This window comes from Quercus lobata, chromosome 2, assembly GCF_001633185.2.
Source record: "Quercus lobata isolate SW786 chromosome 2, ValleyOak3.0 Primary Assembly, whole genome shotgun sequence".
Taxonomy (NCBI): Eukaryota; Viridiplantae; Streptophyta; class Magnoliopsida; order Fagales; family Fagaceae; genus Quercus; species Quercus lobata.
In genome coordinates, this window is record NC_044905.1 from 65,876,652 (window position 1) to 65,948,740 (window position 72,089).

The 72,089-nt window shown below is 33.6% G+C and overlaps 3 protein-coding genes across 3 annotated transcripts; 1 reads left to right on the forward strand and 2 right to left on the reverse strand.

Moving 5' to 3' along the window:
- Nucleotides 1-952: 952 nt before the first annotated feature.
- LOC115976250 (ultraviolet-B receptor UVR8) lies at nt 953-8,538 on the forward strand. The gene is made up of 9 exons (XM_031097423.1): nt 953-1,130; nt 1,408-1,705; nt 2,487-2,680; nt 2,799-2,846; nt 3,581-3,653; nt 3,889-4,060; nt 5,444-5,875; nt 5,957-6,148; nt 8,173-8,538. The coding sequence occupies exons 2-9, from the start codon at nt 1,447-1,449 to the stop codon at nt 8,237-8,239; spliced, it is 1,437 nt and encodes a 478-aa protein (XP_030953283.1). The 5' UTR covers nt 953-1,130; nt 1,408-1,446; the 3' UTR covers nt 8,240-8,538.
- A 1,723-nt stretch (nt 8,539-10,261) lies between these two features.
- LOC115976251 (agamous-like MADS-box protein FUL-L) lies at nt 10,262-30,155 on the reverse strand. Its single transcript, XM_031097424.1, has 8 exons — nt 29,615-30,155; nt 15,375-15,453; nt 12,522-12,586; nt 11,961-12,060; nt 11,778-11,819; nt 11,293-11,334; nt 11,045-11,166; nt 10,262-10,518 (listed from the first exon to the last, which is right to left on the reverse strand). The coding sequence occupies exons 1-8, from the start codon at nt 29,797-29,799 to the stop codon at nt 10,422-10,424; spliced, it is 732 nt and encodes a 243-aa protein (XP_030953284.1). The 5' UTR covers nt 29,800-30,155; the 3' UTR covers nt 10,262-10,421.
- Nucleotides 30,156-58,236: 28,081 nt separating this feature from the next.
- LOC115976252 (agamous-like MADS-box protein MADS2) lies at nt 58,237-70,116 on the reverse strand. The gene is made up of 8 exons (XM_031097425.1): nt 69,652-70,116; nt 63,930-64,008; nt 63,364-63,425; nt 62,668-62,767; nt 59,492-59,533; nt 59,371-59,412; nt 58,674-58,810; nt 58,237-58,580 (listed from the first exon to the last, which is right to left on the reverse strand). Exons 1-8 carry the CDS (start codon nt 69,834-69,836, stop codon nt 58,493-58,495), a joined length of 735 nt encoding a protein of 244 aa, XP_030953285.1. The 5' UTR covers nt 69,837-70,116; the 3' UTR covers nt 58,237-58,492.
- Between the last annotated feature and the right edge of the window lie 1,973 nt (nt 70,117-72,089).

Consider the following 72,089-nt stretch of genomic DNA (forward strand, 5'->3'; position numbering starts at 1 on the left):
AAAACGAAGAACACAGAATCAGAGGGGACCGGTGGTGACCGGCTAAAAATCCTCCGATGATGAAGTTAGTTACTCTTGAACTCTCTGTAAGGAATACGTATTCTCTCAAAATGAAATTGTCTGAATCCCCTTACCTTTCATCGAAGAAGCCTTATATAGTGTGTGTGTGGAACGGTTTTGTTTAGTAACCGTTCCCAATGTCGAGGAGTCCGGAGAATTGGGGGTAACTTCCATAACCGCTGTGGAAGTTACTTGGATTGGACGGGCCAGTGAACTCATCCATCCTTAGTAAAGATGGACGAGACATCCACGATGAACTCGTCCATCTTTAATGAAAGATGGACGAGACCACCTTGGAAGGCTTGCCTGCGTAAATGTACTTCATGAGGTATTCCTCATCCATATATGGACGAGGTTCGCCAGAACGCTTGGAACTTTCTCTGCGCCTACTGTAGCTCTGTAGCTTCTTTCATTGGACGAGACATATAGACGAGTTATGGACTTGGATGATTTGTGACACCATCACAAATAATTATTCAAAACTAAAAGATATCTTAATATCACAAATAATCAATCATAATATAAAAAAAAAAAAAAATCACAACAACTAATAAGTTTATATACCTAGGGTTTGAAAGGTATGTTGGTAAAATGTCATTCAATTAAACCGGTCAGATAGGTCAAACAAATTCTATGTGATAGACACTAATTTAATCCGTTTATTAAACATGTTAGTCGTGTCAATCCAAATATGACACGAATCCATTAGATTTCAACTCATAACCTACTAATAGCGTGTAAAATGATATTGAGTTTACGGGATCGTTTATAATTTTGCCAACCGTGCTTAAACGTGCAATTTGGATTTTAACCTCTATTTTATTTTTTGAAAAAATCTTACTATATTTATAAGAAAGTGAATTTCGTAAACGTGTCAGACCGGGTGTTTATTGTCTAGAAGATTCTTTAGGCCTTAATCCTAAAAAAAAAAAAAAGAAAAGAAAAAGAAAGAGACAGATTCTTTACGCCATATTGTGCATTGACCATCGAATCGTGCCTTCAATTCACACAAACTCAAGTTTTTAGTTTTCCAAATTCCGATTTCTAGGAATTCACATACCCAGATTCAGGTACGTGCTGTTTTCACAGATTCATTTTCACCATCCAATTTCTAATTCCCCGGAAATTTTTTTTTTTTTTTTTGCATTCTGTTATCACATGCAACACGTGGCAGCTAAACTCTGTTTGGTCGCCGGAATAGACTTTCCCGTTTCTTAATTCATTTCCTGCAAAATCACAACACCACACCACATTTCTAATTTCAGAAACAATTTATGTTTGCTTGTTTTTTTTCTTCTGTGCTTTTTCAAAAATCATTTGATGTGATTGATTTTTAAATATATTCAGGCTATCTCTAATTTTTGTGTATATAATTAAAAAAAAAAAATGGATGAAATATTTGGGACAAGAAGAGCAATAAGCGAAACAACAACAAAGAAGAGTGCAATATATGTGTGGGGTTACAATGAGTCCGGACAGACTGGTAGGAAAGGCAAGCAGTGGCAATTGAGGATCCCTAGACAGCTTCCTCCTCAGCTTTTCGGGTGTCCGGCCGCCACGGGACCCAATTCACGGTGGTTTGATATTGCTTGTGGTCGTGAGCATACCGCGGCTGTCGCCTCTGATGGGTCGCTTTTCACTTGGGGTATAATATATATTTCTTCATTGCATTGCATACCCTTTTATGTTTGTTCATTGCTTATCATGATGAGATGATTATAATGTTATGGCTCTTTTTATTGGGTACAATGTATTTAGCACATTGCCATTTGAAATAGATCCATTTCAAGCTGTATAGAATGCCCCATTATTTAAAAATTAAATGATGTGACGATTTATGCACTGTTAGTTTCCGTGAAGTGGGTGAAATGGAGAGGATCTTGTTCCAAGTGGTAGATTTTACAGCTAGTCGGAGTAGCTTAAGATGATAGGAAATGGTGAATTTAATCTCGTAGCCATTATTTTAATACATAGACTAGATAGGTAAAATTTCTCTTAAGTACAAATTTACGTATACATTCTATTGTTTGAACCCTTGCCACCTCTGTGGGGAGCTCGGGAGATGCCACTAGGCTAGGAGGCTATTGGTGGCATTCTGGCCTTTTGATATCTAGCGAATTTTGTGGAATAACGTTCTTAACAATTGTGTATTAGTAATAGTTTGGTTGAAGGCCATTTTGTTTGTGACAACATGTTCTTCTTGGTTATAGTTGGTTTTACTTGTGGTTGTTGCTAAATTTTTTTTATGGGGTAGTAATATATTTATTTTTATTTTTGCAGAAATGGGGTTTTTGTTTTATTTTTGGTTGTAATATTATTATCACTAAGATAGCATTGTGCCCTTTTACTGCATATATCATCATGTTGTTTACTGATTATAAAACATAAGTGACCAAGAATCTTTATAAATGTATTCCATTGTATAGGGGCCAACGACTTTGGTCAGTTGGGAGATGGAACTGAGGAGCGAAGCAAGCACCCTAGAAAAGTGAAACAATTGCAGACAGAGTTTGTGAAATCTGTGTCTTGTGGAGCACAATGTACTGCTTGTATTGCAGAACCTCGTGAAAATGATGGAACCATCTCAACAAGTAGGCTCTGGGTTTGGGGCCAAAATCAGGTAGTATCTGTAATTCTTTTGCATCCTCCACACCACCCCCTCCCCCCTTCCCCAACTAAATTTTCTTTGGCAGATAATATTTTATAGCATTATTTATTTTGTTCTACTTCTCATACAGGGATCAAATTTTCCTCGCTTATATTGGGGGGCCTTTTCTCCTAACACGGTATTTTATATATTTTTCTTGTTAAGTTTGATTTTATTATTTATGCAAGTTTTTGTTTTTGTTTTTTTTTTGGTAGGGGAGGTCCAAATTGTTGACTTTTGGTTGTGGATACTATAAAAAGATATCTACTTAAATTATTTCTCAGGAAAAAGAAAGGACCGTATATGTGAAGCAAATTATGGAGTTCATTAAAAGTAGCTTGAGATAGAACACAATCTGTCCTCAATTAAGTGCAATAATTTTTAGCTATTATGGTTGGATGTGTCCTCTTGATATTTATATGGATTAGTTTTGAGGCACCATTGCTTCTTGTCGGTTACAAGAAAAATAGGTATTAAGAAAATATAAAAAAGTTTCCTTCTAAACGTTTACTTTTTTATTTATTTGTTCTTTCCCAGAATCAAGGGAAGGGTTACAGTCATCTATTTCATAGAATGTATATGCTGGGGATACCTTTCACTTGAACATATATCTAAGAGTCATATTCATGACTTCACATGTTAGGTTTTCCCAATTTTGAAAAATTATATTCACAATTGGCATTACTGAAACTGTTTAGTTCATGAACAGAGGAAGTTTTTATCATGGGTTTTGTGCCATCAAATCTTTTAAATTTGCTGATCATCATTTTAATTGATAATTAAATTGTAATTTCTTGTCAAGTGTCAATCTCTGCTTACGTTTTTCTTGGTTAGTTGTCCCTTAGACCTGATTGTATAGTACATTTATTACAGATTATCTGTCAAGTGTCCTGTGGGGCAGTGCATGTGGTGGCTTTATCAGAGGATGGCCTGCTACAAGCGTGGGGTAAAGTGTCTTTTAAAATCATGAGTTACCATTGTTTTAATTAAAGTAATTGTAAAGTTTGTAATTATTTTAGCACTGGCAGTTCTATGCATAACTCTTTGTTCTTATGATGTTTATGCTTGTGCATTCTTTTAGTAATAGATGGGTCATACGATATAGGAAAGGAAACTTGTGTTTGTACTCTAGTTTCCTGATACATATTAATCAGAATTTTATCATTGTTCTGAAAAACCAGGCTACAATGAATATGGTCAGCTTGGCAGAGGTGTTACCTGTGAAGGACTACAGGGGGCTCGTGTAATAAATGCTTATGCGAAGTTCCTTGACGAAGCCCCTGAGCTTGTGAAGATTACCCAAGTGTCATGCGGGGAGTACCACACTGCAGCAATATCTGAAATAGGCGAGGTGTAAGTGATCTGTAGAACTTTTTAGGTGGAGATAAGTTCTACATATAAGCATGAAAATTGTGGTTATCCGCATGGCACATGTAAATCTGAAGGTTTGACAAAATCTTCTTATGGGAATCTCACGCCTAGTCAGGAGAACGGATGCCATGGAATTGGGATGCATTTTTGATATGCAAGTCTGCTGTCCTGCTAACTTGGTTATACCATTGAAAGCTTAATGTCATTACAGCTATATAGCTGTTTCTGCCACTAACTCATAATCATGCTAAAGTATTCTTATGCTTGAATTTTGTCCTGAGCTATAGGTGTGCTGCCAAAAATAGAAAGAAAAAAAAAAATTCTGTAGGGTCAGAGTGGTTTGTATTATAAGGCTAAATTACAAATTACTAATTTTGCCAAAATTCAATTCAGTTTTGTAACTTCTGATTTATTCATGTCAGTCGGTCCAATAATTTTTACTTTTATTCAATGTTGTCCTTCCGTCTAATTTCGTCATATTGTGTCAATAGGTGTCCTAAAATGATATCATTTTGGAAATTCATAAATAACAAAAACTACATTGTTTTGTGACACATTGAAAAATGAATGGAGTTTATAGGACTAAAATGAATAAATCAGAAGTTACAAGACTGAATTGAATTTTGGACAAAATTAGAGGTAACACACATGTTATTGCAGTTCTCCTCAATTGTTCTTCTTGATAACCCAAGTTGGCTAAAACTCTCAAGTTGAAAATCTCACCATCTTTTATGAATTGATTTGGTTATTATTACATCACAGAATGCTAGAAAGATAGTAAATATGTGATTTTGTGTGTGCGTGTGCGTGTTCGTATATGCGCATCCATTTGTGAGATGCACTAATATCCCTTCTTTGAAATGGGACCATCTTCATAAATATGTGATATAAAAATGAACTCTTAAGACAAACATTAAAAAATGGATAATAATTACCATAGAGAATAAGTGATTCTTTTTGGCTGGGATGCAGACACACGTGCGTGCCTGTGTGTGCACCCATGCTTGCGTGCCCTAATTTGTTTTTCAATGACCCCTACATTCATTATTGTGAATTTTTTTTTTTTTTTGATTGGTAAGTTACACACACATCCAATGGGTCTTGAATCCATGACCTCACCCTCCACTAAGCACTTTTAAGGGGAGGAGGTGCTAGTGAGCTAGGGCTCATTGGCTTATTATCATGAATTTTGCACTTACAAGGTTAAAATTATTGGATTTTTTATTAGATAATGACAAGTTTCTGTTAAATAAGATTAGATCTTCAAAGCTCTCTTGTTTTTTTCCTCTTACTTTTTTGGTACAACTGTTAGTGTTTGACTTACATAGAATTCTTGATCATGATAATTTCCTTTTCTCATCACAGCTATACTTGGGGGTTAGGAAATATGGGTCAACTTGGGCATTGTTCCCTCCAGTCTGGGGATAAGGAGTTATTGCCTAGGAGAGTGGTTGCCCTTGATGGAATATTCATAAAGGATGTTGCTTGTGGTGGTGTACATACATGTGCTGTGACTTTGAAGGGAGCTCTTTATGCTTGGGGTGGTGGTCAAGCAGGGCAGTTAGGCCTTGGTCCCCAAACTGGATTCTTTTCATGCACTCCTAATGATTCCAATACATTTTTCCGCAATTTCCCTGTTTTGGTTGTCCCAAATGGTGTGCAACTTGTTGCATGTGGACATTCCCACACTCTAATTTCCATGAGGGATGGAAGAATCCATGGATGGGGCTACAATAACTATGGTCAGGCAGCTAATGATAAATCTACATATGCTTGGTTTCCATCACCGATTGACTGGTATGGTATAGCTAATATCATGATCAGTAAGGTTTTCACAGTTATGTTGCCTCCTATGCTGATGAAAATTCTACATTGCAGGTGTGTTGGGGAAGTGCGAAAATTAGCAGCTGGTGGTGGCCATTCAGCCGTGTTGACTGATGCATGTTCCTTAAAGGAGTTGTGTGAGTTTAGCCTTGCAGATGGTGTGACTCTATCAAATGCTTCTGAGATTGAAGATGTTGCTTCCAGAACAGGATCAGATTCTTTGGCACGTCTTTGTGAAAGATTAAGGTAATCTCTTGTTTATGGCTGATGGATATCTGCATTGATGTCTACATTTGAGTATTTGGAAACTGAAAGGTGCTTAAGAATAGCCAAGGTTATTCTTCACATTATTAATATCTGCTCTCTTTAAACCAAGAGCTCATGCCATGAGTTCCTTTTTCTTGAAGGTCAACCTAGGGGGAATTAATTGTGCTCAAAATTTAGGGTTTCCAAAGGGTTGTTATAAAAAAGTTACTGGATTATACTTTTCCTTGTGCTTCTTAAAATTGTTATGACTTTTGTTTAAAGAATCTTACACACATGCACCCAGATATACTACTAATAAAGAAAAAGCTGCAAAAATATACAATAAAATTTCAGGTTAAAATACAATTTATTCCTCTTAACTTTTAGGTTGCTGTCATTTTGGTTTTTCAAGTATCAATGTTGAAAATTTGACACTTTTTAACTTCTGAATTGTTAATTTGGTCCTTCTGTCATGCTCTGTCAACTTCTCCGCTGTTAAGTTTGTGAAACAATGCATTTTTTCTAATTTTTACAATCTTTGATGCTTTTTTAAATATGTAAATCGCCCACCAAGATGGCCACATGCCCCACTAAAATGACTTTGTTTTAACGGGTGCCACTAGATGCCGCTTATGGAAAAAAGAACTGTCCCCATACCAATGGTTACATCCATATCCATACACCGTTGCCCTCCACAACTGTCACTGGCTCACTGCCTTCCTAAGACTATTCATGACCCAAATATCTGAAATCTAGTCACCCAAAACAAACACCACAGCAGCTCAATGGCCAAAAAATACCCAAATCTCATTACCTGAAATGCACAAAATCCAATCCTTTTGGCGCCACCCAAAGTTAGCCAATTTACACCCATGGCCATTGGCCATCCTGACAACTCAAGTGGCACCCAAGCAACATGACAACCATGAATTGAGACAAACAAAACCAAAACACCAAATATAATCTCTGTAAGGCTGATCAGCCTAATGCTCACATGAGCACAAGAAGAGTTTGAAAAGTCAAAGAAAAAAAAAGGGAAAAATTAATATCCACACATTTCAGAGGAGCCATCCCAAAATGAGCTCCTGTTGGGTCCAAGCCTAACCCAACTGCTGAAGCGTAGAATCTTGTTGAAGGTGTTGATGCTGTCATTCCTAGTTTTGAATAAATGCTCATTATTGCTGCTATTTTTAATGTACAAGAACAAAAACATGGTCTAGCCTTCCTCTTCTTCCATCTGATATGAAAGACCCTCTAATTGTTCCTCCTCTAAGCTTGGCCTAGGCCTCAATTATGATGGAAAATTCCACATCAGAATGTCTACGTCTTGAATTCTTCCACCATTATTATTATCTATTTTATTTTTTATAAATTTTCAAAAAATTCAAAAACTTGAAAAATGATGTGTTGAACACTTAACAGTCTGCAGTTAATTGATTTTGACGGAAGGGTTATATTGATATACTTTCAAAAGTAAAGGGTTCAAATTGTTAATTTTGAAACTTGAAGGACCAAATTGACTTCAAGCTCAAGGAAGGGAATGAAATGTATTTTAGCCAATTTTTATTTGCATTTGTTTCATCCTTTAGCATTATATATCAAAATCATATATTTAAATATAAAACACACATTTAAACTGCCCAGTAGAGTTCTGTTGGGTAGTTAACTTCAGTGACCTCTCTCTCTCTCTCTCACACACACACACACACACACACACACACACACACAAAATTACCCAAACCCAACCATTTTCCTCTCACATGCATTATTTACATGTGACATTTGCCTAGTTTGTGTGAGTGGATAATGTAGTTATTGCATAATCCATCGCTACCAGTTGTGTGGCCTCAGACTGGGATTATGTGGCAATTTCCTCATTCATTTGTGTTTGTTTTATTTTTCATGCTTGCCATGCTTAAGTATGATACAGATACCATTGCATGTGTTACAAATAATATATAGAAGAGAAGGGGGTGGGGGGAGGCGTGATGTAGATGCCATTGCTAACTTCTTTGTTTTCACAGGGAACATATGCTTGATGGCAGTGAAAGTGAACATGTAGCTGATGAGGTCAATGGTATGCAGAACTGAAGAAACAATTGAATTGGCTTAAGATGGCTGATCATTGTTAATTTGTTATAGTCATTATTTCCTTTTGGTCTCTTTTATTAGACCAATTTGGTTAGGACTGTAAAATCAAGTACTGCTTTATTCAAATGGGTTAGGGGAATCTCATCTTTAATGAAACATATAATTCACCCAGTTTGTAATTCTGATACTAATCTGATTAGGAAATTAAGTCAAGGACGATAATAAGATGGTGAAGTTTGTATTGTTGAAACTTTAAGGTTACTGGACCCGAGCAGTTTGTTAAAGAGTTTTTAACTTTAGCCACTTCTTATTCAGCAACCCAAAAAACAAAAAGCCACTTAGTTATCGGTAACTTTGTGCATTTTTTTGGGAACCGTAGTGTTGAGCTGCAGTGCAATGAGACATGGGTTTGAATTTCCTTGTTGAATCATGGCTTTTATTAGAGTGGATTCTATACAAGCAGAAAGTATCTCTTGTTAATGCAAGCTGCTCTCTACAGGTGGATGACTGAAGGTGGCTTTTCTATGTGGGCCTGTGTGAGAGCATTAGCATTGGAAAATTGCAATACTATTCTATTTTACAATTCTAAAAAGTCACTTTATCATTTATACCATACTATTTTACAATACCTCCATATCCCAAACTTCTATTTTACTCTTTTACTCATTAAAATAATATATCTACATAATAAAATAATATATCACAAAATTATAACTTTTCTCCATCTCTTTCGTCTCTCTCATTTTCAGCTCTCTTCCATCTCATTTTCAGCTCTCTTCTGCCAGAGCCTTCATTTTTGGTGAGGTGGTGAAATAGTCTAACAATAACCCATCAACTCAAACACCCAAAACTTCATAGATCAACCAAAAACGCATCAATCAACAAAACTCACAAACAAAAAATCCTAAATTTTACAACCCGGCTTCATTAAAACCCAAAACTTCATTCACTCCATGACGAGCTCGTACTTGCACTACTTCGGTTTTGGATCATGGGTTGTGGATTGCGAATTTGTGATATGGGTTTCACCGTGCTTGATGGTTATGATCTGGTGGGTTTCGTCGTGCTCGATGGTTGTGATCTGTGGATCGCGAATCCGTGATATGGCGTCGCCGAGTTGGATGGCGTGATATGGTGCTGGGTTGGCTATGCTTTGTGGTGTTGGGTTGCGGGTGGCTGTTTCGGTTTTTGGGTTGGCTTCATATGGTGCTGGGTGGCTGTTTCGCCATGGTGCAGGTGGCTGTTTCGGTTTTTTGGGTTGGAGTGATATGGTGCTGGGTGGCTGTTTTGCTGTGGTGTTGGTTTTTGGGTTCAGCAATGGAGAGACAGAAATGAGAGACAGAGACGAGAGGTGAGAGATAGAGGAGAGTCAGATAAAATATTATTATTTTTTTACAATACTTGCTACAATGCAATTCTAAACAGTGCAATTCTATGTTTAGAATTACACTGTAGCAGTATTGCAAAAAAATTTGCAATACTATTGTTTAGCATTCTCCAATGCAAATGGTTTTGGTGCTTAAAATTCCAAATTTCCCTTAGATTTGGCATTAACATTCTCCAATGCTAATGCTCTGACCATAACAACATCCTACCTATTGAGTTTAATGAGTCATAGCTATCCCAGTTTTGTGGAGGCAACAATGAGCGCTAAGCTGGTATTTCACCGGCGCTTCCCATTGTGAGAGTCAAAAACTAGGATCTAGTACCACCAAATCACGTGAGTAAGCCTGGTGACCTTGACCCACCATCCATAGCAGTGAACAGTGAGGTTGATGTACTTTTTGATTAGTGATCTGCTCAATATTACTTATAGCTTGTTCGTTTGGTAACATTTTTTTTTTTTGGGTTAAATTTGGGGTAACTTTCATATCTGCTCTATTGTTTGTTTGGGATAACTTTTTCATAAATGACCAGCTGTATAGGGCCCGGCCCTTCTAGGACTGTTGGACTCTTCGCTCAATCCATGTGGCTTCTTTAATGCGCTTGTGCACGCAAGCAAGCCACATTCACATGCAACGTGAAGTTTAGACCTTATAAAATTATTATTGACGCTAGAAGGTGCAGCGTTGAAATTGTTCAATTTTCAAAATACAGTCATGTGGTACAGCAATTTTGTGATCATGGAGAACTTTAATTTCATATCTTGCCAAAACCCGTTTGGGCGGCTAGGGAGATCTTTCTATCCATTCACATGGCGAAGCATCCAAGGTGGCATGAGTGTAGGCCGAGTCTGAACTACAGCATCTTCATCTGCTGCTCTTTCCTGGAAAGCCCCTCTGCATGATTTATTTTGAAGATTAAAAAAAAAAAAAAAACTATATTAGCTCAGGTGTTCTTGAACAATCAGAGAGAGCCACTAGGATGGGACTTCGATGTACTCTTTTTTCTTAGCAGTTTTCATGCATAATCAGTGATTAGACCCATTAAAACTGATGCTAGAGATCTGGCTATATTTGCTACTGCTAATATTCAACCCAAAACTATAAATCTAATGTCATTAAGATCACCACTAGTGTCATCAATACCTTGTCAATAGTGTAAGAGGTCGTTGGTTTATGTTAATCAGATGGTAGTATTTCCAGGCATATTTGCCTACACTGTTTCATGTCTAAAGGAGATTGTGAACACTGACCAAGAAACCATCGTCCTGGAGGTCAAGGCTGCTTTTCTCATTAATTGTATTTTCAATGCAGTCTATTAAAACTTGCATATGTCATTCAATTTAACACACATGTTCCTTCTTCCCAACCATGTGCCTTTAAGAGAGAGAGAGAGAGAGAGAGAGAGAGAGAGGGTGTATACCCGATAGTTAGAGAAGGAAGTGGTAGCGTTGATGGCATTGGCTGCTGCGGTAGGGATAGCAGGCCTAAGCTGGGTTGCTCTTGGTGTGCTTGCTCAGACATGTTCTTCTCATTTTCTTTGAGCTATTTGTCATAGAAATTATTTGTAAACATCGGATAATTTTTGTAATGGCCTAATGGAAAATGGAAGTGACTTACAAGTCCCTACTGTGGAATACCATTCTTTGGCCAATAAGGAGTAGAATTTACCTTTTTCGCTAGCAAATTGTTTTGCTCCTGCAAGGATTTTTCCTGTCACGAGCCACAATATTAGTTTACATCTTGAACCGTCACAAGTATATGGTTTTTCAGTATATAGTTTACATCTAGTACAGTCTGAAGCATATGGTTGCTCTTTATGTTAGAACTCATTGCCCAAATTTTATTTAGGATGTTAACTAAATATGCAATCCCTCTCATGGCAACATAGTCTCTAAACTGTTGGGTGCATCCTTGGGGGCTTAAGAGGGTGCAGTAAAGGTTACCATTTGATGATTAGACAGGCAAATTCTTGCCATATTTTACTATCTGGACTTTCAAAAGTGCCACTTTCTGGTTTTTCCCAGTATGGAGGTAAAATACTAGTCTTCTTTAATTATCATTTGCTGTCCATGTCTTTTAGAAGTTATTAAGCTGAATAACCTTGGATAAAATTTCACTCTAAAAACAGGTCAGATATGCATAACCATCTTTACCTTCTTTTGCAGCTCCATAACAGATTCATGCATGAGTTGGTTCTGCACACGTCAAAGTGATTCATACATTAATTTGGATTCATATGATAGTAGAAAGTGAAATTCAAATATGTTTGCTCATGTGCATGTGTGTCTTGAAAAAAATGGTATGAAAACTTAATTAGGAAGCACCAATTTAATTACCTTTCTTGTTCGTATGCGCTTCAGACCTGCATCAATCTGTTGTTCCAAATTTTGAAGCTCTCTGAAACTCAAGGGATCGAGATCTTCTCCCATGAAGTTCCTACATTAATCAGTGTAAAATATATCTGAGTCTTATCATCATCCTGCTGAAAGTTGGCCAATAATGCCTTCATCCAATCAAGAAGCATGTAGTTGCATTAATTTAGCAATGTTTTGTGCCAGGCACTTAATTGTATTTTCAGGATTCAAGCCCAATATCCAATATAAAGGGTATATGTAACCGCCCTCTCACGTAGGGGTGAGACTGAGTTCCATTCTTGTGTGAAAGAATGGTTGACAAATACCCGATACACAATATAATTTTTTTTCTTCAACTTTTGGTGAACCCTACTTAACAGATCAGCCGTGTGAAAGTCTTGAAAGCAGTTCTCCTTGAACAAAATCTATTGGACAAGATATCATCACTTTTCTGCCTTTTTTTTCCCTGTACATTCTAATTCTTTAAATTCCCATACAAAGGCATTACCGTTCAAAATGACATGAAAACTCAAGTCACATTACCTGATGTTCCTTTGTAAGACTTCCACTCTAGCGGTAAGCTTAGGGAATTCCATACACCAGCCTCCCTAGACAGCATTTATAAAAAGGTTAAGATTTAACAGTATTCTTTTACATCAAATGCTTTTAATAAGCATTATACGAATTGATCATTTTCATTTGGAGGATCACAGAGCCAGCCCACAGGATTCAAAGTGCTTGAATGCATTTCAGAACCAATACAGAGTGATCCTAGATTTAATTCAATACGCAGAAAATTACTCACTAACACAAAAAAAAAAAAAAAGAAAAAAAAAAAAAAAGAAGAAGAAGAAGAAGAAAAAGACCATGTGAAGCTAACACATAATATTTCCATGATTTCATCATGATGATGGATCAAGGAGTTAAGCATTTCTGATACATCAAAGAATAGAATTGAAACCTCATAAATAGGTATTGTTGTAAAGATTTTGGTGGCTTTGGCCTAAAGGGCTTCCACATGGGGAGAGGAGAAGACTCTTAGAAGATCATAAAGTAGGTCTCTTTAAGAGTAGTTTGAGTGTTTTTCTACTTTTTTGTGTGATAGTTATTGGTATTGGGGTTATAAAATTGTGAGTTTGTGTGTGTGAAGTTTGAGTTAATTTGTGTTAGAGATATTGTTTATGTTTGTGTGAGTATGTGAGTTTGGTTTGTAAGGTTTGGTTGAGAATGCTTGTACTACATATCATTAATAATGGATTTCGGTTGGTGTTGCCCGTGGATGTAAACTTAGAGTTGGCTGGACCACATTAACTATTGTTGTCTTATGTGGATGTTTTATTTTCTTATTAATGTGAATGTGCTCCTATTAGTCTCAAATTGCAACTAAGGAGAAAGAAGGAAGCAAAAACAATAAATCAATGTCCTGCTATAGGAAAATGAAATTAAGTTAGAAACGAATCTAACCTAAGATTATGCACCTTGTCTGTAGTGACTCCCATAGGATTCAAATTGGCTACAAGCACTGTGAGTATGATTGTTGTGTCTATCTTATAGCTCTTGCAGATGGTTCTCATATTTTTCTTTTCTTTATGTGGATGATATACTGATTGTTGTAAAGAGCATGTGTGAGGTTAACGAACTTAAATCTTTTGTTATGCAAGGATTTTGATAGGAAAGATTTGGATGCTACTAGGAAGATTATGGGTATGCAGATTCATAGGGATAAGGATGTCAAAAATTATGGGTGATAGGCTCTTTTGAATATACAGTACTATAAGTTTCTTTAAGATCTTCTCCTCTGTGTGTGTGTGTGTTAAAAATATTTAATATTCTCAAAAAAAAAAAAAATTTATGGGTGTCTAAAAAAAATCAATGTCAAGAAGGTGTTAGAAAAGTTTGGTATGGAGAATGCCAAACTGATAAGTATACCATTGGTGACGAATTTCAGGTTATTGGTTAGTCAATACCCAAAATTAGGAGAATAAATTGAAGATATGTAACAGGTTCCATATGCTAGTATAGTAGGATTTTGGTGCAGCAATGGTTTGTACCATGCTTGATTTGGCTCACATAGTCAGCATGGTTAGCAAGTACAAGACAAACCCAAGAAGAGGGAGCTGGAAAGTAGTCATGTGGATTTTCAGGTACTTAAGCGAACAACAAATTATGAAATTATGCTTGCAAGGTAACAAGATTGTGCATCAGTTGTGGGATTTGTAGATTCAGAATATGAAGGTGATTTGGATGATAGAAGGTCCATTACAGCGATGTTTTCTCATTAGCAAGTGCACCTATTTGTTGGATATCCATGTTACAACCCTTGATAGCAATGTTTACTACAAAATTTGAATACATTGTATTTGTATATGGTTGAAGATACTAAACAAGCAATGTGGTTGAAGAGGCTAAATCAGTTTAAAATAGAGCAAGGTAGAGTTTAGATGTATGGTGACAGTTAGAATGCGATTTAGTTGGCAAAGCACCATGCCAGAGTATAGCATATTGGTGTGAGGTTTCACAAGAAAAATCAATTGATTGTAATAGAGCTAGGTGAAGTGGCATGGTGCTTGGGAAAAAAATTCACGCTTTTGAGAAGGCAACTAATATGTTGTCAAAGTCTGTTCCCATAACCAAGTTCAAGCCTTTCTTGGACTTGGTTAGTGCTTCTTTATATCAAAAGTAGAAACTTCCCCACCTATTGGTTCAAAGGTGGAGACATAAGAATTTGATAGTTCCTAAATGACTGAATATTTGACTAAGGTGGAGAGAATTAGAGATGGTGACTTATATTCTAAATGAGAAAGTAATGTACTGATGTGTCAAGGGTCTTGTAATTGAATTGACACCTCCCTATGTACAAAGTGCTTGGAGATTTAAGGCAGAAAATAATTCGAACTGTGGAATTAGCAGCATGTTATAATTATTTCTCCAAAAAAAAAAGAAATAAAAAAAAAGTAACGTTGATCTTGTATACTATGCCTTTATGGGAGGAGTGTAAGCCAATGTAGCGGCGCAGAGCGAGCTCTTGAGGCCCACTACAACTTAATAAGTTTGTTATGCTTGGGACCAATAATAGGTTAAGGTTTGGGGAGCAAGGTCCTAGGCAATTCAATGAGGATATCTTGGAAATTTTAATAATTCAAATTAGAGTTTTAACTGGGGCAGTATATATACGTTATAAATCTTATTCTTTTTAAAATATTGAAACATTATCAACCCAAGTAAATTCTGTGTGTTGTTTCCTCTCCCTTTTACTTGCATATAGTAGCATTGCTCGATGGGTAGAGACGAAATGATTTAGGTAGTAGGGTGTATCTTTGTAAATATCCATAGAGAGGATGCATGGAACACAAGATAGGTCATGTTTAGGTGACATTTAGCATAATCAGTTGATACCTGCGTTTCAGAATCAGTGGCGACAAGCTGTCGTTCTGCAAATGAATATCTTTCATATCGTTCAAGAATAGTCTCCATGCTGTCACAAAAGGATATGTCTAAGTTTAAACATCATGAAGCCTTTAAGCATGTAGAGTCTGTTAAAATGAACAGAATGCATAAGACTAAATTTAAATAAAGACAAGTAAATTTAATAAAACTGCCACAAGTAGAAAGGTTGAGAAAAGTGTTCTCATAAAAGCATACTAACTCCCCACACCTCTACCTCCACAACAAAGGAAAAAAGGTCTTAAGAAAAATAATCCTTGGGAAAGATTGTAACATGAGAAGGAAGCTAAGTTGCATAGAGAAAGATATAACGTGGACTAACTGACATTTGCTTGTTGAAAGTAGGTATAAATGCTCGAAAGGAGTTGTGTTGAGCTAGGATCTGACTCATTTCAATAACAAGAAAGCAGGCATAGTTTGTTTCACCGAACTAGAAGTAGCCTTTATAGCTCAAATAGTATTGATATTGGTGGAGGCCTGAATAAAAGGACTATAAGACCATCAAATAGAAAGCTAGCCAGGTTAGAACAGCCAACCGAATTGAAAGATAATATTTATTGGTTGCTAGGATTTGCTATTCTATGAATTTGGTTTTGTTTTTGGTTTATTCGGGCAGGATTCATGTATATAATTAGTTGTGTTTCTTGTTGACAACTAAGACAAGGATTAAGATTTCTCTAAAAAAAAAAGACAAGGATCAAGATCAGAAAAATAAAAGCATGAGGCTAAGAAAATAACTTATTATCATTTAATAATAACTTAAGATGAAATATATAGAGTTGCTTCGTTATTATTATTATTATTATTATATTCTCTTCTTCTTGACCGCATGACTCGACAACTCGTAGATTAGTTGAGCCTTATTTCTTGTTTATCTTATTCTCTTCTAACACATCCTTCTTTTTGAGGCATGTTTTTATTAGTTTTTTGCTACTTTACTGAGATTGCATTTGGATGATTCCAAGATGGATGTTTTGAAGTTTAAGTAAATATATATGTATTAATTTAATTTTTGTCACGAACTTTATAATTCAATTGGTGCATTCTGATATTTCTAATTGAGGTATCCAAGGTTAAAATCTTCTCTCCCTTTTGTAACCATGGAATTATCAAAGAAAAAAAAAGGTTTTCATACCATGTAACATTAGGCATTAAAATTTGGTATATTGTTTTGAGTTTGAATTTTGAAGGTACGGTTGCCCTACACTTTCTTCCTGATTTCTTGTTTGTAACACAGTATTTGCTTATTTTGGAGCCTAAAGAGCAGGCTTTTTTCACCCCCTTCAACTTGACTAAGCCTAAGTGAAGACAAGAAGCCAGCTAGTGCAGGACTATAAGGAACACGTAGAACACAAGGAGAGCCAATATAACCAAGATGCAAGTATCAAAAGAAAAAAATGATGGAAAGTCCAAACGAGGGCAATTCAAGTAGTGAGGAGCGAAGAGAAAAAAAAAAAAAAAAAGAAAGAAGAACAAAGCGTGAATCACATGGAATTTGTGTACTAAAGTTCGAATCCAATAATGTTATTAGGGAACCTAAACATGGTTCAAATGCAATGTTCTTGAATAGATGAACATGTTCACTGGTTTTTTCAATTTCTTGATTGATTTGTAATTTTGTATGATGCATCAATGCATCATGCATGTCTATAGTTTATGCTAGTTAACAATTCACTGCCTACTTGTCTGTCTATCTTTTAAGGTTCCTCTTCTCCCATGGTACCTTGAAACAAAATCCTAAATTCCAAAAGCCCTAAGATCCTTAATATTTTTGTTACTCTAGATTAAGATGGACATCGTAATCTAATAAAAAATTGAACTTCTTGAGGATTGAGTAGGATTACCGATTACACACCTTGTTGATCCACAAGTCCTGATTGCTAAAACTCAAATGAAATCATTTATATGCTTGCTGAAAATAGAGCTTCACATCATGGTCTATTAATTACTTTTGCATATTTAAAGCCCTACTTACTGAATAGTAGTTTGTAGTCATTCAACTAGAATATGTTAGTCGATAATTTGTGCAATATATGGGAAAGTTTAACATTTTTATTTTTGAGAAAAGAAAGTTAAACATAATGGTTTAATTTTTCTCTCTTAATTTTATCTTTTATTTATATATGAATTTTGATAATTATAGTAGAGTTTTTAATAGGTTTTTATATTGATTATGATTTTATTTACCATCATATATTTTAGCATTAGATATTTATTATGATTGTGTTTATGTTTATATATGAAATAATATATTCTACTATCTAATGAATGGTTTAAATCTGGAATAAAGTTTAAAATTTATGATATATATATATATATATTATAGATTTGTAAAAAAAGAAAGAAAAAAGCTAAATGGATTACATACAAACTAAGATAAATGAAAAAAACACCTTTTAACCTGTAGCTAAGTAAAAAACCCTAACAGTAAGACAGGAGACAGAATTTACCAGATTACAGCACTAGTGAAAACATTAATTAGAAAGTGGGGGTGGGGGAGCGTTTGTAAAGATTTAATTCTAAAAAAAATCTAAAGCCTATGGAGCCATAGTTATTATTATTATTATTTTCCTGAGAATTTATTATATTTTATTCAGAATGGTGAGATATATACATTTAGATTTGTCAAAATAATCTTCAAAATAATATCCATATCTTTTCTTTTGTCCTTATAACAAGCGGGGAAGTAGAGACTTAAACTTAGGTTCTTTCAATGTGAGACTAGACAATTATATATATATATATATATCTCAAATAGATTTTTATTCTAGTATAATTTAAGTGTACATGTATGCAAAACTTTTTTCCTGAAAACTTGAACCCCGACTCTTATCTCGAACACTCTATAAGAATTTATACTTGTAGATTGACTACTAAGCCAAGAATATGCGGAGGTGAGACTAAACAATATTATTGAGCTATACATGCAACTCTTGGCAAAATCATATCCTAACTTTTGCCATAAACTGGCATATATTCATGTTAGAGTAAATGTAAAGTATCTTGATATGATGCTTAGACATAGTACTTATTATGTGAGAGAACCTAAGACCCTAATCTCAAGCATTTTAATTAGTTGAATAAAGAAAAGAATTAACAGACTCGTTCATTTTTATTCATTACATTCAATTAATAATTTTTGTAGTATTCAACAATGCCAATCAAATCGGTACTATAATGTTTTACCACATTCCTTTACTTTGGTGGTAAGGACCAAGAGCTAGCCAATCAAACTGTATTTTAACACACAAAAATTGCAACGTAGTTCTCTCCAAAAGTTTTTATTTCATTATTTAAATAGTTTCAGAGATATTTGTATCAATAAGGAGTAGTAGCAGAAGGATCAATCATATATTTCCTGACAAGCATAATGAGCTTTTTTGGTTGAAGGCTCATAACAAGCAATCATCACAAAGTAAAATTTGTGGTTGTACGGCCCATGACTATGTGGTGACTGTTGGGCCTAGACCTCCAAGTAATTTGTGTGATACTTTAGGTATAGCTTACAATGGAAGGTTCCAAGAAGAGTTGGGCTGATATTTGGTAATTGGAGGTGGTTGTAAGGTGGTTATATGTTGTAATCCTAGCTGTTCAAGGAGGTTTTTAGGTGGCCGAGGTGCCCTTAAAGTATCCTGAGCTAGACTATTTCTTCCCAAATATCACGTGGCTTTCTCTAGTTCACTCGTGTTTCTCTCTCTAGGAAAAAATGTTCCAACTCTTTCTCCTATGAGCTTTTCCCCTTATATACTCTTTTGTTAATGTATTGGTAGTGATGAGAATATTCCACCTATGTGCGGGCAAGAGTTGGGTTGATATTTGGTAATTGGAGGTGGTTGTAAGGTGGTTATATGTTGTAATCCTAGCTGTTCAAGGAGGTTTTTAGGTGGCCGAGGTGCCCTTAAAGTATCTTGAGTTGGACTATTTCTTCCCTAATATCACGTGGCTTTCTCTTGTTTACTCATGTTTCTCTCTCTAGGAAAAAATGTTCCAACCCTTTCTCCTACGAGCTTCTCCCCTTATATACTCTTTTGTTAATGTATTGCCATGAGAATATTCCACCTATGCATGGGCCTTGCCATTTGTAGGATCTGGGTGGCCCTTTGAGTCTAGGTTATTATTCTAGCATGTCTAATCTCACATCAAGTGGGTGGGTCACCTTAACTCCGTTATTGTAATGATTTCCTAGTAATTTGAACCCAGCATTGAGGCCTGTGCTCGGATGGCGAACTACCCCAAGACACTATTTCTCATTGCGTTATTTCCACTCCTTGGGAAGTAGGTGGGGTCTGTTCGGATCCTATTTTTGTAACTTGGTCACTCATGTGATGGCCTAGTTTGGACTTTGTACATGTGGACTAGGCTAAAGGTTAGTGGGCCTTAGCCTGAGATTGGTTTGAGCCGAACTTTGTCCACCCACAAAATTATACATTTATTTTGATTATTTTCCTTAACTTCTTTTATAAATGGTTAGATTCTAAATATTTAGTCATTAATATTTAGGTTCTAAATATGTTGAATGTTGGCAAATCAAGAACAAAAACTTGTCTAAGATTAGATCTTAGGGTCTTTGAAGTGTTTTAGACATTGCTCAAATTGATACAAGTTAAGTATGTACAAGTTGTAGAAAGAAGAATTTAAATTTTGGCAAGCTCGATCAATTGAATTGCGAATTTGCAGAATTTTAAATAAAGCCCAACAGCCCGTGAAATGATTAGGTTTGAGTCCAACACTGCTAGGTATAAAAGGAAAACCCAAATATACGTTTTCAAAGTCTTGAGAGTTACACTTGTGAGATTTTGTACCTTCTAACTCTATCAAGCACCTACCAAAGATCAAATTCATGTTGCTAGTATCAGTGGAGTAAAGTTGAAGCCAAGCCTTCAGCTATCAAATGTACTAAAGATCAAGACATGAACTGAAGGTTCATGTGAAAGTTGATCCAAATTAAAGAAGTCTGAGGAGTTCAGAGCCCAGTTTAGTAACTGTGTTAGATTTACTACGAATTGATATTCTTGACTATAAATCTCAATTTGATATAGTGGATTGTTCGCTTGGGATAGTTCCTACTATGTTTTTATTTATTTTTTACCTTAACTCTAGTTTGTTTCATTGGTTTTCTTGGATCATCGTGTTATTTACTTTTCCACTATGCATGATATAACTGATTATTTTTTAACCTAAGACTTGCATAATTAACCTAAGTAATTACTTGGCTAATCAATTAGGTTAAGCATATTGTGTTTTCCAAGGGTGGAAATTCTTACATAAACTATCAAACAACCACAATCCCCCCCCCCCCAAAAACACCACTAGTTTTTTTTTTTTTTTTTTTTTTATTTTACCTTTAGTTTGTTTCATTAGTTTTTTCATCGTGTTATTTGTTCCACTATGCATGATATAACTGATTATTTTTTAACCTAAGACTTGCATAATTAACCTAAGTAATTACTTGGCTAATCAATTAGGTTAAGCATATTGTGTTTTCCAAGGGTGGAAATTCTTACATAAACTATCAAACAACCACAATCCCCCCCTCCCCCCCACCCCCAACACCAATATATATATATATATATATTATACGTGTACCGTGATTAGGATTGGAAACTCTACCAATAGTAGCTCGGCATCGGGAATCCATATATTCTTTTCAATTCCATTCCATTCTTATATATTTTCAAACTCATAGACATAAAGAGAGAGCATTTCTTATAGGTGTGTGTGTATATATATATATATAAATATTAATTATACGTGCACCATGGTTAGGATTGGAAACTCTACCAATAGTAGCTTGGCATCGGGAATCCATATGTTCTTTTCATTTCCATTCCGTTCTTATATATTTTCGAACTCTTAGACATAAAAAGAGAGCATTTCTTATAGGGACAAAGAAGGTAGGCTAATTTTTCAGTTTTTATATGGACAATGTTTTTTTGGGTGGGGGTAAGCAGGTAGGGGGCTGGTTAGGACATAGCCTTGATACCATATTAGAATTCATATTAGGATTGTGAGAGTGAGAAAAGAAACAGAAGAGAGAGCAAAAGAAAAGGAAAGCAAATAGAAATTAGTATGGTTCGGCTTGATGGCTACGTGTCTTGATCAGTGGTTACACAATCTTGAATTGTGTGTTTCAATGAGCCCATTGAATGGTATGCATAGTAGAATAACTCTAAAATAATCTTAAGATTATTTTACTTGCACTACAAATAGGATTAGAATTACTTCACTCACACTATAAGTAGGTTCTAATACATTGAATATGAACTAGTTACAATGGGCTTGAACCTTAATATCTCTAACATCACCCCTCAAATTCAAGCTGGAAGCTTGAAGACATTGAGTTTGAATGTGAAATTGTGAAAGAAAGTATGATGATGGAGGATTAGATCGAATACATATAGAATGGACTGCTTATAATGTAGAGTGGAACACATGACACAACCGTTGCAGTTGCAAACGCCAATGATTAGTGATAGATGGAAGCCAAAAGATGATTAGTTCAGCCAAAAGGATAGCTGCATCTAGATCAAATAAGGTTTAATATGCCCTGTGCAAGATAAACATTGGTGATGGTGGTTGTAAGCATTGAATGATGGTCAGAGGACAACGACACCAAAGACTGGTGGAGAGGCATTTTTTGTGGAAAGATATCGATTGAGGATACCATCGTGGGAAACTAAATATATTAGCTGAAGACAAATTCATGGTGGCACATGTTAGACTTAGTTACCTTTGAAGAACCTGAAAAGGAGGCTGGCTCTGCAGGTATCGTGTTAAAATTGTTGACATACCTCTAATACAATGTTAGAATTTATATTGGATTGTGAGTGAGAGTGATTAACACACTGGTAAGAAATAATAATTTTACTAAGTCGAGGAAATAAAAAAAGATTGAAAAGACCAAAAATAACATTGTTAGGTTCTAAAGATTTAGGTGTAAATGTTTAGAATCATATTTTTATTGTGTTGGCAAATTGAGAACAAAGCATGTCTAGTCTAGGTGTTAGGTGATACTTAAAAGTATTTGTTTCAAGGTTCAAGTCCAGCTGACTGCGAAAAAAAGAAGTGTGGTTCTGCCTTGCTCAATCGATCGAGAATTAAATTCGATTGATCAAAAATCGCAGGAACAGAATTCTGCAATATTTTTAAAACAGGCCTAAGCCTGCGAAAATGTTTAGGGTTTCATTCTAACTTCTCCACATATAAAGGGAAACCCTAACAAAGTTTTGAAGACTTTTGGAAGACTTGTGTGTTACTCTTTGTGAGATCTAAGAGGTTTTGTTCCTTCTAACTACACAAAAATCTATTAGAACTACAATCAAGCGTTGATTGAACATAATTGCTGCATCAAGATCATTATTGAAGGTGTTCTGAAACCTTTAAGTGGGATCTCAAAGTCACAAGCAAGGCTGCTTGTGTTGGTGTAAATCCAAGAAGAGAAAGAGTTTATGGATTCGGGCTTGCACGTGGTTGTGTTAGTAAGTTACTACATGAGGTAGCTATAGATTTAGAGTTAGATCTGATTGTAAAAATTTCAATTCTTTTATAGTGGATTTACTTTGAAACGGTTAGTTTTATTGGTTTTCCTAGGTCATCATATCGTGGTGTTATTTGCTTTTCCGCTTTTATGCATGATATGATATATGCTTGTTCAACCTAGATTTGAATAATAAACCTAATAATCAACTTGGTTAATTAATTAATTAGGTTAAACAATCTGGTTTAAGGGGTCTAAACGAACAAACAAACATTATTAGAGGTAATTTAAAAGGACATGGCAATTAAAAAAGTAACATAGAATATGACTTCAGATAAAATAGAATGGATGCAAAGAATATGTGGCCGACCTTAATTAATCTACTGAGCATTCCTAGCCAACCCCAAATTTTGGGACTAAGGTGCTGTTGTTGTTAGCGAGAGTGAGAAGAGAAAGAAAGAGAAAGAAAGGCATATAAAAATGAACACGGTTCAGGTTGAAAACCTAATTCCACATGAAAAGCAATTGAGAAGCACCATCTTTACTGTCTTGAATTGTGTTACAATGAGCGTAATGAAGGGTATATATAATAAACTAAACTCTAGATTAACCCTAAGGTTGTTTACTTGCACTACAAGTAAAGTTACTAAAAGTAGGCTATAGTTATTTTAGTTGTTCTATAAAGAAATCATAGTACAATGAATCTCTTAGGCCTTACTTAGCTTTGTCTATGTGTGGTCAAGGCTCTTAGAGTAATTAACTATTATTTAGGTATGTGTATTCTTCTTATTCCCAAGGTATGGGATATTTATTAAAATAAATGGAGAAGAATGTCAACCATGGGTTAGCAATGGCTTCTTATGTCACCTAAAACCGATTGATCGCAATAATTAACTCCCTGTGGATTTACACTATACTTCATTTATAAAATACTAAACATAGTAATCAAAAAAAAAAAAAAATTCATTAATTAATTTTCATTCCATTATCTTAGGTCTATATGTTTTAGTGTTGACAAACTATGTCAAATTATGTTTCAAGTTGTGATATTCGCTGTGTCTTAGTGTGGTAATTAAAAATCAAGTTGAAGAAATATAAGTTTCTGTGACCTCGAATTCAATTGGGATACCAAGCTCAATTCCATTTGATAGCAATTTTTGGGTTTTAGATTGACTTCAGTTAATTAATCTAATTACCCAAATTGATTAGTTAGTCAAATTACATGCAAATCAGATTAAAGCACAACCAAATCACCAAACTAAATTAAGTGTAGCGGAAAATAAGCTTGACATGGTGATTTGATCATAATGGAGAAAATCCTCGGAGGCAAAACTCCATTGGGTGAATTTCAGGTCACCACTCCTGAAGAATCCACTAACAAAAAAATCATTTATGAACACAAGGAATATTACCCTATAGGTTTATCCCAAAGTACCTACCTACAGTATAACCTATTAAGCTATACCAATCTCAGCTACATCCCCAATTGGACATGATCTTGCAGAAGAATTTTCCTTTGCACGAATCTCCCTATCCGTGATGAACTCCATAACAACCTTTTTTTATTGTTCTAGCTTTGTAGGGTTCTTCAATTCACACTTGGATGAACCGAAAGTAGCTTGGCACAAAACCCTAGGTGTTCAATCATCTTAGCAACTCTTGATATATGCATCTCTCTGTTATTATGATGACAACTGTAAAATATGTTTTTTTATATGCTCTGGAACCCTACTGCGCAAATTTCTAGAAATTTAAGTCATCGTAGGCCGAAAATTGAACTTAGCATTCATTTTTCCTGAAGATTGATTGTTTGAGAGGTGTTGAGCTTAGTATTGAGATTCATTAATTCTCGATAGATTGATAGGTATCAAGATCTACTGATGCAGCTTTTCTTGAGTATTTTCTTGAGCAGTCTTGTGTCTTAAATAATATCAATTGTGTGCCACTTGTTGTACTTCTTGAAACACTGGAGACTAAGACTCAATTACATATAGAGTGCGTTTTGATCTCAGATTTGTCAATACATAAAGATATGAGCCTTACAGCAAGCTAAACTCCAACCTCAATAACATCTTGATTGATTGAGCCTTGAACAAAAAAGTTTTTGTATTCTCAACTCTAAGCACGATAGCAACCTCTATTGATTGAGCTACCTCGAATTCACCTCAATAGGTCAAGACTACGCAAATTAACAAAAATCAATAACATGAAAAAGCCAAACAACTTGTCGATTTCAAGCCTAATTTGATCCCTACTTGTTGAGATATAAAAGAGACATTATAAGTCATCCCTAAGGAGGTTTTTTCAGAGAAGAGAACTCTATGTTTGTGTGGCTAGGATTTTGTAACCTAGTTTCTCTCAAATTTTACCTTATTCAAGTAGATTTGCAGATTAGTTGAAGAAGCTAAAGCCACAATGCCTACCACAAACTTGTTGTTGTGAAGAAATTTTTTGAGAAGTCCTTGAAGTCGATTGGAGGTTTTGGTCATGATCACTGGTGCATCATCTGTGGTGGCAATCCATATGATTGAAGAATCTAGACATTTTGGTGCAATAAAATGTTTTCTCTATAAGTTTTCTATAAGCCATAGATTCTAGGGAAAAAATAAATAAATCCTAAGATGGTAAAATTTATCTTACTATGGTGGATTTGCTTCATTGGGGAAGGTTTCCCTTGTAGTGATTTTCCCCTTAAATAGTTTTCCTTGGGTTTTCTACTTCATCACCATATTGCCATCTCCATTTGAATGGGCACGTTACTTCACATTCCACATATGCTTTTAATTGTTTGTGTCTGTGAGCCAATTGGCACAATTGGACTAATTGAACAACCTGGTTAATCCACATAAAGATTAACTAGGGTCTAAAACCCTAACACATTCTTTTATTGTATATTCATTCCCTCATTTTCTGAAATCTTAAAGATAATAAAAGAGAGATCATTTCTTATATGAAGGGAGGGAGGGATAAAGTAGGCAAATTTTCAGTTTTTATATGAGCAAGGCTATTTTTGGGTGGGATGAGTGGGTAAAAGGGGAGGGACAATCCCTTCATTAAAATTGGTAAGTAGCTTTGATACCATATTAAAATATATATTAGGAGAGAGAGAGAGAGAGGGGGGAAGCATATAGAAGTTAACATGGTTTGGCTTGATAGCTTACGTCAACAATTTAAAGCCCTTGAGTGGTTACATTATCTTAAATTGCATTTTACTATGAGTCTATTGCATGATATATAATAGACTAAACTCTAAAGTAATCCTTAGGTTATTTTACTTGCACTACAAGTAATGGTACTTCAAGTAGGATTAGAATTACTTTACTTACACTACAAGTTACAATGGGCTCGGGCCTTAATATCTCTAACACCCCCCTCAAATTCAAGCTAGAAGCTTGAAGATGCATTAAGTTTGAATGTGAAGTTGTGAAGGAAGTAATGATCATGAAGGATCGGATTGAATATAAAATGGATTGGATATAATGTAGAGTGGAACGAGTGAGACAATTAGTGCTGCAGTATACAACAACGGTTATTGATGGATGGAGGCCAAAAGACACTTACTTTGGGCAAACGATGGTTGCACCTAGATCAAATGATGACTAATATGGCTGAAGGATGGCTTCCATAGTTGGAGTATACAGGTGGCCTGGGGGACATTGGCAGAGGAATAATGGCTTAAAGATGGCATATGCAAGATAAACATCGGTGGTTAGCAACAAATGATGGTTTGAGGACAACAACAACAACAAAGACCAATGGAGAGCGACACTATTTGTTGGAAGACATTGTTTGAGGATATCATTGTGGGATATTGAAGACATTAGCTAAATATATTTTTATGGTGATGTGCATAATAGAGTTAGTTACCTTTGGGGAGCCAAACGTGGAGGCTAGCTCTAATTCCATGTTAAAATTATTGAGGCATAGCTTTGATATTATGTTAGAATTTATATTGGGACTGAGAGTGAGAGTGAGAAAAGAGATAAAAAAATTGAAAACACATAAAAATTAACATGGTTTAGCTTGATAACCTACTTCTACAGTGAAATGCCATTAAGTGACATCATTTTTGTTGTCTTTAAGTATGTGTTACAATGAGCTTTTTAAAGGATATATATAGCATACTAAACTCTAGATTAACCCTAAGGTTTCGTTACTTACACTACAAATAACGTCACTGCAGGTACGATTATATTTACCTTACCTGTACTATAGGTAGGTCATTGTACATTGAGTCTAGACTGGTTATAACAGGTTTGGGCCTTGATATCTCTGTTAGCTTCGTCTAAATATATTCAAGGTTATTGGAGTAATTAACTAATCCTTAGGTATGTGCAGTCTTCTTATTCCCAATATAGGTGTGTGCAGTTAGCAACCAAGGGGTTAGCTATGGCTTCCAAAGTCACCTTGAACCCAGTTGAGGGAAATAACTAACCCCTTGTGGAATTCATACTATAATTACCTAGGTAGCTTCTTTTCCTTCTGTCCATGTACTCTTTGGTTCAACTTCTTTTGAAGGCAAGTATTGTTATTGCATAATTGTGTTAGTGATTAGTGAAAACGCCGCCCACACTCATCCATTTGGGACTTATTTTAGAAGAGTAGAATGAATTCTTTGCCATTACTTTTAAGGATGCAATATATAGAAACAAATTAATTTTCACAAAAAGTTTATACAAACTCAAGCAGCATAAATTAGTCATACATTTCAAATCTAACCGTGGCTCTTGTTTATTAGGGAAAAACACACAAACCTCCTAGGTGATCTCTCCTAAAACTATAGAACATTCTTTGAGGTTTAAACTATAACACTTAATACTCATGTTGTATTTTATCCCTAAACTGTTAATTAGGTATATACTTTAATTCCTTGAGATTTTTAAGTGTAGCACAAAACCGCTATTGTTTTACATAAGACTGTTGCTTTAAATATGAACATATGTCATCATAAAGCAACTTACCATTTATTTTCAGATCTTTAACCGTTTACACGTAAAACAATATCACAAGAAAATTAATGTTACATTCAAAACTTGAGGGGTTTTATGTTTTATGGAAAATCACATGGTTTTGTTGCTTGTTCCTATTCATTAAGTGTCCTTGTCCTATTTATTTTGAAGAACCTTTTTGAATGTTTGAAAAAGAGCCTTTGCTATTATTCTATTTACTTTCCGTACTTTTTTTTTTAATAATTCGATAGTTATAATGCGTTGAGCCACCTATGTTTTTTCAGTCTTCAATTATATGATCAGTTGGCTTTCTCTCTTACGTGCTGAAACTCTATAGATCCATTACACCATGATCTAATAAAACAGTGCTAATAGCCCCTCATTCATTACTGTTGATAGAGTACAGCAGCAATAAATGAGAGCAATTGTGGCATTATAGATAGCTGAATTGTCTAATCATGTGCCATCATTAATCTAACTGAAGACATCTACAGTTAAGAACCCTTTATGAGAGCAAATATACCCACTGCAAACTATACTGCTATGCATCGGCAATTCACCATATATAATCAAGATGAGAAAAAAATCGAAAAATAGCCTAAAAAAGTTTTTATAAGTAACACTAAACCTATACCTAGCTTTCATGGTTTGGTTAAAAAATGGTTGTGGGTGGAAGATCTTCGTGGAGATCTTAAATAACGAACTTTTCATTTTCAACCCTTTCCATCATTGAGGAGGCCTCCTAGCTCCTTGGTGCACCACCAGCATTGGATATGGCAAATACTAGGTTACAAAATCGAGTAAAAATAACACCACGCCCCATTGACACGTAGCTCAAGGACTCTTGTTGTCTGTATTATATTTATAATTTCTTCCTTGTACTGCATTATTATTAGTATTAAAGATGTCCACTATATCTCTAACCCAATAGATGCAATGTAGTGTCTTAGAGACTGTGACAGTATCTGTACGAAAAGAAAAAGGAAATTTACTAAAAACTTTCTTTTGACTCAACCAACACAATGTGTCAATGTCCCACTTTCAAAAATAGAAACCAAAATCAGTAGGACTCTAGAGTTTTGTTTGTTTCAGGTAGCTGCTAGAAGAAATATAGGCAAAAATAATTATACTGCTCACTAAGAAAGATCAAACTTCTGTTTAGTATAGCACAAGGGATAGCACAATGGTTATCAAAACAAAACAAAACAAAAGGATAGCACAATGGTTATCAAAAAAGAAAAAGAAAAAAAGGATAGCACAATGGTTAGAAACCACTTTCCCTTCTTCCTTCCCCTCGAGACTAAACTCATTCATTTTTTTTTTTTTTTTTTAATAAAGAAAAACCTTCTATTTCGTATAGTCTTATTCAGCAGCCTTACTTGTACTTGGGAAACAAGAGGAAAAAGATACCTTGTGTATGAATGATCTAAGAAAACTTAACAATTGTCCTAAACAACAGTGTAAGATACACTAAATATATTGGTGTAATATGAAGGCCATGATTTACAGACACATAAGTGGAGAATTAACTAGCTTCGATTATTTCAGGTATATTATTTGCAAAGCTATCAGTAACAGGGAATAAGGACAACGAAAATAGTGAATACCCAGTTGACCAAATAGATTGAAAAAAATAAAAGAAAATTCATTTTTCTGAAAAGAACCCAGACTAATAAAATGCTTCATGACAAAAATAATATATATTAAAAAAAAGCAGCAACAACAAAAGAAAAATGAAAGATTAAACATAGAATAGAAGTAAGAACCTGGAATCGCTGGAGTACTCAAACAGCTTCCCTTTGGTTGAGAAGACAATCAAAGCAACCTCGGCGTCGCAAAGCACCGAGATCTCATGAGCTTTCTTCAGCAACCCACTCCGGCGCTTGGAAAACGTCACTTGGCGGCTGATTTTGTTCTCGATTCGCTTCAGCTGAACCCTACCTCTCCCCATTTCAATTTGTGTACACTTTTTCTTTTTCCCAACCCAAAAAAAAAAAAAAAAAAAAATTTCCAACCAATGGAAAAAAGAAAGAAAGCAAAAGCAGAAGAATTTTTTACAAGAAACCCTAAAGAGAGTTCATTTTATAAACAAAAAGGCTTAACGAAGAAGGGAACTGGGTGTGTTTTTAGTGCAATATTTGCAACTTTCTATTTTTGTGTTTGTGGAAGGAATTTTAGTTATATATATTATGAAGCAAAAGGCTTTCTATGTATATATGGGCAAGAAAAGAAAGAATGAGAACAAAGTCTCACACACAAACACAGAGAGAGAAAGAGAAAGAAATAATAAACAAGTAGTGAGAGTGAGTGGGAATGGTATTGTGGAAAACAGGGTGGTGGTAAGGAAACCAGGATAGTATAACCCATTGTGTTGTCGAGCTCCCATTGGTGGAGAGTGGGACATAGTCGTTACTGTCTCAATTTGAGCCACAGGTTTGAACAGAAGTCCGTACAGAGATCTTGTCAGCTGAGTTTTGCGGGACCAGAAGGGGGCATTCTGTCTTTTGCAATTTTGAGTCTCTCTCTCTCTCTCTCTCTCTCTCTCTCTCCCCCCACCCCCCTCCCCCCACTAGGCTGACGGCGCTTCTATCTTCTTCTCTTTCACTTTCACTTTCACTGTTATAGCAACTACTCAACTAAGCATTCATTGTGCCACTGTTACACATGCGTGTCCATTCTCAGTGATCTAACTTTACTGTTGACAGATATCAATTCAGACATGATGAGTTCCCAAAAAGAAAAAAACATATATGTATCACCATGTGTCACTCTCTCTTGTTCCATCTGGTTGTACTGGATGACGGGGTTGAAACTTTACTCAATATATATATACATATATATATGTACTAAGAATAGTTGGTTTTTATTTTTCTTTGTCATTTCTATATACCATTTACCTCATTTTTTACCAAAAAAATTAATGTAGTACGTACTGAGAGTGAAGTGTCACCAATAAATCCAAATCATACTTCCGTGTTCACTTATGATTTCATGGTTGAAGATATTTAATCATACTTCCGTGTTTCATTGATTTTTATTTTATAGATTTAACAGTAGATAAAATGTCCAGTCATTTAAATATGAAATAGGTCTGATTAAGTGGATTTCAGTTAGGTCAATTGGTAAAGTCTTTGATGGTTGTATAAGAGATCTGATGTTCAATCTCCGCCTACACCAAAAACTGATTGGTGTTTTGGTTTGATGATAAAGAGCTATCATCAGAAACGGACGCTATAGATTGAAACTCTCTAAAAAAAAGAAATAGGTCCGATTAATATATGTCCGACATATATTAATCTTTTATTTTTAAAAATATTTTATGGAGAATTAAAAAAGTTGTAAAAAAAGTTAGTAACTTTTTTGTTTTTTCATAATTTTTTTTAAAGATAGTTTACTAATATATACCCTAATGACATATATTATTAAAACTCATATTAAGGCTGTGTTTGGCTCCTATGTAAATCTTTTTTTGAGTGTAAAATATTTTCTGGATGTTTAGTTGCGATCTAGAAAATATGAGTGAAAATGATTTCCGGTGTTTGTCTTGGATGGAATTTTTTTTTCTAGTATTTATTTTCCAATATTTGGTTTGTGCATAATAATTTCAAAAAAAAAAATATATAAACTCATCTCCCCAAGAAAAATTTCACCTTCTTGGAAAATTGCAAAGCATCCACTACACAAATGGAAGAGATAAACATTGGAATTACCATTTATAATATTTGGTACATGAGTACATATCTATGTCGAATGTAACATTCACTATCGGAAGTATAAACCTCCATGGTCTATAAAAATGATACCTACGATAGGTACCTGAACATTACACCTATACCCACCAAGCTTACACAACAACATTGAAGATACATAAGTTGGGTCATTGTATCATCCCAAGTCCACAACATACTACATTTTAGTAGTCAAGGTATATAACTGTTATCCCTTGGAGCATAATAGTCCACAAAATATATGTACCACCATCAAAAGTCCAAGGTTACTAATACATACATAGCCTAGTTATACTAGTTGATGTTTATAGTTAATCCATATTTGTCATGTAAATGGTACCATCACAAGTGAAGAGTAAAAATGGCACCATCACAAAAAACCCTACCATTACAAGTCAACACCATTCAAAGTCATTAGAGCTGACTAAAAAGTAACCATCCATACAAAAATTTCGAAGCTTAGCATTCTTTGCCAAAAATCCCCTAGCTGCCTTCTTGTTTGCACACAGATGATCAAACGCAGTTGCAAGCATATCTTCACTATACCCTTTCGCCAACATGCCAATTACCTTAGCATAAAGATGAGTGTAATCAACAGGCCCTTGGTTGATAGATTTCAAGGCCACAACAATTTCCTTAACTGCTTAGAGAGATCAGTGAAAACACTGTCATCACTAAGAGGTGCATGACTTCTCTTGCGGGACTTTGAAATTGTTGATCCTATGGTGGATGATTGTACACCATTCTTCCCCTTATCCACAACACCATCCTTGCCATTATCAGAAACATTCTCAGTGTCATCAATGTTCTCTTGTTTTAAATCAAGATCAACATAAGACTTGGCAAAACTACCTATTGCCATATCCTTCCCTACAACAATTGCCAACTCATCATACATTTCAATCCTTTTGTTCAAGAGCTTAGCATGTTTGCAATGAGCCTGTAAGAGAAAAGATAAACATATATATTTCAAAATTCACTTGTAACCATCATCCCCCTGATATGTTGAACATATGGATTTCAATATTTATTCACATTTAAGGCACCACACATCTCAAGAATAGCAAAAGCAACATACATTCAACATATAGAGTTTAATGGCATACCATAACTTCCTCCTGATATGTTCTGGCATCGCATGTAATCATCTTCAAGTTGTCATCCTATCCAAATCCACTTTTCTTCTGAAGTTCTTGGATGGTACACCACATAGTCCTCAAAGTCTGGAGCTAGTTCTCAACAAATGAAGGGTAACACTCTACTCTAAATTTCGCAGAGATAGTCTTAGCTACATAGCAAAGGAGCCTGCCTTAAAAGTATTGGAGGGCTTATTTCCTTTCATAGCCTCTTTGGCAAGTATGTAAGCATGGTAGTGTACATTGGTGGTAACCATCGGAATTGCTTAGACTCCACATTCTCTTTCAACATTGCTACATATAAACATAACACTTCACAATGAGAGTAACATTTAAAATTGTATACAAATATAAATAACACTAACAAAGAGTTTTTATCTAAAATCAAGCTTCAGAATTGCACAAACAACCAAACAGGTATTGTTAAATACTTAACAATGACTACAACAAATAAACATATATACAAATATGCATAACACTAACAATGGGTTATCATCTTCAATCAACCTTCAAAGTTGCACAAACAACCAAACCAATATTTGTAATAATTAACAAAAACATAAGATAATTGTCGTTACAGCAAACTACAATATAGTCACTTCAATCCACCTACCAAGACCATAGTAAATATTGTCTTTACACAATACATAGTTAACATATTAGAGTACAACATCAACCATAGATTAATACATTACACATTGAAGATATAGAAAATTCAATCACACATATACTACTATTCTGTACTCATTGTATAATCAGTCCACATGGTGTTATGATTCTAGTGTCCCATATGGATTAAATATAAGCTTAATCTTGTGTTTATAAGCTCTTGGGTACCCTCCCCTTGCAAGCCGGTTTTCAAGGGTGAGTTCTATCCATGGGTTCCTAACACATGGCTTGACATATCTCATCTCTTTTAACATTCCATTCTCTACTTTCTTGAGTAGAGTCCCGATGTAAACGCGTTTCTAGTTCTCTTCTTCTAGAATCTTCTTGATGCATTGCAGCTTCCATAATATAGTCACTAGGATCAACCCCATAATGTGATTATGAATGACACAACATGCTAAAACTACTTTAAGTCTTCCTATAATACTTTCGGGAATTGTAAATCCCCCTCGTCTAGTGAGTGCATCATTTAACACAAGAGAATCATGTGCACTGTCTTCCCATCCAGCCAAAATATATGTGAATTTCAAGACAAAACTAATGGCAGCTAACACATTTTGGGTGGTTCCATCTTTTTGACCATGAAACCTTCCTTGTATTTCAGGTGGCACATATGCATGAACATGTGTACCATCTATTGCTCCAACATAGTCCTAGCTAATTTTTGACAGATATCATGCTTTAAAAATTACATAAAATTTTCATAATATAAAAAATTCAATAAGTCCCAATATTTACCTTAAAATATGGGTAAAACCTTCTGCCTTCCCTTATCTCTAGGGGTGTATCTTCACTAGGTAGTCTTATTAGAAATATATATAATTTCAAAACCCCTTTTTAAGGACAATCCTAAAATATCTATGAACAATCTCAATCAATTTATGGAACCAACTACCATCTACATGGAACCTCACATTATGAACAATGATGTGTAAAAACATCAATATTTGCTTCCTAATGGACATGTGAGCAGTTTGCCATATGAGCTCTCTTTCAGTGAGGATATTACATAATTTGTGGAAAGCTATAGGCTTCATCCTAATCTGACTTACACAATGCCTCTCACTTCTATGAAGAATATTATTTATGCAATGCTCTCTTTTGGCTACATGATTAACATTAGGTGCTCTAGCCAATCTTCTACACCTTAGTTTCTTTAACATTACAACCCCTCAATGAGGATAGGTGCAACTGAGAGACAAGAAGTGCTATTTTGATTTTTTTTTTCTTCATTTAAAAATAACAAATACTGTGGTATAAGAGGTATATAAACAAGCATGCTATTATAGACATAGTCAGTATATAGAATAAAACATTTACAGTAGCATAGTAAATCCATAGCACAAAACACACAATCAACAAACAAAACAGCATAATAATACCTGTCAACAAACACAACAACATTGGTCCTACAGCCACAATCTACATATACCTCCATAATAATTGTTGTTGAACTATCCAATACACATACACATATTAATATAAACCATTACCATAATTATTACTAATTAGACAACAAAAATATAATGTAACAAGTCCAAACATATATTTTAACAAGTCCAATACAAGAACAATGCTATAATTGGTTTACCAAAAAAGATCATAGTCTACATATACCTCCACAATCATTGTTGTTCAACTATCCAAATACACATACATATATTATATCTACCATTACCATTATTAGTACTAATCAGACATGAAAAAATATATTGTAACAAGTCCAAACGTGTGCACGTGCACACACACACACACACACACATATATATTTATATGTATGTATATATATTACCTTAACAAGTCCAATATAGGAACAATGCCATAATCGGGTTACCAAAAAATTCAGCAACAACTGGTCATAAGAGAAACACATTAATCGGTATAATAATATGAGACAAAAAATTGAGGGATAGTGGATCTAAGGTGGGATTGAGGGATGAGCTTGAGAGACAGAGGGAGAGTGAAGTGGCTGGAAAGGCAATGTTTGGGAGAGTGATGATCAGTGATAGATCTGTCAGTGAGAGTGGATTGATGGCGAGGGAGGTTGATGGAGCTTTGAAATTGGGAAGTTTCAGGTGTGGGTCTTGATGGTAGGCACTAGATTGGGTACATGCAGTGTCTGATTCGGCCTTGGTTGGTCAAAGGTTTCGTTTGAGAGAGACGGAAGAGAAGAGCTCGGATAAAATGGAAGAGAAGAAGAGATGAGGAAGAGAGAAAAGAGAGGAGGAATAGAGAGGAGGAAGAGGTTACCTTCACCGGCAAACGGATCGTGCACAAGGGACGACAGTCGGTGTGATGGAGGAAGAAGCTTCTAGTGCTCTCTCTCTCTCTTTTCGGGTAGCTGTTGTGAAAGAGGCCGGAAATGAAATGAAGGTAAAATGAATATGTAAAATGATTTATGGGTCTAGGGGTGTTATTTTACGGTTAACTGAAATTTATTTTCAGTTTGACTGTATTTTCATGTATAATACCTAAACACCCTTAAGTCAAGGGTGTAAAATATTTTTCCAATTTCCTTTACACCTGAAACAAATATAGCCTAAATTAACTTCTTCAAAATTGTACAAAATATACTCTAGTTGTGCATGAGTGGGTGAGATTGAGGGATTTTTTCAATACAACCCATTTTGGTTGGGTTGAAAAAAACTCTACCTAACCTAACCCATCACAAGGGTTTAACTTAACCCAACCCACATGGATTGGGTTAGACCCATGGATTGGACAATATTTTGTTATTATTTTATTTTATAAAAAAATTGAGCATTAGAATAACAAATTTATAAGATTATTAATAAAAATAACAGAGGACTTATAATCTTATTTGTGTTGGTTTGATGCACTAATCAAACTTGAGCATAGTACTAAATTAACACAAATAACAACAAATTTATAACCTTACACATCTAAGCATAGCACCAAACCATCACAAACTATTTGATTAGTGTATATATCGAACCAACACAAATAATATGAGATTTAAATAAATTAGAAAATAGGCTAGGAGTTTATTTATTTATTTATTAAGGGAGATGGGCAAAAGAGTATGCAACAAAACCATATAATATATATTTTAAATGTATATTAAATATAGGTGGGTTGGGTTGAGTTAGGCGGATTTGTGAATCTACTGACTTGCACCCAACCCACGAACCCATAAAAATTAACCCAACCCATCAGATTGGGTTAGTTTTTGTGGATCGGTGGATTGGTTGCACATTCCTATTTTTAAGTTTGTAATATTTGATGTGAATTATGAAATTAACCCGTTTCAAATAGAGATGATCATAATACTTTAAAATGGCCAGAAATTGTTATTTAAGGACCTTAACCTCACTATTTGCATAAGTATGCAATTAAGAAATGTTGCATTTTGTCTAAAAACATAACTCTTTTATTAGCTTATTAGCAATTAAATTAGGATGAAGGAAGTGGGAGCTTTCAAGATTGGACTCAAGGGTAAAAGCTAGTCCAATCCCAACTTTACCTAAAATTAATTAACAAAATAACAAATTTTATGGCCATATAATAAGAGTATTGATAGCAGATTACCTAAAATGGGTAAAAGTGTGACTATAGGAAACCAAACACCCAAAACCTTTCACATCAGCTTACCCATACCCATTTAAGCTACAAAGTTACCTATATTTTGGGGAATTCAATGTGGATTTAAATGAAACAGAGTTTAGAATAGAAAATCTGATGTAGACGAAAAGGAAAAGTGGTTACCTAAAATAGGGAAAGTAACAAATAGGGAGAAAAATATAGGTAAGCTACTACTATTGCTCTAATGTTACCTTTGCTTTTAAGTAGTGAAGGATGGTGCTCCTCATGGGATAAAGTCAAAATTTTTATGCCTTGGCAGATCCCCAATTTTTCAAACAATGATTCTCTCATTTTCAAGGATAAATGGAGAGAATCAATTTTACGGTTTAAATTTTATTTCTTGTATATAATCATCTAAAATTTTCAAAGAGATATATCACCAAATGCACTTTTAGATTTGTAATACTTATCTTGAATCATTAAATAGAGATAAATCTACTCATAATTTTCTTGGTTGGTGCAAGAAAGAAATCTTGAAAAGACTAACAAGATTTAGTGATCCCCTAAAATCTAAATGGATTACTAGGAAAAGCAAGAAGAAGATTGGCCAACAAGATGTAGTGATAAAAGTAAGGTCCAAATCAATCCTAACATAGAGGTATGAGATGAATTAAATGTGATTTGATGAAGCATGAGAAGGTATCTACTGTTAGGGCTATTGTTCAGGTTTCAACTGAAATTGATCATCAGAGCATTTGCATCAGTCAATGTAAAAAAGAAAAGGTGCTCAATTTTACACATTTAAGCCCTAAACTCACCCACATCAGTTGAGCTAAAAAATGTGTAAATTTGCAAAGTTGCTATAGTAACTATGTAAATTTACACTGACACTATTTATTTTGGATACAATTTTTTTTTATTCTTTACATATCTCGAAAATGAAAGAAGAGAGTGGATTTTGTGGTTGTTGTGTGTGAAGAAAGAGACACAATTTAAAAAAAATCAAGAAAAATTAATATTTTAATGAAATAGAATGTAGAGTTGATAATCTAATGTGGGTTTTTTTGAAAAATGGTTGTCTAAAATACAAAAATGTAGGCTCCTATGCTAAAATAAACATGAATTTTTATACGAACTGATATGAATGCTCTAATGATCGGAGCCAAGCCATCTACGAATTTACATAGCTCTTGGCTGCTTCCAACGGTTGACGATTAAGGGATCAACTGTTTTGGCATGTTTCAATTATCGGCTGGTGTGTTTATTGGTTTAGCTTTTAGGATTTTGACAAAAATTGCACTAAACTATTTATAAATATGTAAAAATATTATATATTTTTTTATTAAAATATATAAAATATTATTTTATTATTTGCTATGGGTTAATTTTATTTTATTTTTAAGAAAAAAAATTGTTGCGGGTAAAATTGTTGTAATTTGTGGGTTTCAAAACTGTGTTTTGATTTGTGGGTTTTGGAACTTTTTGATATATTCCAAATCTACTATATATCAGTTTAGCAAATCGAGTCCCATGATTACAAATAAAACTTCCCCACTCCTTGTTCTTTTCCACAACCAGAAGTCCTAGAGGATATAGCTTGGAGCAAACTGACTTTTGAAATCTAACGGTTCATTTTGAGAGTTTATAAAGGAATGAAATGCATTTAAGTAATATAAAGTATCTGTTTGACATGATTAATTTTGTCAACTTATTTTACTATTCAGCTTATTTTTGTTATTATTTATAAGCCCCACTGCACTTTTTGATACTATTCATGGGTATCACTATACTATTTCAGCTAACTTTTACATTTATCTACAGTACTTTCAGTAAAAAGTTTTCAGTTTTAATAAAATAAGTGGATCTCATATTTTAGAATAAATGGAAAGTAATTAATCTGATTTGGATGTTTTAAAATAAAAGAATTGAAAGTAAGTAATTTTGTTTGGAAGCAACATATAGGGAAATAAATAAAATTATTTTATGACAAAATTACTGTTAGACCCATATTTTAGACTAAATGGTTGGATATATAGGGGTATTTTGAGAGTTTTAGTGAAAATTTCATTAAATTAAATTAAAATTTTTTTTTGAGAAAAAGTTTCAACCTATGGCGTCCGCTCCTGATAATAACTATTTATTATCAGACCAAGACACCAATCAGTTTTGGTGTAGGCGGGGATTGAACCCCAGATCTCTTATACAACTATCAGAGACTTTACCAGTTGAGCTAACTGGAACCCACAAATTTAATTTCATTCATGAAGCAAATAAAAATTTGAGGTTTTAAGAGAATGGAAGGGAATTAGTGTTCATTTATACTTATTTCCTTCCCTCTCATTTAAACTTCTAAATAAGAGAATAGTTTTTTCATTCTCTCCATTAAAACTCTCAAACAAGAGAATGAAAGGAATATTCCAAAATAATTCCTTAAATTCCATACTTTTCCCTAAGAGAAAGACATTAGGTATTTACGGCGAGGCTGTGACCATTAATCTTATCAAGCAGAACCTTGCAACTTGTGACATGACCTTCATCTTCCTCCCTTGAATTCTGCCTTTAATCCTCTCCACCACTGCTTCAAAGGTTTCACTTTTGGATTTTGTTGGTGTTCATTGGCACTCTTAGACATCGTTGGTTTAGTAGCGGCTCTAGGAATTTTTTTCAAGAGGATCATTAAGAAATTTAAATTAAATAAAATTTAGTGAAAAAAAATTTAATATATCGAGTCATAAAAAAAATGCAAATATATGAAATTTTACAACTTCTATGAGTTTTCATATTTTTAAATCATTACATGATAGTTAATTATTAGTTTTTATTATCTATTGTTAATGTGGTTAGGTGTGACAATTTTATTTTGTTAAGTTTGTATAAGATTTATTTATTTTTATGCGGTTGTCATTATTTTTATAAAAATATTTTAAACTAAAATGACAAAATGCAACCCATTGATACTATATTATTTATTAACCCACACATTCATATTCATTCATTCATAAATATTACACTAAGTGTCTACTTAGCCAATTAAATATTTGAATAATTGCTAACTTTACTATTTTTTTTCTTCAATTACATACTAACATAAATAATACACTAAATGTCTAATTGTTATTTAGTTTTAAGTTGTATTGATATATGATTATGGTGTGTCAGATTTCAGTCAGTATATGCAAAAATATTTTTAAGCATAGAATAAACTAATAATTTTCTTTTTTTGAAGTCCGGGGGTTCATTTGAATCCCCTGAACAAGTGCTGCCGTGGCTGCGTGGGATTGAGATGCGTTATTCAATCATCTTTATCTAACGAGTATTGAAACCTAAATAACAAAGAATATTGATGATGAATAATCATTCCATTTTTTTGAAAGCCCTTTTCAAGTCTAGTTGCCATGAATAATTTCTTTCCCTATCCTTTTTACTCATTGAGTGAATGACCTCGTGAACATCGAGTTATTGTCTTTATTTAGCTGACTTAGGACAAAATCTCCCTGCCACAGAGTGATTGATGATTTTAGGAAGAATTAATTCACTTTTGAGGCTATGGATTTTAGATTAACTTATAGGCCACTTTACAAAGGCCAATTGTTTGAAAGTTAGATACCGTTGAGGCTCCTTGAATCTCTGGATTGATAAGGTTGTTGTTCATATATACCATGTTCTCTATGCATTTAATTTGTTTGTGCGTGGTTTCTAAGATTACTTGTGATACATTAATTGAGTTTATGAGATGTTTTCTCAACGTAACATTCAATAACTTTCTCACTTTTGAGGCTATGGTTTTTAGATTACCTTATAGGCCACTTTACAAAGGCCAATTATTTGAAAGTTAGATACTGTAGAGGCTTCTGGAATCTTTGGATTGATAAGGTTGTTGTTCATATATACCATGTTCTCTACGCATTTAACGTGTTTGTGCGTAATTTCTAAGATTTTTTTGGTAATATGGAAATTGCATTAACAAAAACTAAAGTAATTTCTAAGATTACTTGTGTTACATTGAGTTTATGAGATGATTTCTCAATATTTTACATTTAATAACTTTCTAATAGATGTTTTTTTTGATAAACCCAACATTGGGTTACATTATTTATTTATACCCTTCATGCCTGTAAAATATCAAGGAAAAATTGTACATTACTACCATAAACTATACTTCATATTACACTTTGTATCCGCCGTCAAGTTTACTGTTAATTTGGACAAAATTCAAAGTTTAGGATCCAAAATGTAATTGGGAGTATAATTTAGGGAGGTAAGTGTAATTTCTCCTTTGTTTTTAAGGGGTTGAGAAGATTGACAATTGAATTTTTTCACATGGTGTCATATGTTTTTAAGTCCAAGTTAACAGCAAACTTGACGTTAGAGTGCAAAGTATAATAAGTGTCACAATTTAGGGTGCAAAATGTGCATTTGAAAATTTATGGTAAAAAATATAATTAGATAAATAATTTAGGGTGGTATTATGTACCAAAGATTAATAACTATCTCATCTATAAGATCGATGTATAAATTTCAAGTTTTTTGTGGTTGAAGTTTAACCCAACTAACACATATTATGGGATAAAGGGATTAGGATATTTCTATCCCCTTTGTTTTTTGTTTTTTTTTTTGTTTTTTTTTTTATTATTTTATTTAATTGCTCTTGTGGTCCATCCTTAAGGGGAACGAAAATTTTAAGAAAATGTTGTTGGTAGTTGTGATTTATTATTATTTGTGATTTATTATTATTTCAATATAGTGCTGTACTATTTAGGTCTAAACTTATTAAATTTTCATAAACGTGGTCCCGTTAGTACTATGAACATATTTGTATCATCTGAATATGAAAAGCTATGCAACCCCTACTCCTAGTCCTGGGATATGAAACTGCTGGGGACCATATGGTACACTAATATTAGTGTGGATACTTATTTGAAGTTTGATGAAAACAAAACTTGTTTATTATCTTGAAAAATGGGGAGTTGGGGACCATTTTAGATTTTACACATACCCAAAAAATTTATTCTGGGGATGAGATAGAATGAGAGCTCTTACAAACTCTTAATCTTTTTCTTCATAATCTGACTGTGCTTCCTTGAAATACTTCCTTAAATTAAAGGGAATGAGCTACAGATCAATTAACTCTAATCCATTTTCTTTGGAATATACACATCCTTAATTAAAACAATTAAGAATCGGTACTTCTCTAGTGGAGGTGTCTTTAGAGCATTCATATTGGTGCTACTAAATTAACAAAAACGCTATTTTAAGTAGCTCTAATACCAAATATTATGCTACATCCCGAAGTGCTAAAATAAAAAAAATAAAAAATAAAAAATTTATCAAGTTACTACTAGTATTTTAATATTTTTTCACTCTCTCATGGTGTGGCTGATATTAATAAGCCGTTTATATTATTTTAATGGGTTGTTTATAATAATTTTAATGTGTTTTGTGTTAAAATAGAAGATGAGATGCATGATCCAAAAAAAAAAAAAAAAAAAATGAGATGCATGATGTGTATACTTAATTAGGTGGGGTATACTAAAATAGACAGTAATTCTTTGGTGTGTTAAAAGCTAAATTTTTTAGCTCATATGAATTTTTGTACCCATGTCAAAAAAGGCATGCTGATATTCAGTAGTCAGTACCTATCCATTTCTGTTTTTAATTTTTGGTAAACAGTTCCTATCCTTTTCAAATCCAAGTCTTTAAACACTTTAATGTTCAATTTTCACAAGTTACGCTACTAAGCTTGACGGAACCCGCATATGCAGTGGTATATTATTTCTCTTCAAAAGGACAAAGCTTCCTATGAGTGTTGATTTCAAGTCAAATTAAGATCCACCTTCACCCTGCCTCAGAAATTAGTGGTAATATAAGTTTGAATGTGAGTCAGATATTTTACCTGAGGGAGCTTTAGTATGTTAGGATCAAATTCATTATTGGGTCTTAATTGGTATACATTATTTTATTGAACTTAAGTCCCAGTTTGATGTAAGTTAGAGCGCAGGTTTTTAATCTTAATCCATATAGATGGATGTTTAATATATATATATATATATATACACACACACACTTTTAAGTCCTTTTTTCACTCTTAATGTTAGACAGAACTTAGATAATTCTTTCTAAAAATTAGGGTTGCTTACCTCCATCGAGAGCTCTTTTAAAAGGAGAAACATAAAGAGGAAAATTCGTCTAAGCCGTGTGTCGAGTGTGCACATGACTTGTTGGTAATTTACTTATGTTTGCTCATCTAAGGTATACCTCTAATCTTTCATTGATTTATTGATTCTTTGGGTTTTAGTATCTATCATATATGTGTGCTTTTTAAATTCTTTACGGGGTGATATATATATATATATATATATATAATTTGTACACAAATAATAAATCCTGAAATTGGGGGATGACTGGATAAGCCTTGTAGCATGTGATGAGGTGCAAGCAATGGAAGCCCTACTTGTCCTTTAAGAAAAAGACAAGAAAAAAAAAAAAAAATCAAATAATTAAGGCACTTTTATTCCGCTCCCACCCTTGATTGACTAATTTCACTATCATAGCGTTTACGCGGGGCCTCGTTTGTTTTCTAGTGAGGCTGATGGCATCACTTATTACGTAAATAAACAACAACGATGCATTAAAACTTTTTATTTATTTTTTATTTTTTTATAAGACTATGCATTAAAACCTAAATATTTTTTTCGTCTTTTAAATACACAAAAAAAAAAAAAAAAATGCAATGTACTATAGAGTGTATAATAATCACTCACCTCCTCCTTAATATCCAATTTCTCAACCAATTTTCTACTTTTTAAAGAATGAAATCTATTAAATTAGATTGACAATTATAATATGCTTATTTTTCTAGAGAAAACATTTAAGTTTACCTAATAATTTTTTAGCGGATTTATTTTTTGAAAATTCTACATCTAATGTTAAATTTTGTAACAATCCGATGTTATTTACTATTTGCTTATTAACTCATCTTTTATGCATGATTTAAACTAAAAAAAATTTGAAAGTTAAACATTTAATTGATCACATAATTATTGATTTTTAATTGTCTTGAAATCTTTCAAGTATAAATGATATAAGAAAAAAAAATGTAATCTAACAATGAATTTTTCAAAATTTGCATCTAATGAAAAAATAAAATAAAAATTGAACAATATAACGTTTTGTTGTAACTTTGATTGTTGTCAGATTAGTTTATTAGCTTTGAGATAAATCTTTGAGATTCTATATGTTATTTTGGAGGACGAGTTTGATTAGTTGTTTGAGTATCGTAATTATTTTTATCTTGATGACGTGAGGGGATTCTTGAGGAGTGTGGTTTTGGAATTGTTAGTCATGGGCCGGTATGGCGAAGACGAGGGGATTTGTTTTGTACACGTATGTATAGGGATTTCCAGTCAAAATGCTGAGGTTAAAAAAATTGATTTTGAGCTTTCGCTTTAGTTTACACATTTTTTAAATAATAAAAACAATATTTTGTTTTTAATATTTAAAAAATTAGAATTTGTTTTATAACGCTTTTAATAAACTCTAACAATGAAGCCCAAAATTTATTTGGATGGGAGGTTTATGGTAAGATGGAGAGGTCTTTAAATGATTACTAGCTAGCTGATCTTTAAGACTAATTGTATTAATTTCGAAAAATAGTTAAAAATCAAATAGGCTTCTGTAATTGTAGGACACGCATATTAATTTTAGGTTAGGTCTTGGTTAACCTAGAGTTAGTCATACATTCTAAACTGAATTTATTGTAACACACGAGTTTAATACAATAGGTATTTGCTTTTTCAATGTAGCCGTAGATGGTTAGGCCTACTCATGAAAAAGTGTGTGCTCTCTCTCTAATACTTTACTCATCATTCAATTATCACACACAATCGTGAGAAAACTTTCATGGTACCGGAGATTTTGGCTCAGAAACGCAAACAATCGTAACAACCGTATTCACTCACAGAATAATTTGTCGCCACCAATTAACCCAAGCTTGACCCAGAACTATTCTTCGCGTTCACCAACTATAGACGCTGCACTCGAAGACAGAACCGAAGACACCAGGTCCTCCATCAAGCCATGAGGCACCGCGGTCATCTGCCGTTGCCTTCAACCATCACCACGGTTTCCCATCTCTTGAATCGGTAACGTGCCCAGATGTGAATGAGTGACTCGGCTAAAGAATAAGGTGGACAATATGGTAGTGGTGGGGTAATTTCCAGTGCCAAATTACATAGGCATGGTCACCAAACAAGGTACACAGGGAAACATTATTCAATGTTTCATATGGCTGAACAACATTGTGGGTCTACGACTTTTAATTAATCCAAGTCTGTATACATGTGTCCACAAGCCTTTGCAAGCATATTATAGACTATGGAGTCACTCACACAAGGGGTTTCACAGCGTCACTATGGTTGGTTTAAGGGATTCAACTTTCAAGCATCTCAAAAATAAAAAGTAGAAATAAAAATTCACAAGGTGCTACCACATCAGCCCTACCCACATATAGCTTGTTTTTAAGTGGTGTAATTCTATGCAATGTATTGACATAGGATCCTATCTGCCATGGTAGTTTTGTCATACCAACTAACACAAAATCTTACCATGTGAATCGAGTAGCATTAGTGCCACATTAAGCTATAGACATTCCAAACTCAAGCTTTGGTAGACCCATGTACTTTTAGGACAAGCATATTAATCTTAGATTAGTCCATAGTTAGCTTAGGGTTAGTCATATATTCTCTAGTAGACTTGTAATCAGGATGTATTGTGGGTAGAGGTTGAAAATTTTGACTTGGAGGGTTGGATAAAAACAGAGAGGCTAAGGGTATATACAGATCTTTATATAATGATTGCCTGGGTTGGTAAGGGGTGTAGACAACCATGTGGGAGGCTTGTGTAGCTGTCTTATGGGATCTTTCTATGGATTGGAGTTGTGTCAATAAATGCTTTCTTTCTTTTTCTTTTTGCCCTATGAAAGGGAAGGAAACAGATGTGTCTTTGATTGTGGATGCAATTGTTGCAAGCTTTTGTTCAATCATCTTGATTTTTTTTTCTTCAAATCATTAAACAGAGAATCTAAGGATGAAAGGGTCTGAGTCACAACTTCAGCTAACCTTTGTTGATTATCAAGTATCTTTGAAAGGGCCCGATTTTGTGCCACAGTATTTTCTGCTTGCCAATTTAAAGCTACTTCTGTAGACAAAACATGTTTTCGAGTCCCAACTGGGTTGGTTCCAACAAGGGTTTTGATTTTTCCAAACATGTTTTGTGTTGGCTTGGGGGTGCTCAAAACTTTCAAGAGGAGGAAAATCTTGTGAATAAGAGGGTGATCGAAGCTCTGTCAAACATGTAACAAGGAAAAGATTTTTGTGTTTGGGTTTGTTTGGAAGGGAAGGGTTGATATTTAGGTAGTTGGGGAAGGTTATTTTGGTAGTATGGGATTAGTGTTGGTTTGGGCTCTTAGTCAACATTGTATTTGGGCTTGGATTCTTTATTTGGAGGGAATTTGGGTTTTTGCTTTCTGGTTCTAGGATAAGAGACATAAAAGTGAAATTTCCCCAAGGATTCTCCAAGGAGATCTACTTCTGGATCACTTGCTTCATATCTCTCTTTTAGGTGTTGCTGGGACAAATTTTTCTTCCTTCTTCTTGGTTGGTCATCATCGTAGATTATTACTTCTTTGCATGCATCGCAATCACAAATATCCCACCATATATGGCCAGAACGTGATTTTCCTTCATAACAAGGTCTTTCATCTTCACGAGATGCTTTAATTTTTAAGGCCATATTCACAAACATGACACAGGTTAAAGCATTGCCATCTGGGTTGGGAAAATTGTCACATCTTTCTTTCCTGATAGGGATTGTTAGATTGAATTGGCTTAACTACTTGGTGAAGCTCTTCATATTTCGTAATCCATGATTTTGGAAAGAGGGAAGTAATCTGGTCCCTTGTTAGTTATCTTGGGACGTTAGTTTTGGATTAACTTGGATAAGTACAACATCATTAGTTTGAACCATATCTGGGACTACTATATCAAAGGCATGATTTTGAAGCTAATAAGCAAGTTGATAATGAAGAGTGTTTGCATAAGTGTCTTATATCTAGGAAGCTCTTGTAATTTGAACTTGAACTTTGAGAGCATCACAAAGATGAGGGTCTTTAAGAGGCATGTTGAACTTTGGAAAAAGTGTGACAAAGCTAGTTCCTGCATTAAGTGTTGTTTGAACAGTTCCTATAACTGCATGTTGATACTTCAAAAATTTGGAGTCAAGGAGTGCAATTCTAGAGACTGTAGGGAGTCCTTTTCTTCCGTGAAAGGTTAGTGCTAATCTTACAGCACCAAAATGAAGATGAATGTACCCTTGTCTTTGCCATGGAATAACAAATTCTCTGGAGAGAGCAAGGGTAATGAAATTTTCAATGTCAGTTGCAGGGATATCGGACCGGTCAAACTTAGAAACTTGGACATATTCTTTTACAATAGAGGATTGAGAAGGGCCAATATTTTTTTTATGGTTTTTTTGAGTGAAGACTAGGGTTTATTAAATACAGTGTAAAGATTTACAATGAGGAAGTTAGTAATAGGTATCTTACTGTCTTTGGGTACATGAGAGATTTCATACAAGTAGTTTAGTCTATTTGTAGTAGATTTACAGAGGGGAAGTTCAGAGGAGAATTTGGAGGTATCAATATATGCGGAAGATGAACTAGCCATAGTGCTTTCTTTAGGAAAGAATAGTTTACCCAAATCCTGATAGGACAATAATGCTAACTTTAGGCTCCTACGTCCACAAGGTGATTGTGGTAAACTGGATTCTTTGGATCTTTTGAAAAGTAAACTCCGTAGTGTTCTATTTGATTATCAAATCCAGTGTTCTGATGTGATTAGTACAAAAGATCCATGTATTATGGCAATTGTAAATCACAAAGCATACTAATCAGGATAATAATCAAAATATACTAATCAAAGGAGGTGAAAATGGTATGGCTCTGATACCAAATATAGAGTGAGAGAGTGACACAAGGGAATGGACACGCAGATTCAAAGGAGGTGTATGAAGATAATTGTGGAAGCTAATTAAGAAAATAAACAGCTAATGAAATATAGAAGATTACTTGAAAGCACTGAACAGAACAGAGAATTAGATACAACAAACGGAGTGATATTATTAGATTGAACAAAGTTTTTACATATGAGGATTTTACATATCATAGGGGAAATGTTTTGGAGGCTGAGTTTTGCCCCTCTTGTACATCTTGAGTGGCTTTTTAGAGGCCACGGATCTGAGATAAAAATCAAACAAAATTTTTATACAGGTCTGAGTTATATATATATTAAAAATCGAATGGTAAATAAATATTAAAACAAAATACACCAACTTCTGTTGAACTGTGCAAGTCGAACACGTTTCTTAACCATAAATTTGACAGATACCTCTTCCTACTTTTTTTTTTCTTGTTTTCTTTTTTTGTTGTTTTTTTTAAATTCTTTAAATGCCAATATTGGACTATTCAAAAAACCCAAAACCGTTTAGAATTAGTGAATTACAAGGTGGATATCATTTTCAGTGTGAATGTTTTAGTACGATAAACCATAAACCACAAGACAGAATCATATCCAGTCCCATCGCATCCAGTAAAACGGAAAAAGGGTGGGTTGCGAATTGGGATTTCCTTTTCCTCAAAAATTAAAGAAGAAGAAAAGATTCCCAAGACTCGCCGTGTTTTTCTTCTAACCATTCACGTCAATCTTTCAGTCTTTACTTATAATAATCTATTATTAGGTTTAGGATGTGACCCCACTTAAACATTCAACCCTTAACCTAATCATGCGCAATGATGCCAACTACAGAAAGAACGTGCTCATTAATTTTAGCTCTAGATTTGTTTCTACATAGGCAAATATTTCATCTTACAAAAATAACTTCTCACCAAGTTTTTATTTTTTATTTTCTTGATAATAGCTATTTATCATCAAATTAAGATACTAATTAATTTTTGGTGTAAACGAAGATCAAAGTTAAATTTCAAATCTTTTATTCAACTATAAAAAACTTTACTGATTAAGCTAATTAACTGATACCTACACAAGTTTATTGATAAAAAAGAAACGGGTATCATTAATAGAACCTAAAATTTTATTCTATTTTCTTTATTATGGGTCCTATCACATCTGCTAAAGTTATCTCCGCATATAGTTTTTAAGTTTAGTGTCCCCCAACTATTTGGGGAAGCAACCAAGCGCCCCTTTGTGTTTCCAACTCATTGATATCAAAAACATAAAATTCGAATTATCTATTTCCCAACTATTGAATTATTAAATAATAATAAAAAAATAAAAGTTTGAGGGAGGCTCATGCCCTCATGTACATTGACAGCCTTGGGATACTGCTCAAGTCGGACAAATAGCCTAGTGCTTCGGCCAAAATGGCCATATACCACAGTTTGACAAAATATTTAGCAATATATCATTGTTTATGAAATAATTAGCAATTTACCACATTTTTGGAACTCGAATTTATCATGGAACTTGAGTTTTAGAAACTTGAGTTTTTTGAAAAACTAGTCTTCAAATTTGTCATGCTATTTTTTTATGGAACTTGAGTTCCATCAAAAAATTTTAATGGAATTCGAGTTTCACAAACTCAAGTTTTAAAAAAATGGCAAATTCTTAATTATTTTGCAAAAAATGGTAGATCCATATGTATTTTGCCAAACAATGGTACTTGACCATTTTGACCCCAGTACTTCTTTGTGTAATACATACGTTGACACAAATTAAAGATTTTGGGTAAAATAGTTGGGGCATATAAATATGTAAGAAGACTACATAGCATCCACATTGGTGGAGGCAAATTTTTATCTTTTTGGCTCCACAAAAAGCAATTTTATCTATTTTAACTTACCATTTCACAATACACCAAACATCAACGGTTCTATTTTTTTAGCTACTTCATATAAATATTACTTTTTATTCTTCCCCCCTCTCTCTCTCTCTCTCTTCCTCTCCCTATTTGTGAACAAACTACACACCCACACCACCGCCGGTCACATCTATCACCACTACAACTACTGCCACCACAAATCACAACCCACAACCATCACAAATCAAGGCAAACCCAAAAATCAACACTTAAAAATCCAAAAATAAACACCCAAAAATCCACCTCCACAACTTTGATTAAAAAACAAAAAAAACAACAACAACAACAACAACCACCACCACCACAGAGCCACTGATCCTAGCAACAACCCACACCACCATTATAACCACTGGTCCAAACTACCTAACCACACAAACCTAGAGAAACCCGACCTACCACCACGAACCCACACTGGCAATCTCAATGGACCTAGGTGACACAACGAAGAGAAGAAAGACTTGGTTTAGTTGAGAGGGAGATAGGGGCTATGCTGGAGAGAAAAAGAGAAGTTGAAAAGAATGAGAGAAGACATGAGAGAGAAAAAAAAAAAAAAAAAGAAGTTGAATAAAATATATATATATATATATTTTAACATTTGAGCTACAATAGATTGCTAAAAATTGTGCACATAATTGAGAAGCCAAATTATTTAGTTTTGGCTCTACTAATATAATCTCAATTTTGTAATTGATGATGTTAAAAATAACAATGTAACTTTTTATCACCACCGTTGATAAAGATAAAGAGATGATTTGGGTTTGCCAGGAAAAGCCAAACTCTTCTGCCTTCCCCATAACTCTAAAAAAAACCTACACCGAAACATCGTAGCTAGCTAGCTACCACCTTTACTGAGGCACTTTTTGGGTGAATGAACCACTACTCACTAGTCTCTGTTGTCAAATCATACTTTTTAAATCCCATTAGCTGCTCCTGCAAGAGGAATGGCCGTATGGTACATAATAAGTTCCCTAGCTATGCTAGAAAGAAACTTCACTAAAAAGAAATTAGAGTGGAGGACAAAAGGTTATCGCAAAATTATTTTGCAAGATTAAACAGGGGTGGGAATAATCAATATGACCCATGTTGTAGATCCATAATTGGTCAATTACTACAAAGGAAATTAACCCTTTGCCACGTATGCAGCTTGCTTATACCAATATCCATTAACTAGAGTCTTGTTATTGTTTTTTGGGTAATTTTTATTTGTTAATTAAGAGTACAAGTTCAACGGGCTTACTTCACTTATTCGTAGTGCAATCTTATTATTTGTATAGAACTCAATTCTGCAAAGATTAAAGACAGTCATTTATATAATTTATACACAGAGCCGACCGTAGGGCTAAGCCACTTAGGCCATCGCCTACGATCCCCTACTAGAGAAGGCTCTCAAATTTTAGGATAAAAATTGATATATTATTTTGAATATAGGAAACAAATTAGTTTTATAATTTATCCTCTATTTTTAAGAAGTCTCAAAGAATTGAGTAATGTTAGAGATAATACAACTTTAAATATATAGGGTTTATGAATATGTCACTATTCACAAGAAATAATTCAAATAGAAAAATACTAGAAATACTATAAATTTTACTTTAAAAACTTTACAAATTAATGTGATAATTAATATGATTTGTGAACATTAACAACCTATTAAATACATTTTAAATTACTTTTTGTAATTAGTCATTCATCTTTATAAAAACCTCATGTTGTAAAAGTTATAATTTCCCTAACATCATTCATTCATATACTTGTTTATTATCTTCTTGAAGTTTTCCTAATCACATTCATTGTTACATCATTTGTAAGTTTTCTGTAGTAAAATTTGTTATAACTTTAGCATTTTTTCAACAAAAAAAAAAAAAAAGCATATTACAAAATAAAAAGAATGGATTTTTGTTATAAAAAAAAAATTATGTTATTAAAAACTAGTTAAATATTGTTTAAGTAATTAAAAAAAATGTTTCATTTAAATATATCCCCTTAGCCCTCAAAGTTTGTTGGACCACCCCTGTTCATACATGCTATCCTTTATAGACAACTAGTTTAGATTCTAGCCTATTTCACTGTTATTTGTTAAGATATCTCTTATGTACTCCATAATGTCAATCAATTCATGGTTGCACCATGATTCTCTCGCTATGCGACTATTCTCTGAATACTTTAGTATTTGAAAGCACCTTGTTTCATGGACTACACTTCTTCTAGTCACCATTAGCCAATAGACTATTATTTCATTAGAATTTTTCTTTCTTCTTGGTGACTCCCCCATCTCTTGATGCAGCAAGAAATAGGTTGTAGTTGCTCCATGATGATGCTGAAAATCATCAGTACGCCACACGATACTCCCGTGCTCGAGATGACACCTGCGAGACAAAAACAAAGAAAAACCCTAGGAGAGTACTGGTGTGGTACCAGCCAACAACCTTCCAGATGTTAAGTCAGAAAACCTTTTACAACTCTAGAGTGCTAGAGCTGGGGTGAATTATGCGTACCTTAGTTTGTGAGGGTCTTGGGGTTTTTACAGTAATGTAAGGTTCACATCCGTGCCTTGGTTAAGAAGGTGTTTCTTTGTAGGGGAGATCCTCTTAAGCATATTTTGCGGAGTTCTTTCCTTATAAGACCCTCTTGATTAGGGTTGAGCGTAGTGTGCAAGATATTTCCTTATTTGCTTATGCGTGTAGGCCAAGTAAGGCCATGTTAGACTCGTCAGAGGTTTTATTATTCCCTTCAGCTTCCTTCCATCGGCTTCTTACCTTCGTCTACACTTTCCAGTCATCACCTTTAGGTGTTTGATTCCCCGAAGGTGACGTCGTCAGCTTTAAGGTGGGGCCATCGACCTTATCTTGTCGTTGCTCGGGCTTATGGACATGTGGGTGAGGTCGACAAGTTTGTCAGGGCCGTCACCTTTGCCTTATATGGACGAGTTTATCAATTCTACAAAACCTCCCTTATCACTCCAATATCGAGATAAAATATCATGCACTTGAAAACACTACAACTGAGCTCTTTTGATTGCGTTAGCTTCTACAAGATCTTGAAACTGATTGTTCTACAGCAGTTTCAATGCATTGTGGTAGTCGAATTGCCATTCAAAGTTCCGATAATGACAACTTCCATGTGCACGCTAAGTATATTGAGATTGAATGCTATTTCGTTCGTCATCATCTACTTCATGATACCTTACAACTACGATCTATCTCCTCATAATATCAGTTAGCTAATATCTTCATCAAACCTCCTCTATTAGCTAGTCAATTTAGTAATTTAGTCTCCAAACTTAAGTTTGGTTTTGCTTCACCCAATATGAGTTCGAGAGGGTCGGTTAGAATACAATCCCAACAGACTTTAGGCCCATTATACTTTACTTGTATTGCACTCTTTTTATTTGTACAAATTTTCTTCTTTTTTTGATAAATTTCCATTTCAATTTTATTAAGGCTAAACAGAGACAAAGGCAGTACAACAATCATGCTTACAAGCTTCCAAGATAGGAGAAGACAAATTACAATTATTACAAGAGAAACCTGCTTTAAGGGCAAAAACAAGTTTAGTTGCATAATGAACTGTTGAGTTTAGAGATCTCCTAATCCAACAAAACTCACAATCATCAAAAGATAAATTTAATTCAAAGGTATTACAAATAATAGAAGAAATAGACCAGTCAATAAGTTCTTCCTCTTTAGACAAAGCATCAAAACATATTTTTGCATCCCCTTTCTACATGATGCAGTGTAAAATGTATAAAGATTCACTTTATATTGGCAAAATTATTAGTGTTGTAGCAAAATTATGAATGTTGTACAACACTCATAATTTTGCCAATATAAAGTCAATCTTTTATACATTTTGTACACTGATCAATATAATAGATTTTGAGTCTTTTAAGATATCACACTCTAGGTAGTACAGTAGCGCTAAAGTCTAATTTCTGGTTATCAAAAAAGAAAACCTAATTTATGCACATATATGATCTGTAAGACCGTAGTGGAACCTAGAAATTTTAAGGTTTTTTTTTAAAAAAATTTTAATTATTGATTTTTAATATTTATTTGTACTCAAGAGAATGGAAAAAGGACAGAGATATTCAAGTCAGTGATTTTCGCTTCATGAGACATAATACAACTGAGTTTGATTGTGCTATATATATATATATATATATTTATATTTATATATTCACTTGCATATGTTAAAGGAAATAAAGAACTCAAACAAGAATTTACCCACACACAAAAAAAAAGCTTTGTTATTGGGGAAAATTAACCTTTAAGGTAGGGGTGTCCAGCCAGACCCGAAACCCGATCAACCCGTCCAACCCGGCCAACCCGGCCTGAAAACCGTCCGACCCGTCGTCGGCGACGGTCGGCAGCGGGTCTCCGCCCAGAAAACCCGAGACCGGCGGGTCGGTTGACGGGTTTGAACATGAAAAACCGATTTTCAACCGACCCGACCGGAAAACACATCGGAATTTCAGTTCTCCGCCGATTGGAGTGGGTAGCCGGCCTCATTTTGTCCGATCTGTCGAGATTCGGTGAGATCTTGTCGAGATCTGGCCTGATCTAGTCGAGATCCGCCGAGATCTCGCCCGATCTCTTCGACTTACACTGAGAATCGGCCTGATCTCGTTGAGATCTCGTCGGATCTCTTCGAGATCTGGCCTGATCTCGTTGAGATCCGGCCTAATCTCGTTGAGATCCGCCAAGATCTCTACGAGATTCGGTCAGATCCAGCAAAAACCAGAGATTTTGGCAAAATCCGGCGACGATTTCTGCAAAATCCGGCGATGATTCACAGAGTTCGAAACCGACCGATACCCGACCGGAAACCGATGACATCCGACCACCCGATCCGCTACCTTCGGTGGGTCGGCGGCGGGTCCAGGTTTAGGAGACCCGAAGTGATCGGGTCGGTTCCGGGTTGGGCACAAACCCGACCCGAACCGACCCGTGGACAGGCCTACTTTAAGGTAGTTAAAGAATAATTACAATATTAAAATGTTTTATGGTGGGCTATGGTTGCCCAAGGTTAAATAAATGAATTATTAGGTATCTACTTTTTTATAATTTAAAAATGATTGGTCAAAATTAGAAATGGAAGAGAATATTTTAGACATCCCTCTCTCTCTCTCTGTAAATAGTATGAACGCAAACTTACCAATATTTTAGCCGATGGTAGCTAGGCGACAAAGGATTCCCCATTATTTCTTGGTTACTTTATATGGCCATTGCTAGTCTAGGTGGGATTCTGATACTTTTCATATCATTTTCTTTATACACTCAAGAGTCAAGAATAGCAAGGTTTTTTTTACCCAGGAAGGAAACTTGGAAAGGGGGCCACTTCATAATGATTTTTTTTTTTTTTTTGGGTGCTGACTTATTTTATAATGATCAATTGGTTTTTGTAATTAGTGATTAAAATATGCAACCCATTATGTAAAATCCTCGGTCACTATATATGCTTTGTGGGGGGGCCAGTCACTCTCACATATAGGTACTACCGTAATAGGTTATCGTATCAAAGCAGAAGTATTTGTATTTTATATGCATTGTTTATGGTGAGTGGGGCAGCAAATGTCCATAAAATAAAAGGTAAAAATACAAAAACTATATATGAGGTTTGGACAAATGTCAGATACTATCAAAATTCTTCAACAATATCAAATTTACTTTCTTAAGTGCAAATGTCACTCACCATTTGAAAATGCCCCTGCTCCTATTGCTACATTTTTTTTTTTTTTTTAAATTTTTGCCTGCTATCAATTTACCATTAGTTACTCAAAAATTCTCTCTGTTGCACATATAATTTCCATAATGCAATCATTATGAGACCTATGCAGTTAAGACAAGCTGTTGGAAGTAAGTAGAGAACTTAGAGAAGCAAGAAAGTTTCAAACAATGTTAAGTGTAGTTTATTTATAAAGAGAAAATTGAATAGTTTTTAAAAATCTTTTTAGTACGTAACTAGTACTAACCTAAACTAAAGGTGATTTTTGTATTTTATCCTATAAAACAAAAGGGAAAAATGCAAAAAACATGAGACCATATCACTTACCATTGCTAAATATGAAATCTTTGTCATGGTACAATGTCATTTAATAAAAATAATGCATCAACATTAACTCCAACTCATCATGTGATGTGTCAAATACTCAAATCCAAAACAAACAAACTTACCCTCAAATCTCCCTCATTTCCTTGGCCTCTAGCTTCACTGGACGTACCAATCAAATGCCCATCTTCTCTTTCACACCCTTCAATCACAAATCTTTTTTTCCACTTTCACTCATTCAAGCTAAAAGCGCACACATATAAGGGCTTGAACTTCACAGCCAAAAATTGTATCAACCTCCACATGTTTCTCATATAAAGATAGTAATACTATTAAATTATGTTAGCAATATCAAAATGACAAGGGTTGTTTTTTGAGCAAGATATGGGCCAAATTTGCCAAATAGCACAATTTTAGCAAAATTTTAAGAAAAACACATCATGACAAAGTTATTTAGTTATGTAGTACATTTTTAGAACTCGAGTTCTAACTCGAATTCGATTTTGTCAAACTAGAGTTCCAAGTAGCTCGTGTGGCTCGTCAAGCAGTAGAGCCCATGCTTGAAACTTGAGTTTGCCAAACTCGAATTTGAGTTGGAACTTGAGTTCCAAAAATGTGCTATATAATTAAATAATTTTGCTAGGATGCTCTTTTCTTAAATATTGCTATTTGGCAAATTTGGTGCAATATGAATTTTGGGATTTTGGGATCGTGTTGTTTGTGGAGCGAGATCTAGTGAAGGACCTCAACGCACTTGGCGAACTTGGTTAATTGGAAGTGCAAGGCAGCGTCCTTTCTTCTTGTACAGCATTGTCAATTCTTCTTTCTTGAAAGAGGAGAGAGTTCACGAGAGGAGTAGAGAGGCTATTGGTCAGGTAAGTGAAAGTGGAGGATGGTTGCGTGAAGGAGATTTTGGGTATTGAGATTGTTTATTTTGGGTTTGACTAGTCAAATAATGAGTTGGTGCTAATGTGTTTTTTATTTTTATTCTTATAAGATGGTGTTTTCTTAATGGAGCATTGTCGAAATTGCAAATTGGGCCATCTGATATGATCCCAAAAACACCCTTTTAATTTTGGACTAAAATCAAATTGACCCCACCTGTTTAAAGTTGAAAGTAAAAGTGCCTAAACTTTGAGAGTTTAAATTAGTCAATCAATTAGTGCATTAGCATTGGAGTGCTAAGAGCATTAGTACTGGGGAAGAGCACTAATATTGGATGTCCTAAATCCATCATATTTAGCATTTAGCACAAAAAAAATCTCTCCATTGAATATGTCAAATGCCAAATATTTTTAGCATTAGATATGTAGCAGTTCTACTCTTCTCCCTCCTCGCTCCATTTTGAGCAATGGCAAGTTGGTGGATGGTGACAGCATGATGAGATTGGTGTTGGTTGATTTTAGACTTCTCTCTTCTCCATCTCTCGAGCGAGGGCGACAGAGTGGTTGCAATTTGGGTTGACTGGCATTGTTTGTGGTGGTGGTGGTTGGCTAATGGTTTGGAGTTTGCAATCTCCGGTGGAAATGGGAAGAGTAGAAAGAATTGAATAGGGAGAAATTTTTTTTTTTGAAAGGCTGGCATAGAGAAATAGAGAATTCATTTTGAAGTTGGGGTAATCAGTGGACGGGTTGGGCTGGCGATTGAATCTAGATATGATGACTTATGGGAGGCCCATTGGGAGGTTCAGATAATGGCTTAAATGGACAAGAAGCTCATGAGATCACGGGGTCATGTAGCAAATTGAGCCTAACAAATGCCAAACTTAAGCGTCCAACATGAAGTATATTTTAGACGAATCAATCTACCCTTTAAGCTGTAACCTAAGAAGCAGGAGCCTAATGGCCCATGGTTCATGTGAAAGCCCAGTATAGTGAAATATGGGACTAGTAGTTCCCCACAAAATTAATGATTTGCACATGATATCATGGGCAGATCATTATACTTTTGTGAGGAACAGTCCCATAAAGAGAATTTTTGAACTTCAGTGCTCTACAAGGCAAAAGGTGTTCTGTAGAATTGGAGATGAAGTGTAAGGGATGAGAATCCAATCAGCTCATATATGCAAGAATCCTGACAACTGAGCTGCATATGAAAGACCTGAGCAGCCTATGGACAAGTATCTATGGAGAAAAACAAATCATTTCTTCCCATAAAAATAAATTATGGAAAAATATATGTTGTTGGAGTCACAAAGTGCAAGCATCTTTATGAATGAGTGGTGGGGAGGCCTATAAGTGCAGCGAGCATTTCCAAGTCAGAAAATTTTGAGCAACTTCAATGTTATGTTATTTCAAATTTTAAATTTCAACACAGAATATTTGATAAGAACTGTGAAGATCATCAAGAGGTAGGTGCAATCACAACCTTATGTTATCTTAAAAGTATAATAAATATCTCCCTTAAGGGTTTTCAACACATTAATTATAAACTCCTTATATGCTTTAATGCATGTGGCTAAAAGTTCCATAGTGCTATGATAGTCAGTCACTGCTGCTTTTATGACAATATAAGCTATAATGCTCATGAAATCATTTAGATATCGCCACCAACAAGAAGCATTTAGCTACGTACGTGCTTGACAAATGGCTCAAAGCATCCAACCAGGGATGAACCCATTGACTTGTTGAGCATGAGTTGTGCCACTTAACTGCTGGTCGGAACCAGATGCATTATACCTGTGTCCCAAAAAAAGAATTAAAGACACAAGAAGTTAGATAGTCACAACGGTTTGAGTATTGAAACTAATTAAATATGGTTTGGATGCTTACCCTATTTGCAATGTGGGATTGCAATCTAAAGGCTGGAAAAACCTCTGAGATTGAGCATTCTGAGGACCATATGACATACTTTGCTCACCGCCTTCCCATGATTGTCTAAGGTTATTTGTTGAACTAATTTCATCCAGCTGCAAGAAAGCAAATTTGAAAACATATGTGAGTGGTTAACAGATAACAATCATATTAGCCATGGACAATTTTTGTGTCGTAGGAGGAAAAGAGACAATGGACGTAAAATATATCAGTCTTGGATAATAGGAGTAGTTGCCATCTCACCATTTAAGTATGCCACTGCCATGGTTTTCTCAAAAATTAAATCTTTCAGTATTTTGATTTTTTCCCAAAGAAATATCAAATGGAAACTTTTATAGAGAATTGAAACAAAGGAGCATTGATTTGCCTCCATATTAAGAAACCCAGTTAGCAATTTTTGCCCAAGATTGAGACTTGAATGTATACTCATGAAGGGTGTGAGGAAAAAAAAAGGCAGTGAATGAAAATGATGTGCAGGGGCTTTAGTGTCTAGGTAATCAAGAGTCAACTTTCAACTGGCTTGTGCTAAAAGTTCTGCAAAGACAAGAACATGAAAAGAGCAAAGTAGCAGACCATGCAGAGAGTGGTACTTCCACATAGTAGTGAACAACGCCCAACTATTTATGAAAATGATAATCAGCACAGACATTATTACCTTTATTGTCAAAGCCCTGTTTGCTTCCACTAATAAGTGTTCCTGTACTTAAACAGTAGATTGTTGACATTAGAAGCAAATAAAATAGAATTACCATCATTATCATGCCGTATGTGCATACCTTATTTTGGAGTTCAGAAAGCTGGTCCAGCATAAATTGTGTCTGCAAAGTAGGTTGAGACAGTTAGAGTAAGCTCTCCCCACATGAAACTGGAATTTCAACTTGTTAAATTTTTTAGAAACCATAACAGGATTTGATTTTATAGACAAAGCCATCAATTTTTCTACGTATGTAAAATAATATATGTAGGACAAAATTTAGCTACAAAATTTATTGTAGTTTTATTTAATATCATTAACATTACAATATATTTTAAAAATCTAACCGTAAGATTGCATATTCTTTATACTCTCAATATACATGTCAAATTTTGTACCAATCAGATACTATTCATTATATGTTCTATAAGCTTATATTTTATGCATAATTTTAAACTATAAAAACTTGTAATTTAAAAAATTTATTAATGACATAATTATTGACCTTTAATTTTCTAGAAATTTTGCAAGTATGGAGAATATAAGAAGAAAATGTAATCCAATCGTGGATTTGTTAAAGTTCACCTCCAATAAAAAATATTGAGTAAGATTATAATCTTAGGTTATAACCAATTTTGTAACTAAACTTTATCAATATATACATATATAAACATAAAAGATGACTTATATATCACATAAAAAAAATAATAAATAAATAAACTTTTTTTTTTCCAAAGAAATAAAGATGACAAAGTCTTTGTTGTTTGACCAAACAGCATACGGTGAAATCGGCATGTATCGATCCAATTTCCATATGTTATTCGATCAAATCAAATTAAAAAAATTTAGAAACCTCCCATGGATTTTTGTAAGATCCATATACATGATTACATGATCACCTTTTATTCAAACGTTTTAATATATGCTCAATAATCTAATGACAATGTATTAATAATGATGCGTGTTAGGTTCAATACTTTAGACATTGGCAACAAATGACAAAAAGGTTTCAGTATTGTTGAGTCTTTGATGAGTATTTGTGAGTCTAAGACGAAGACTCAAAATCTATTGAAGAGAATGATGTTTTTGGAATTTCGACACATGCTCAATTGATCAAGATATAATTTTGACAAATTCTCGATACATCCTGGATTGATCAAGGATTGCAGATTCAGTATTTGATCTTATGGGATATTTTTTGTAACCCTAATAGATAGCCTATTAAGCATGACTTTTAAAGAGGTTGTAGAGGCATTAAATACTTGAAACAATGGAGTTGATAGATACTTTCACAAGAATAGATTCTCTATATGTCCACTGGAAGACAGTTTTTTATTTTTAATTTGATAATGTAGGAATCTTTATAAAAAAAAGAGTCTTTTGGACTTGCTGTCCACATGTACACACTTTATTCTAAAGTGCATGAAAATTGAGATATCTCTTGACCATTTTTTTGTTTTTTGTTTATGGATGATTTAATTCTTATAGGTAACGATCCAAGTATCTTTGAAGAAAGTAATGGCTCGTAAATTTGAAATGTTTGATATTGAACTGTGGCCTACTATCTTGGCATTGAGGTAAAGCAAATGGAGAATGAGATTGAGATTTTTATTTTTCTCAAGAAAGTTTTTCTAAAGAGAGCCCTAATAAATTTGAAATGTTAGATTAGTAGCTAGTAATTACCCTGTGAAATGTGGTGTTAAATTATCAAAGATGACAATGGAGAGAAATTTCAATATTTTTTTAAGAGTTTGAATGTAATTCTCAAGCCTTTTTGGTGTTCGACTTGTTAGTTGTTATATAAAATTGCCTACCATATCTCATTTGAAGATTGCCAATAGAATTTTTTACCATGTGAAAGGTCACTTGATTTTGGATTGTTTTATAATTTTTATTCATCCTCTAAAAGATTCAAGTGCATGTGTAGGTTATAGAGTGATAGCAATTGAGTTGGAGAAATGGATGACAAAAATAGAACAGGGTTTGCGTTATACATGGGCGATACTGCATTCACATGGAAATATAATAAAGAGAGAAGTTCATGACAAATCAACACTAGGTCTGACAAAGAATCAGTTTTCCATTATAGAAATAAGGACATCAAGTTTTCCATTACTTGAGAATCTATTGCCTGAAAACATGTTGAACTTGAGTTTATGAAGTCATGATCAAATTCCATACGTACTCACCAATCCATAATATATGACACCTATTATAAATTCTAGGCATTGTTAGGAATGATCAGAATGAGTTTAAAGGAAGACATTAAAAGTTAAATTTTTTTTGTTTTTAATTTTTTTTAATTTTTAATTTTTAAATTAAACTAAGTTTATGAAGAGAAATAGCCTTATGCATTAAATGAGTATGGAGTATATGTGTGGAGTTTATGAAAGTTATATTTAAATATAATTAAAATTAGATTTTCATGGTATAAATATTTATATAACCATGAACCCATCTACTCAAATCAGGAGTGAAAGAAAGAAATAAAAAGCAAAGAGTTCTTTGTGAATTCACCAACTTTCAAAACAAGAATTTGAGTGAAACATGACACCAATTAGATCCTTAAAAGTTAAAATATATTACATACGCATGTATACTTACCAACACAAAAGATAGGATTATGCATTTATACTATTAAAATAAAAAATCACAAAATCTATCTACACTATTAAAATGATCACATCAAATTGTCACATCTTATTTTTTCAAAATTGTATACAACACCAACGGCAGACGGGTACATATTATTTTGTGCATTACTTTTGTGTGAGCAAAATTTGATATAATCCCAAACAGTATATTTCCTTACCAAATATAATTATGTCTTTCTTTGGTTCCTTGACACATTTATATATCTTTTTGAGAAAATTTTTTTTGATAAGTAATATCAAAAAAAAATTCTCAAAAAGATATATAAATGTGTCAAGGAACCAAAGAAAAAAAAATGTCGTTTAAATTAAAATAAAATCATTAGATTCAGCTAAAATAACAGATTTTGTATTTTGTTAATTTTTATTATTTTTTTATTATATATTTCAATAATTACCACGTTTTTGTTAAAAAAAATTGAAAAGTACTAATTGAGTTACAAAACTCTTTATTAAAAAATAATATTAATAAAACTAAACAACATAGGGTAAATTGTAATTTCCCAAGAAGAAAATTTTAAAATTTACTCGATTTCGGCATATTACAAAATATAAAATGTGTCAAGCAGTGAAACATGCTTATATGCATTAATATAAATTTAATTACCTTAGTGGACCTGACTTGTTTCAAGGATGAGTCCAATTGCCGCTCAAGCCTCTCAAGGTCATTTGTGTTTAATGGGCCCAAATCTTCCCCAAGAAGGTTTCTGAAGGACCAAGGAGAAACCTTTCATGAGTGAATGCACTTGTGTGGTAGAACAGCTGAGCTCATAAACAAAGGATGGCACAATATTTCTAATCTAATGCTAAAGCTATAATTTTTTTTAGGATAGTTATATTTTAAACCCTATAATTTAGGAGTGAAAAAAAATAATTGTATTTTCAAGAATATCAAATTATAATTTCAAAAAGTAACAAATTAACCTTGAAATATTGTAAAGTCACAAAGTAAACCATCAGGCTATATTAAACTTCAAACACAATACCGTTCCACTAAAATGGCTTGAGATTTAATTTTTAATTTTTAGAACTTTAGGGTTAATTTGTTAATTGTGAAACCAAAAGGTTTATTTTTTATTTATTTTTTTGTTAATGTCATGATTTAATGTCACTTTTGATACTATAAGATTTACTTTGTTTCACGGGTTTAAGGTTTAAAATGTAATATATATATATATATATATATACATACATATATTTTCCATTTTACACCTTTCTCCAAAGAAATCATCCATCTCAATGATTTTATAACAGCACTAAATAAAAACACTAACCAAATTTAATTTTTCTAAACAATAATTACCTCTGAGTTCGTTGTAGGGACTCAAACCTAGCTTTCAGTTTCAAGTACTCCCGGTAACTGATCTGTTACATTACATGATGACAGTGATATTAAAATCACAAACTGAGGCATAGTACAATGTTTAGACAAAACACCAAAATTTATTAGTTTATACTTTATAATCTATACCATATATTAGACACTCAAAAAAAAATTGACATCCATATTTGCCACATTCTAACAGTGAGACAACAAACCAAAAGAACACTTGGTTGCAGTCCATCCAACAATCCTACGAACACACTCAGTTTAACATATAGCTAATTAAGTTGTTTACTAATGATGGAAGTAATACTATTTTCACATAAATCTATCGTTGATATTATTTTAATTACGCATCAATCATACCTATACACATTAATTAATTGGATGCATGTGAAAGTAGATATAGAATTAGGAGTCCCTAGACCCATTGGTTCCTATGATGGTCAAAGTCTGATGATTACTTCAAAGTCAGGAATGAGTAGTGAGATACAGTAAAACAGTTGTTGCATCAAAAAAGATACAGTAATACAGTTAAGCTATACCTCGAGCTCCTTGCCAGGTTTGTTCACTTCAACCGCACCATAACTGCATTTTTGGTACCTCTCGAGTGTTTTGAGCATGCTAGGTAATACAAAAATAGAAAAGTAAACCAATCAGGATAATCAGGGTGCATAGATTATGAGTAAATCTTGTTATCAAAAAATTTTCAAACCACACCTCTAAGTCTCTAATATAAGCAACAATTCAACATAATTTTTTTCGTTAGAAAAAAAAAAAAAAAAAAACTCAAATACTATATATCGGAACTTGTTCCTGGTCTATTAAAATAATACAAGTCTGACTATTGATATTTTGGCATTTCAATCAATGTCATCAATACACTACTGGCTTGCTTGGTGGAACAGTGCAATGATACACTAGTCACTAGTCCTTTTATTATTTCTTAAAGGGTTTCTGCTTCTCTAGGGCGCTGGAGCTTTTGTAAGAGATTCTTTTAGAGTAGGCATGAAGTTTTATCAGACTCAAACACTTTAAATATTTTGGATATAGACATGCATGAATCAGCATGGTGCATGTCAAAGTCCTATCCTAGCTATATCAATAAATAAATAAATTAATCAAAAATCCATAAATCTATATTTTTTTATTTGTGGTGGTTTTATAGATTTTAAATGATGTGCTACTGAATGCATAATAAAATGATTCAAATTCAAAAAGAAAGAAACATTTTTCATATCTATTAAGTCTATATGTTATAGTATGGGTTCAATAAATTAGAGACTCCTAACCTCCCCATCCTTGTGGAAAAAGACCATCAAAATCTTCACATTGGCTGGAGTATGATAGTAGTTGGTAGTATTGGGCCTTTTACACCCATGCAGCAGGTACTTCCACCTTAAACCTTGAAAATTCAAGTTTCATGGGTTTTGGAAGGTTGATACGAAGAGAATTCTCTGCCTGGGTGGTAGTAACTCTTGTTGTCTATTGTTGTTGCCTCCTTAGTTCTACTTCATTCACTTTCTATAGTGTATCAAAGAAAAAAATCTATAGACTATGAGTAATTGCACTTCGTTGTTGGTGGACTTCATGTATGGTATGAGCATGGTGGTTTGTAGTTTTCTTGCGGGTAGCATTGAATTCATTCATATGTGAAGTTGATCTAGTTTCTGTTATGGTAACAGGAAAAAATTGTTTTGATACCACTTGATAAGAACCTAATTGATCTTGGAAATGTGTGATAGTAAATTACTTTGAATGCGGTCGGGTCTTCTAAGAGGAGATATTAGAGGGAGGAAGTTGAGAGTTTAAGTAGTAATACTGGATGATTTTCTTTATAGTCGAGAACAAGGGTAGCAATCTTTTTTTTTTTTTTACAATGGAAATTAAAAGTTTACATTGCACTATTAATATAAATATTATATTATAGATTAAACAAATGTGTATAATATTATACAAATTTATAATTATATATATATTTACAATGTTAATCTTATATTTATAAATATAATGTAAACTAAGAATTTTCATTTCTAATTTTAACAAGTCTGTGACAACTTGCAAACTCGGCATTTTTCTACTTTCTAACCTCCTAATTGTTCTCACTACACACATGCCAATTAGGCAGTTAGTTACAAGAGTAATCCCAATTCACATGCTTTGAAGGAAGGTCCCAACCTTTTACACACGTGAATACAACTAGTAACCAATAACCTTAGAATCTTCAAAGGCACATACTATGAGGTATTAGCCAGTGAAACTGCTGATGATGAGCTAAAGGCTAAAGCTGCTCCTATAAGATTCAAGCTGCTGCATCACGAAGCATGTGTGCTAGCTAGTGTCCTAAACATTTTTAGCCCAATATTCACATGCTGATTTGTATAGAAGGCTACACATCGAGTTTTCTTCTATGCCATAACATGATAATGTACTGAGATCAAGTGTGGGAACGAGTGAAGAGTAGGAGGTAGCAAACTCTGCAAACTTCACAGCGTCATCCTATTGAGCTGGAAACACTGTGAGTGTATCTTAATCTGCAAATTGTTCAGTGTGCTAGAAGAAGTACTAGCTTTTAGGTTAGAGACAGTGTGCTTATATTTCTGAAATGACTAAAATACATTTGTTCTGTGAATGGGGTATTGTTAATTCACGTGACCCTATGTTTTGGAATTCTCTCTTCTTTTGAAAAGAAAGAAAGGTCCCAACTCAAGTTCAATATCACGAAGATCATACATGTACTTCTTCTCTAAAGTTCAGACCTATAAAACACTTAATCAGCTATACGGTTTGATAGATACTCTTAATTCTTAACTATATAATACATAACTACATGAGTCTTTGATCATCAAAGAAACTGTCCTATATCTATGCATTCGTTAATGCTTTTAAATTTCCACTTATGAATCCAATGAAACAATTGAATAAAGACCAGACATTATGATTACCGCGTACTCTTGGTATAATGGTCACTCCATAATTATAAGTGTTTGTGGGGTGTAGAGGGTAAGAGCTAGGATTTAAGTTTTTAGAAAGAAACTTCACATACATATATACTTAAATTAAGTTAGAGTAGAATTTCTATTTTAAAAAAACAAACAAACAAACAAACAAGGCACTATGTACTAAAGGCTAATTAGTAATTACTTATCACAAAAACAATGAGTGTTAACGTTATGAATAATTCTTCACAATTTGACTATCATGCTCCTCCAAACGTCTTACATTTCTAATGCCAACATGTGAGTGCCCATTGATAAATCATCTTTTTTTTTTTTTGCAAATAAACTTCAGCATGAAATTCGAAACATTTATATGCCTGGTTAATGAATCCGGCTAGGGTTAACTAATATTAAGTGCCTTTGTTTCTATTAAAATATTACATAAAAATGTAGCATAGTTGATGTGACCATTAAAATATTAAAGGAAAATGTCTGACATGGTTGAGTTGATATTATAGGTACGTAGCATTCATATTTGGTGATATTATAGGTACGTAGCATACATATTTGGTGTACAATTCAACCCAAAAAAAAAAAAAAATTAGAACAACTGCCCTGATCTTTTTCTTTTTCTTTTTCTTTTTCTTTCCAGTGCACAAAATTATAATTGTTGTAAACAACTACTAGATAAAATTTCAGCTGTCCAATTGTTCTTTTATTTTTTTAATCATAATCTATAATAATCTAATTAGGTTTTAGATGTCGGCAAGTACTATATATGTGACAAAACTTGTATTAATGATGGTTGCAATTATTGTATTTAAGTTAGCTTAGAAGTGTCTTGTTTACTTATTCAAAAATATGAAGTTCGTAAAACTTATGCAGTTGGGAAAAATCAAGTCTAGCTCAAACAAAACATTAAAACAGGCAAACTTTTCACATGATTGTGGCTTGACTCTTACTCGAGCAACATTGTGAAATCTTAATTATTTCTGACTTTTTTTCGATGGCAAGCAAGGTGTTTGTCGAAATTGCATAGAGAACCAAGGTTACAAAAGATTTGTATCTTATGACTGACTGTAACTATTTATTCGAATGGGTTTTCTACATTAAAGAGTTTCTTCATTACCACTACATCACCCAACATTGTGTCTTTTACTGTTTTGATGTGGTGATGAATACATTACATGGTTGAATTACTCTGTTAAATTATTTATTTGGAATACACATAACTTGTTCACTCAACCCAATTAATTGGTTGCACAAGTTTTTGTGGTCTAAAACTTATTTTCAACTCTCTCTCCAAAATTATAAATATAAACCCTAAATAAAGCCAGGGAGTCATTACCTGAACTTGGTTTTCTCTATCCTTACTTATTCCAACTTTCCAAGATATCATCTGTAAACTTAATTCTGTTTGGATATTGATGAGTTTCCTAAATGAAACCTATTTCATTATTTTTATCCATCTAAGAACATAACACGCATACATACATATACGTACACACACACGTGTGTGTGTGTGTATTAAACATAACATGATGAACTTACTAAAAAATCAATTATGAACTGCTGGTCCTATTTCCATTGCTCCAAACCCAAGTCATATTTAGCCTTCACCTTGACCATTTCTTCTGTAAAACTGTTTTTTTATTTTTTATTTTATTGGTTCAATCATTTGGCTGACTGTCATAACACACAGAAAGATCAACCCAATATTCTTTTGCAGGGATCTCTAGGTAGTACTACCACTTAGATTCAGATTAATTTTACATTTCTGCAAATCTTATATGCCCTATATGCACATTTTTCATTCTTAAGGTGGTCTATGAATTTATTTATTTTTATAATTTAAATGAGAAGTCCTTGAATCATGATATTTTTGGAAGTATACCTATTATACCTACAAGCTAAGTCTAATCTTTAACCTTATCAATCTCTAAATATAAATCCCACATGAACGATGGGTTGAACTAACCTTCTCCCTAGATTGGATAAGAACTAACTTTTTTTCTTTCGAAGGGATAAGAAATAAATGTTGGTCCTAAACCTACATTTCAAAACCTACATATGTAATATTTAAATCCTGAAAGACTACTATAAAACAAAAAAGAACTAGAAGCTTCATTATCGTACCAAACTGAAAATACTATATACTCTTAAATATTAATCTCATCATTTTAATAAATGTTTTGCATTTGAAAAGTGGGGATGAAAAATGAAGGGTTTTGAATAGTAATATGAACTTCGACAATGCATGAGAGAGAGAGAGAGAGAGAGAGAGTTGCTTTCACAAATCACTTATGATATGAATTTGAAATATATTTCACACTTGATCCTTTCGAATTCACTTATTACTAAGGCTTAAATCTATTACTTATTATTATAATTAATTAAGGCTTAAATTTATCGAGGAATTTCTTCAACAGAAAAATAAAAATAAAAATTATACTTCTTGTACTACATTTAAGCTATTTGAACCAAATAATAAAATCGAAATATTTCTTATTATTTTCCTGAAAATGAAGCAAAAAAAATGAACAATAATTTAATTTTTAACTTAAATTGAAACCGAAAAGTACATACAAGGTAAACAATTCTATATATATAGTCATAACTTTTCAGAGAAAGAAAAAAGAAATTAAATAAGTCTCAGCTCATTGAATAATAATTTAAATGGATGCTTGGTTGAAAGATGTGTCAATCTAGATTTCAGAAGGAAATAATAACAACAACAACCAAAAAAAAAATTTCTCTAGCCACGCCATTTAACCGATTTAAGTCCTTGATCTGAGGCTTTTGAACAAATTTAAGTACAGCAATTTCTCTCTCTAAAAATTGAAACTTGGGTTTTTACAAAGAATCTTCTTATAAACTGACAGAAAGCTGGAAATATGCTTCAGATCTCATGGTGCAAGATTTCCCTTTTTTAGAAAAAGAAAAAAGAAAAAAAAGTGTTATGGTGTAAAAATCAGATGTATAAGATATTAGATCATCAACTAAACCAAGCTTCAAATAAATCATAAAACTTATCAACCTCCCATAAGTCAAAGACTCTCTTTTTTTGTTGTTGTTGTTGTTGTTGAGAAACTCCCATAAGTCAAAGACTCAAGAAACAAACATTCCAATATAACATAAACATAGAATTAATTAAAAGAGTGAGAGTGATGAAGCTTCTTTCTAGAATTAAATATGAGATTTCATCCAAAACCCATGAATAAAAATCAACCAAACAAGAAGAAGAAGAAGAAGAAAAGAGATCCTAGCTACATGTGTATATATAGCTAGGGACAAAAAGAAGAGTAAAGCACAAATTTTGAGCTATTACCTAGAGGTGCTACAGAACTCATAGAGCTTGCCACGGTTGGAGAAGATAATAAGGGCAACTTCAGCATCACACAGAACTGAAAGTTCATAAGCTTTCTTCAGAAGCCCATTCCTCCTCTTTGCAAATGTGACTTGCCTGTTTATCTTGTTCTCTATCCTCTTCAGCTCAACTCTTCCCCTCCCCATATCTCAATTATCCCACAAAAAACCACTACTTCTTTCCCTTTCTCTATTTATATAACCAAATATACAAACTTTTGCTTTTTTTTTTTTTGTAACTCTTTTTCTTTTTTGCTTGTTTTATTGTTCTTCTCTAAGGTACCAGTTGATACTCTTTGTCTAGGTCTGTACCCCAAGCATTACCAAATTTGTGAAATACAAGAGAAAAGTTGGATACTGAAAAACAAAACCCTAGTGAGAGAGAGAGAGAGAGATACAAAAATATAGATAGGAGATAAATGTTTTGTGTATTTGGTTCTGTTCTCTTATAAACTGAAATGAAGTCTAGGGCTGGTGACTTTGAATGGCTTTTGTTTTTACTTTCTAAGTGGGCTGTTTTTTATTTTGAATGTTTTTTTTCCTTTCTATGTTGTAAAATTTTGATATATCTATCCCACACGCATTTTTGGCGCGTGAAAAATAACTTGGAGTGGGCTTTTTGATAGGAATATAAAAAGATTGAGATAATAGGTTTACAATACTTTTTTACAATACTTTTACAATAAGGCAATGTTTGGATCCACGTTTAACCACGTTTGTGTCTGCGTTTGTTATAAATTGCTGGGTTTTTGTTTTTTTTTTTTTCACGCGTTTTGTTTTGGAGTATTGCAGTTACTGTTCAATGAATAGTAACCGCAAATGTTGACTTTCTGCAGTGAACAGTGCACATATGCACTGTTTACGGACCCACAAATTACACTTTTTATCAACTTTTTCATTAAAAATAGGTCTCACGGTACTATTCACACATTTAAAAATTATTTTGTTACAGTGTTTTCAATTTTTAGTTTCAGCAAAATAAGTTCTATCCAAACACATCCTAAATTAAAACTAAAGGATGTATAGGGACTTAAAGGCGCGTGGTGGGGTTGTGAAATTTGTATGCAATTTCTCAATTATTTATGATGTAATAAAATTTTGTAATTATTTCAACGGGGTTACAGAGTTATCAGAAGTCAGAACTTCGTCATCTTCCTTAAAATGGAACTCCACGTGTCGTGTCTTTACGGGCTTGCAATCGCCATCAGTGCTCAATTATTCTTGTTTTTCTCTCTTTTTATATTTATTTTCTTAAAATATTTTGCAATGTCCGATGACTGCAATGCCCTTTAACGAGTAGCTACGTCCTATGTACGTAGTGTAGAGATACTAGCAATTTTAAGAATTTAAGGGGGAAAAAAAAATTACTAGAGAAGGAAAAAGGATTTGAATCATTTAATGGGTTCTATTAACTTATGTATTTAGAGTAATTGTTAATAAATTATTTTACAAAAATTTCAATACTACTTTTATGAAAAATATAAAAATCTTTAAAATAATTTTTTTTAATATAAAAAATTCCTAAAACTCATAGGGTATTCATACTTTTTCCTTAATTAAATTACAAAACTTTTAACAAAATGAACAATTTTAAGACTTGGTACTCTCAATGATTTGCCCTTAATTCTAATTACAGTAAATTTAGAGAGATGATATTTTTCATAATGGTTGATACTTTTTTTTTTTTTGCTTCATATAATGATTTATACATCAATTATAACTGGCAACATTAAGTATCAACCATAATGGTTGATACTTAATGTGGCCAGTTATGATTGATTTATAATAAAAACAATGGTAATTGTAGATATATGTGAAAGTGATGATGTTCAAATTACAACCACCCATATTAGCAATTGAAAAAAATAAATTGTGAAAATTTTTAGGTCCTTGCATTACTCTTTCAACTAAAAATGGAAAAATATTGCCATATTATCCTGATCTTAGCAGCTCTGTCCCATAGAACCCTAATTTGTTATATCCATATTTTCTTTGCCGCAAAAAAGGGATGAGAAGAGAATGAATTTGCATGCCTCAACATATGGATTATATTGGTTATATAGGTTTTTAATGGGATTATAATTGTGTGTATTAGTTGTTAAGAGCCTAGTAACTTAATTGGTATCTCTTGTTGTGTTTTTAACTGAGACATCTATATAGGATTATAACTATTGTATAACCAAAAATAATTGTGTGTATCAGTCACTATTTTTTTAATGAAAAATGTTTAAATTATTCACAAGTTTGTACAAAATGATAATAATAATGTGAATTGTTAGAGTCAAAAACAATAAAATGACTATGTAAATTTTTTCTGATAATTCATGACACATCAATTTATAAAAGAACTTAAAGTAAAATTTAATAGTATTTTTAGCATTACTTCATTTTTTTGAAAAA

What these genes read in the sequence shown, in the direction of transcription:
- LOC115976250 (XM_031097423.1), top strand. Translation starts at nt 1,447, where the DNA reads ATGGATGAAATATTTGGGACAAGAAGAGCAATAAGCGAAACAACAACA. An exon ending in TTTCCATCACCGATTGACTG is followed by an intron (nt 5,876 to 5,956) that starts GTATGGTATAGC and finishes TCTACATTGCAG; the next exon opens with GTGTGTTGGGGAAGTGCGAA. An exon ending in CGTCTTTGTGAAAGATTAAG is followed by an intron (nt 6,149 to 8,172) that starts GTAATCTCTTGT and finishes TTGTTTTCACAG; the next exon opens with GGAACATATGCTTGATGGCA.
- LOC115976251 (XM_031097424.1), bottom strand. Translation starts at nt 29,799, where the DNA reads ATGGGGAGAGGTAGGGTTCAGCTGAAGCGAATCGAGAACAAAATCAGC. An exon ending in CCACTGATTCTGAAACGCAG is followed by an intron (nt 12,587 to 15,374) that starts GTATCAACTGAT and finishes AATGCTGTCTAG; the next exon opens with GGAGGCTGGTGTATGGAATT. An exon ending in AGCGCATACGAACAAGAAAG is followed by an intron (nt 11,820 to 11,960) that starts GTAATTAAATTG and finishes TGACGTGTGCAG; the next exon opens with AACCAACTCATGCATGAATC.
- LOC115976252 (XM_031097425.1), bottom strand. Translation starts at nt 69,836, where the DNA reads ATGGGGAGGGGAAGAGTTGAGCTGAAGAGGATAGAGAACAAGATAAAC. An exon ending in GAGTTCTGTAGCACCTCTAG is followed by an intron (nt 64,009 to 69,651) that starts GTAATAGCTCAA and finishes TGTATTACCTAG; the next exon opens with CATGCTCAAAACACTCGAGA. An exon ending in TTTCTGAACTCCAAAATAAG is followed by an intron (nt 59,413 to 59,491) that starts GTATGCACATAC and finishes GTTTAAGTACAG; the next exon opens with GAACACTTATTAGTGGAAGC.